The following is a 72089-nucleotide window of genomic DNA, read 5'->3' as shown; positions in this document are numbered from 1 at the left end:
TTCTGGCTGAGGAGCATTTCGTTCTTGGGGCATGTAGTGTCAGAAAATGGAATAGAGGTGGACCCCAAGAAGACAGAAACTGTGGCTAACTGGCCTAGACCCACTTCAGTGACAGAGATTAGAAGTTTCTTGGGTTTGGCAGGTTACTACAGGAGGTTCGTTCAGGACTTCTAGAAAATAGCAGCTCCTCTGACCAGACTAACCAGGAAAAATCAGAAGTTTCTGTGGACCGACAAGTGCGAAGAGAGTTTTGGAGAGCTTAAGAAGAGGTTGACTTCAGCACCAGTTTTAGCTCTGCCATCTAGTGATGAGGACTTTACAGTCTTTTGTGATGCGTCCCGTGTGAGACTGGGTTGTGTACTGATGCAGAATGAGAGGGTGATTGCTTATGCTTCTAGGCAGCTAAAGAAGCATGAGTTGAATTACCCCACACATGACCTTGAGATGGCAGCAATAATCTTTGCACTCAAGATGTGGAGGCACTACCTCTATGGGGTAAAATGTGAGATCTTCACAGATCATAAAAGCCTGCAGTACATCCTGAGTCAAAGAGATTTGAACTTGAGACAGAGGAGATGGGTGGAGCTGTTGAGTGACTATGATTGCAAGATTCAGTATCATCCGGGTAAGGCGAATGTCGTGGCAGACACCCTAAGCCGAAAGTCACTAGGCAGTCTATCCCACATCACGGCAGAGAGGAGACCAGTGGTGAAGGAGTTTTACAAGCTCATTGATGAAGGTCTACAGTTGGAGTTGTCTTGTACCGGTGCTTTAGTGGCCCAGATGAGAGTGACACCTGTGTTTCTGGAGCAAGTGGCTCAGAAACAGCATGAGGACCCAGAGTTAGTGAAGATTGCCAGGACTGTTCAGTCAGGCAAGGACAGTGAGTTCAGATTTGACAGTAAGGGGATCCTCCGCTATGGGAGTCGATTGTGTGTACCAGATGACATAGGGCTAAAAGGAGACATTATGAGGGAGGCTCATAATGCAAGATACAGCGTTCACCCCGGAGCCACCAAGATGTATCAAGATTTGAAGAAAGTTTATTGGTGGCCAGCAATGAAGAAAGAAGTGGCACAGTTTGTGTCAGCCTGCGAAGTGTGCCAGAGGGTGAAGCTGGAACATCAGAAGCCGGCTGGAATGCTTAACCCGCTACCTATTCCAGAGTGGAAATGGGAGAATATAGCTATGGACTTCGTCGTGGGGTTACTGGCGGCGTCCAACAGATTGGACTCCATATGGGTGATTGTGGACAGACTCACCAAATCTGCTCACTTCATCCCTGTCAGGAGTGGCTACTCTGTGGACAAGTTGGCGCAGGTATATGTGGATGAGATCGTCAGGCTGCATGGGGTTCCTGTTTCAATAGTGTCGGATAGAGGGCCCCAGTTCACCTCCAGGTTTTGGCGGAGTCTGCAGAATGCCATGGGTACTAGATTGGATTTCAGTACTGCCTTCCACCCCCAGACGGACGGACAGTCCGAAAGGACCATCCAAACTATCGAGGATATGCTTAGAATGTGTGTCCTGGACTTTGGCGGTTCTTGGAGGCAGCATCTACCTTTGGTGGAGTTTGCCTACAATAACAGCCATCATGCTAGCATCGGGATGGCTCCATATGAAGCTTTATATGGGAGGAAGTGCAGGTCACCTGTTTGCTGGGAGGAAGTTGGAGAGAAGGCCTTGGCAGGGCCTGAGCTAGTAGAGATCACCAGCAGGGTGGTACCCATAATCAGAGAGAGAATCAAGACTGCTGCAAGCAGACAGAAGAGTTATGCAGACATCCGCAGAAGGCAGGTAGAGTTTCAGGAGGGGGATCTGGTATTGCTCAAGGTGTCTCCAATGAAAGGAGTGGTTCGCTTTGGGAAGAAGGGTAAACTAGCCCCACGATACATCGGACCCTTTGAAATCTTGCAGAAGATTGGGAATGTGTCGTACAAGCTAGATTTGCCTGCTTCAATGGCAAGAATCCATCCGGTTTTCCATGTTTCAATGTTGAGGAAATTTGTGTCAGATCCGGGCAAGGTTCTTAGTGAGCCTGATGTGGAGATCCAAGAGGATCTCACCTATGTTGAGCAGCCAGTGCGGATCTTAGACACCCAGATCAGAAAGCTAAGAAACAAGGAAATCCCGATGGTGAAAGTCCTATGGAACCACCACAATATGGAAGAGTGCACCTGGGAGACACGGGAGTCCATGCTCCAGCAATACCCTTATCTTTTCTGAGGTTAGTTCCCTGTGAGTTTTATGTGCTTTGCATGTTGGATATGTGTATGCCATGCTATGTGTTAGTTGAGGAACATTCGGGGACAAATGTTCTTAAAGGGGGGAGAATGTAATACCCGGCTAGACTCCGGTATCGAAATTCCTACCGTCCGGTGGAATCTCGGATGTCGGAGACCTCTAGAAGGGTAAAACCATGTTTTCATAAAATGTTTTAATGTGTTTTATGTTTTAAGCATGAAAGGAAATGAGTTTTTGCATGAAAACAACCTTGGAGGAAAACTCAGGTTCGGCCGCCGAACCTCAAGTTCGACTGCCGAACATGCATACCTTCGGGAGCGCTTTTAGGCCCCCGAAAGCATAAGTGAGGGAAGTCCAGGTTCGGCCGCCGAACCTCAAGTTCGGCCGCCGAACATGGCATGCATGCGGAGGCACATTCGGCCCCCGAACGTGGCCTGGCCAGCCACTATAAAAGGGTCCCTTAGCCGAAAACGGGCGAGCTTTTCTCCCCATTGTCGGCCAAGGTGAGTTCTCCGCCGTTCCTCACCAATCTTGAGTCTTTTCCTTCAGATCTTTCAAGATTTTCACAAGTTTTTACTTTCTTTTGAAGATTTTCAAGTTTTGAGCAAGTTTTGAACTTGGAGACCCAAGGAGCTAAATCTCTCCCAACTCCAAGTTAGATCGCCTCTACTCTTGATCTTCAAGAGGTAAGAGTCGATCTCTAGCTTATATTATGTTTTAAACAAGTTTTATGCAAGTTCATGGGGTAGAAGATGCATGAGTAAGCTTATGTTGAGTTTATGGGTTTTTGATGAGTTTTTGAACAATGTGGCTTGTAATGTGTGTTTGATGTGTTGTAGTTGGGGTTTAAGGTAGTTTGAGACCCCTAGGAGCTTGTATGCATGTTTTGGTTGAGCTAAATGCATGATGGTTTGAGTTTGGAGGCATTTGTGCATGTTTGAACCAAGTTTCTGCCCTTTGGGAGAAACCAGTTTCGGCAGCCGAAGGGACTTTCGGCCGCCGAACCCTCTTGTGGAGGCAGCCTTCGGCTGCCGAGGCTTGCCCCCGAAAGGAGACTTTCGTCTCTGTCTGGGAGTTTCGGCCGCCGAAAGTGCCGCCGAACATGCATGAGTTTCACCTCTGTCTGGGAGTTTCGGCCGCCGAAGGTGCCGCCGAACCTGCCTGACTTTCGGCTCTGGAGGGACTTTCGGCTGCCGAACCTGCCGCCGAAAGTGCCCTGTCCATGCCTCCTTTGCATGTTCTTCTATGGTTGTTTCATGATGTTTTAGGGGTTTTTTGGGGGATGTTTTTAGAGTTATGTTCAGGTTGTTTGGTCCCTCATTTGAGTCCACCTGTGTAGGTTCGGACCCGAGGAACCGAGGACCCCCGCAGTGAGTCAGTTGCTTCAGTCAGTGTTAGAGCTAGCCAGAGGTGAGTGGAATAACTCTTATGCTTTTAAGTAAATAAATCAGTTTTGAGCATGTTCATGCATCACGGATGCCATGTGATATTTTAGGTTGTTTGCATTAGAAATCACGAATATGTTGCATTGCATAATATGTTGTTGATGTGGATGAATGTTGAATGATCCATTAGCCCTCATATGTTATGGCATGATGATATGGTATGGAAGTCCAGGTGTGGCCTGCACTACGCCCCTAACACTATATAAGAGAAAGACCGGACGTGGCCTGCACTACGCCCCCGGCACCATGGATTATGTATGTTATGTTATGTATAAGAGAAAGACCAGGTGTGGCCTGCACTACGCCCCTGGCATGATTGGAATATGTAGAGGGCTAAATGGTGACAAGTTCATCCTTGATATGATTAGTTGTGATGTGATGCATTCCATGATAGCATGTGTTTTAAATGCTTTATGATTCTGCTCACTGGGCTCTAGTAGCTCACCCCTCTCCCAAATTCCCCAGGTTTGCAGGTACAGGGTAGACCAGGAGTTCAGCAAGAGTTTTGAAGTCAGTTGTATGTAATAGATAGAATGTGGACATGATAAAATGTAAAGTTATGAATAGTTATGTAATGTAATGATATTGAGGATTAGAGGTTGTGCTTGACCTATGTGTAATGTATCCCTTTTAATGCATGATCCTAGATCTTTTATGATGTTTATGTAAACCAGCTCAAAACATGTTATAATTGCCCATTGGGGCATTGATGAGATCCCACAGAGGGATCGATGTTTATGATTATGTCTATGTTCAGTGCATGCACAGGTTGAGTTTGGTTGATGTATTTGGAAAGAAAAGTTTTAATTTTTATGTATGATTGTTGATCATGTATGGGATTAAACAGGTTTACAGGTTACATGTCAGGCTTGCTACGGGTCCCTGCGGCCTTAAGCCGATCTGGATCCTAGCGCCGGTAGCGGTCCGATTTTCGGGTCGTTACAATTACTTAGGTAAGTTTGTGGTTGTGTATTTTGGTGATATATTGATTTATAGCCGAAACTTGGATGATCATATTAGGCATGTTGAACTTGTTCTGCAGGAGTTGTGTGAATATGAATTATATGCTAATCTTAAAAAATGTACATTTTGTACTGATAGTATTATATCCCTAGGATTTTTTGTTAGTTCACGTGGAGTTAAGGTAGATACTAAAAATGTTAAAGCTATCCAAGAATGGCCTACACCTAAAAATGCTAATGAGGTGAGATCTTTTCATGGATTAGCAAGCTTCTATAGAAGGTTTGTTAGAGATTTCAACACTATTACTGTACCTCTAAATGAGATCATTAAAAAGGCCGGTTTAAATGGGGTAAAGAATAAGAACTTGTATTTAACACATTAAAAGAAAACTTACTACTTCTCCTATTTTTAGGTTACCTAATTTTTCTAAAACCTTTGAAATCGAATGTAATGCTTCTAGAGTTGGTATTGGTATTATTCTTATGCAGGAAGGCCGACCCATAGCATATTTCAGTAAAAAGTTAGGCGGCGTACATTTAAATTATTCCACCTATGACAAATAGTTCTATGCACTGATTAGGGCTCTTGAAGCTTGGGAATACTACTTGTTGCCTAATGAGTTCATGATTCATACCAACCATTAGTCTCTCGAACACTTGAAGGGACAAGGTAAGTTGTACAAGCGGCATGGTAAGTAGGTTGAGTATCTCAAAATCTTTCCTTATGTGATTAAATACAAGCAAAATAAGGAGAATATGGTTGTTGATGCATTATCTAGATGTTATGCATTGATTTTCATGCTTAGTTTTAAGTTATTAAGATTTGAGCACTTGAAAGATATGTATGAGAATGATATTAATTTTTCTGATGTATTTAAGGCATGTGAACATGAGGCGTTTAATAATTTTTATTTGCATGATGGGTTTCTTTTTAGGGGGAAACAAATATGCATACCCAATTGCTTGGTGCATGAGTTACTTGTTAGAGAATCGGCATTTATGAGGATTAATGGGATATTTTGGTGTGCAAAAAACTCTAGACATATTGAAGGAACACTTTTATGGGCCTAATATGCGAAAATATGTATAGAAAAAATTTGTGCTTAATGCTTTGCATGTACACAGGCTAAATCTAAGTCCTTGCCACATGGGTTGTATACTCCTTTGCCTGTACCTACTGAACCTTGGACTGATATATCTATGGATTTTGTGATAGATTTATCTAGGATAAAAAAAGGTAGAGATTCTAAGTTTGTTGTTGTAGATCATTTTAGTAAGATGGCATAGTTTATTCTATATCATTAAACTGATGATGCAACGAATATAGATGATTTGTTTTTTAAGGAAGTAGTCTGTTTGCATGGTATACCTAGGACTATTATTTCTGATAGAGATTCTAAGTTCTTTAGTCATTTCTAGTGTATTTTGTGGGGAAAATTAGGTACTAAACACTTGTCATCCACAAACAGATGGCCAAACTGAAGTTGTTAATAGGACTTTAGAAACTATGTTTCGTGCTATTATGGGTAGGAACTTGAAAACTTGGGAAGAATGTTTGTCATATGTTGAATTTGCTTATAATCGCGCTTTCCATTCTTCTACTGGTTATTCATATTTTGAGATTGTATATGGTTTTAATCTATTAGCTGTATTAGATTTAATGCATTTACTTTTAAATGAGTTGTCTAATTTAGATGGAAAAGCGAAGAATGAAATGGTTAAATTAATACACATGAAAGCGTGTGAGTATATTGAGAAGCGTAACAGAATGTATGAGAAACAGGCCAATAAGGGTCGCAAGAAAGTTATATTCAGACCGGGTAATTGGGTTTGGATCCAAATGCAAAGAATATGTTCCCTAACTAAAGGAAATCAAAACTTGATGTACGAGGGGATGGACCATATCATGTGCTAGAACGGATCAATGACAATGGATACATAATTGGTCTATCAGGTGAGTTTGGTGTAAGTGCTACCTTTAATATTTCTGATTTGTCTCCTTTTGATTTTGGTATAGATTCGAAAATGAATCCTTTTCAAGAGAAAAGTGATGATGTAAGCACAACTAACAATACCAAAAATGATGAGCTAGCATTGCCTCAAGAACTAATTATAAGGTTGAGATTCTAGAGGTTGAAGGAAGCACTTCAAGGATTCATAAAGGAATACATTGAAACTTTGCAAGTTCATTTTGAAGTTGAAGAACAATATGGCCATTCCAAGTCAATTAGGCCGAATGTGTCTTTATTGACGATTCAAACTTTGTATTTGCATTAACAGATTCCTCATCACTAATTCAATAGTGGGTAATTATTTAGTAGTAGGTAGTTAACCAGTAGTGGATAGTTATCCACTAGTGGGTAGTTAACTAGTAATGGGTAGTTATCCAGTAGTAGATAGTTATCCAGTAGTGGGTAGTCGCATAGATCATGGGTCCATGCATAGTAGTGGGTATTGGCAAAGATCATGGATCTTTATTTAGGTTTTTACTTATTTTCTTTTCCTAATTAGGCTAGGCTGCCCTAGGGTATATAAAACATCTCTTTTTCCACATTGTGGACAGATTATCGATTATTCAATACAATTACTTTAAGCGATTCTTCTTTGAGAAATTAAAAGAGATCTTAGTTCTTGATATTGCATCACGAATAAGGTCTGATACTAACTTGTGTAGTTCTTATGCTTGCTGCTCTTAAAATCAATAAGTTATAAGTGTTCTTAATTGCATATTAATTAAGGGTGCTTTAGATTAGGAAATTATTTTCTAAACTTGTAACGACCCCAAAATGGACCGTCACCGGCGCTAGGATTCAGGTCGGCTTAAGGCCGCCAGAACCCGTAGCAAGCCTGCTATACTCTCTGTGTACCTGTAAAACTCATACATGATCATACATTTTTTGTGAAAATAAAAACTCTTTTCTCTGTACCAAGGCTTAACCTGTGCATGCACTATCTCTGTACTCTGTACTTTGTACTCTGTACTCTGTACTCTGTACCCCTGACTAGAGCTTGCTCTAGATGGGTTAACTCATACCTGTTAAGCCTGGTGTTCACATACAGTAAAACATATATACATATCCAGATCATGTACAAAACATACATCACTAAGTCAAGCACATTTCTAACTTTATACACATCTATTACATCTCTTTAATATTACATGTCCACTCTACACTATTACACTTCTCTTTTCTTTTTCTGCACTTTGCTGAACCTTCCCTGTACACTGTACATTGAACCTGCAAAACTGGGGTTAAGGGAGTGGGATGAGCTCTATAGCCCAGTGAGTAGAACAGTAAAACAATTCATTAAAATATGATCTCATGGAATGCGTCATAACACAGACAAACCACATCAAGAGTAAACCTGTCACCATATAGTCCCAGTAACTCTGTGCCAGGGCGTAGAATCGAGCACCTGGTCTTCCTGTTATATATGTATATGTGTATATAACACCTTTGTACTTACCATTGCCAGGGCGTAGTCAAAGGCTCCTGGTCTTTACTATAACTGCCAGGGCGTAGTCAAAGGCTCCTGGTCTTTACTATACCTGCCAGGGCGTTGTAACGACCCAAAAAGGACCGTCACCGGCGCTAGGATTCAGGTCGGCTTAAGGCCGCCAGAACCCGTAGCAAGCCTGCTATACTCTCTGTGTACCTGTAAACCTCATACATGATCATACATTTTCTGTGAAAATAAAACTCTTTTCTGAACCAAGGCTTAACCTGTGCATGCACTATCTCTGTACTCTGTACTCATGTACTCTGTACTCTGTATCCCTGACTAGAGCTTGCTCTAGATGGGTTAACTCATACCTGTTAAGCCTGGTTTTCACATACAGGAAAACATATATACATATACAGATCATGTACAAAACATACATCACTAGGTCAAGCAACAACTATTACATCTCTTTAATATTACATGTCCACTCTAAGCTATTACAGATCTCTTTACTTTTCCTGTTCTCTGCTGGACTGTCCCTGTACACTGTACACTGAACCTGCAAAACTGGGGTTAAGGGAGTGGGATGAGCTCTATAGCCCCGTGAGTAGAACAGTAAAACATTTCAGTAAAACATGATCTCATGGAATGCACCATATCACAGACAAGCCACATCAAGAGTAAACCTGTCACCACATAGTCCCAGTAACTCTGTGCCAGGGCGTAGAATCGAGCACCTGGTCTTCCTGTCATATATGTATATGTGTATATAACACCTCTGTACTTACCATTGCCAGGGCGTAGTCAAAGGCTCCTGGACTTTGCTATACCTGCCAGGGCGTAGTCAAAGGCTCTTGGACTTCACTATACCTGCCAGGGCGTAGTCAAAGGCTCCTGGACTTCCTGTCTGAGACTATTGGATCATTCAGCATTCACTCACATCACCAAATAACGATGCAATGCAACATATTCATGAATACTAATGCAATCAACCTATGGTATAAACATGATGCATGAGATATGCTAAAAGCAGTTTGTGGTTCAATTAAAAGTCATAAGTTTAGTTCCACTCACCTCTGGCTATCTGGACTGACTGACTCTGCAGGCTCTGAACCTCTGGAGCAGTACTCACTGCTGCTCTCTCGGGTTCCTCTGGTCTGTACCTATACAGATGGACTCAAATAAGGGACCAAACAAGCGTAGAAATAACTCTCTTAAACTTCCCCAAGACTCCCCATGACATGCTGTCCATTCTAGGCTCCACATAATTCTTAAACCATTCTCTGGCTTTCTTGCATTTTAATGTGAAACCTGCCATCTCAATGGCTCTCCTATCATCTGCTCCCAATTCACTGGTTATCATCCTAACTGCTCTGAGGTAATCAAATGGATCATCTCCCGTGTTGTATTTAGGAGCATCCAATTTCAAGTATTCCGTCATTTGGACTTTACCTCCAGATGAGCTAGGTTCATGTCTGTCAACAACAGGGGCTACTGGTTCTGGTGGTAGTACTGGTTCATTTGGCTCTAGGTGTGCTGCACTTGGATGGGTAGGGGAAGAGGGATACATAGGATATGGTGGATAGTAAGGATAAGGCATATAAGGCATATAAGGAGGATATGGCACAAAACTCGAGTACTCCGACATACCTCCCATCGGATACTCTGGATAGCCAAAACCTGAGGTCTGAGCACCCCCCTGCGACTCTCCCATACCTTCCTCAAAACTGCCTATACCCATGCTGTCATCTCTAGACGGATCAATCTCCATAGCTTCCCTCCTTTCCTCTGAGCTTCCTCCCGTAGCTGTTCCTCTTCTGCTCTCGTCGACAGACCTTCTAGGGTCTATTGACGTACCTTCCCTGCTAGATCTCTGAGACCTTGCCCTTGGCAATGCAGGAGGACGAGCAGCTGGTCTCTCATTCTCTGGTGGGACTCCAGTCAATCGAGCTGATCGATGAGTTCCTCGCATCTTTCCTCTGGAAACACAACATATAACATACCACTTTAGCACATAAACATCACATATCAAGCATACACATACAACACTCATGGCATATCATAGCAGATAGGACTCAAGACCCTATCCTAGTGAACATGATTTCCTATTGTGCTTGACCACTTCTAACCTGTCTGAGCCCAACACTGTCTCTCTATAGGTCCAATCATGTGCACCTAGGGCTCTGATACCAATCTGTAACGACCCAAAAAGGACCGTCACCGGCGCTAGGATTCAGGTCGGCTTAAGGCCGCCAGAACCCGTAGCAAGCCTGCTATACTCTCTGTGTACCTGTAAACCTCATACATGATCATACATTTTCTGTGAAAATAAAACTCTTTTCTGAACCAAAGCTTAACCTGTGCATGCACTATCTCTGTACTCTGTACTCATGTACTCTGTACTCTGTATCCCTTACTAGAGCTTGCTCTAGATTGGTTAACTCATACCTGTTAAGCCTGGTTTTCACATACAGGAAAACATATATACATATACAGATCATGTACAAAACATACATCACTAGGTCAAGCAACAACTATTACATCTCTTTAATATTACATGTCCACTCTAAGCTATTACAGATCTCTTTACTTTTCCTGTTCTCTGCTGGACTGTCCCTGTACACTGTACACTGAACCTGCAAAACTGGGGTTAAGGGAGTGGGATGAGCTCTATAGCCCCGTGAGTAGAACAGTAAAACATTTCAGTAAAACATGATCTCATGGAATGCACCATATCACAGACAAGCCACATCAAGAGTAAACCTGTCACCACATAGTCCCAGTAACTCTGTGCCAGGGCGTAGAATCGAGCACCTGGTCTTCCTGTCATATATGTATATGTGTATATAACATCTCTGTACTTACCATTGCCAGGGCGTAGTCAAAGGCTCCTGGACTTTGCTATACCTGCCAGGGCGTAGTCAAAGGCTCCTGGACTTCACTATACCTGCCAGGGCGTAGTCAAAGGCTCCTGGACTTCCTGTCTGAGACTATTGGATCATTCAGCATTCACTCACATCACCAAATAACTGTAACGCCCCGGAAATCCGGACCGCTACCGGCGCTAGGATCCGGGTCGACTTAAGGCCGCCGGGACCCGTAGCAAGCCTGACATATAACCTGTAAACCTGTATAATCCCATACATGATCAACAACATGCATAAAAATTAAAACTTTTCTTCATACATACTATCATCAACTAACTCAACCTGTGCATACTCTGATCATATACATAACATAGTCCCTCTGTGGGATCTCATCAAGCCTTAAAGGCAAAACACCCTGAGTTGAGTTAGTTTACATAAACATCATAACATAAGATCATGTATATAGAAAAGGGATTAACAATATACTATGGTCAAGCACAACTCTATCCTCAATAACTTCATTACATAACATCCTGAATATTTTTACATTTCATCATAATACAATTGTCATGGTCCTCACACTAACTATTACATACATACGACTTTTTCTTCTTGCCTTCTCTATCTATCCCGTACCTGCAAACCTGGGGGTTAGGGGAGAGGGGTGAGCTAGATGCCCAGTGAGTAGAACTATAAAAAGAATATTTAAAACATGTTATCATGAAATGCGTCACTGCACAAACAAATCACATCACGGATGGACTGATTCAAAAATCCCTCAACTCCATGCCTGGCCCTATTATGGGCACCACAGGACTTCGTATTGCCCGGCCCTATTATGGGCACCACAGGACTTCGTACTCGGAGTTATTGCCCGGCCCTATTATGGGCACCACAGGTCTTCGTATTGCCCGGCCCTATTATGGGCACCACAGGACTTCGTATATAGAAGGCTAATGAATCATCCTAATGTCCATCCACTATCATCTATCACAACAATACAATGCGGCATAGTCGTGAATTCTAATGCAAACAACCTATAATATGATCATGATGCATGAAGCATGATAAAAGCATTTCGTTTCTTAATTTAAAAAGGTTAAGCTTAGTTCCACTCACCTCTGGCTGACTCTGACAAACTCTGTAGCAGCTGGCTCACTGCTGGGGTCCTTGGTTCCTCGGGTCCGAACCTACACAGGTGGACTCCAATGAGGGACCAAACATACATAAACATAACTCTAATATATTCCCCAAAAACCCCCTAAAACATCCTGAAAACATCACATGAAAATATGCATGAAATGGCTGAACAGGGCACTTTCGGCGGCACCTTCGGCGGCCGAAAGTCCTGGACAGAGACGAAACTCAGGTAGGTTCGGCGGCACCTTCGGCGGCTGAAAGTCCCAGACAGAGACGAAAGTCTCTTTTCGGGGGCGACTTCGGCAGCCGAAAGGCCTGCCTCCCCAGCCATGTTCGGCGGCCGAAAGTACCTTCGGCTGCCGAACCTGGTTCCTGCCAAAGGGCAGAAACTTGGCTCCCTTAGCACATTTCGCCTCCAAACCTTCCAAACATGCATATTTTCCAACCAAAGCATGCATACAAGTTCCTAGGGGCCTCAAACATGCATATACCCCATCTACAACACTTCAAACACACAAAAAACAACATACATTGCTCAAATCATCAAAATAACCCATAAACTCAACATATAACCTAACATGCATTTCTACCCTTTAAAACTTCATAAAACTTGTTTAAATCATACATTGAGCTTAAGATCGGCTCTTACCTCTTGAAGATCGAGGGTTGAGGAGATCTAAACTTGGAGATGGGAGAAGTTCCAACTTTTGGTCTCCAAGCTCCAAAACTCGTTCTAAGCTCAAAGATCTTCAAAACCAAAGTTATAAACTTGTAAAGATCATGGAAAAAGGAAGGAAAGACTCAAGATTGGGGAAGGATGGCGGAATGCTCACCTTGGCCGAAATGGGGAGAAAAAGCTCGCCCATTTTCGGCTAAGGGACCCTTTTATAGGTGGCTGGCCAGGCCACGTTCGGGGGCCGAATGTGCCTCCGCATTCATGCAAATGTTCAGCAGCCGAACTTGACTTTCGGCGGCCGAAACTGGACTTCCCTAACTCATGCTTTCGGGGGCCTAACGTGCCTCCAAAACGCATGCATGTTCGGCGGCCGAACTTGACTTTCGGCGGCCGAACCTGAGTTTTCCTCCAAGGACTTTTCATGCAAAAACTCATTTAGTTTCATACTTAAAACCATTAAAATTCATGAAAACATTTTATAAAACATGTCTTTACCCTTCTAGAAGTTCCCGACATCCGAAATTCCACCGGACGGTAGGAATTCCGATACCGGAGTCTAGCCGGGTATTACATTCTCCCCCCTTAAGAACATTCGTCCCCGAATGTTCCTCAACTAGTACATGCATAGCAAAATAACATAACATACATATAACACATGGGGACTAACCTTAAAAGAGATGGGGATATTGCTGGAGCATGGACTCCCGTGTCTCCCAAGTGCATTCTTCCAAGTTGTGGTGGTTCCATAGGACTTTCACCATCGGGATTTCCTTGTTTCTTAACTTTCTGATCTGGGTGTCTATGATCCGTACTGGCTGTTCAACATAGGTGAGATCCTCTTGGACCTCCACATCAGGCTCACTAAGAACCTTGCTCAGATCTGACACAAACTTCCTCAACATTGAAACATGGAAAACCGGATGGATTCTCTCCATCGAAGCAGGTAAATCCAGCTTGTACGACACATTCCCAATCTTTTGCAAGATTTCAAAGGGTCCAATGTATCGTGGGGCTAGTTTACCTTTCTTCCCGAAGCGAACCACTCCCTTCATTGGAGACACCTTGAGCAATACCAGATCCCCCTCCTGAAACTCTAACTGTCTCCTGCGGACGTCTGCATAGCTCTTCTGTCTGCTTGCAGCAGTCTTGATTCTTTCTCTGATTATGGGTACCACCCTGCTGGTGATCTCTACTAACTCAGGCCCTGCCAAGGCCTTTTCTCCAACTTCCTCCCAGCAAACAGGTGATCTGCACTTCCTTCCATACAAAGCTTCATATGGAGCCATCCCGATGCTAGCATGATGGCTGTTGTTGTAGGCAAACTCCACCAAAGGTAGATGCTGCCTCCAAGAACCGCCAAAGTCCAGCACACACATTCTCAGCATGTCTTCTATGGTCTGGATGGTCCTCTCTGACTGTCCGTCTGTCTGTGGATGGAAGGCAGTGCTAAAATCCAATCTAGTACCCATGGCATTCTGCAGACTCCGCCAAAACCTGGAGGTGAACTGGGGCCCTCTATCTGACACGATGGAAATAGGAACCCCATGCAACCTGACGATCTCATCCACATATACCTGCGCCAACTTGTCCACAGAGTAGCCACTCCTGACAGGAATGAAGTGAGCAGATTTGGTGAGTCTGTCCACAATCACCCATATGGAGTCCAATCTGTTGGACGCCGCCGGTAACCCCACTACGAAGTCCATAGCTATATTTTCCCATTTCCACTCTGGAATAGGTAGCGGGTTAAGCATTCCAGCCGGCTTCTGATGTTCCAGCTTCACCCTCTGACATATTTCACAGGCGGACACAAACTGTGCCACTTCTTTCTTCATCGCTGGCCACCAATAAACTTTCTTCAAATCTTGATACATCTTGGTGGCTCCGGGGTGAATGCTGTATCTTGCATTATGAGCCTCTCTCATAATGTCTCCTTTTAGCCCAATGTCATCTGGTACACATAGTCTGCTCCCATAGCGGAGGATCCCCTTACTGTCGAATCTGAACTCGCTATCATTGCCTGACTGAACAGTCCTGGCAATCTTTACTAACTCCGGGTCCTCATGCTGTTTCGGAGCCACCTGCTCCAGAAACACGGGTGCTACTCTCATCTGGGCCACCAAGGCACCTGTACCAGACAACTCCAACTGTAGACCTTCCTCAACGAGCTTGTAAAACTCCTTCACCACTGGTCTCCTCTCTGCTGTGATGTGGGATAGACTGCCTAGTGACTTCCGGCTTAGGGCGTCTGCCACGACATTCGCCTTACCCGGATGATACTGGATCTTGCAATCATAGTCACTCAGCAACTCTACCCACCTCCTCTGTCTCAAATTCAGATCCCTCTGACTCAAGATGTACTGCAGGCTCTTATGATCTGTAAAGATCTCACATTTCACCCCATAGAGGTAATGCCTCCACATCTTGAGTGCAAAGATTACTGCTGCCATCTCAAGGTCATGCGTGGGGTAATTCAACTCATGCCTCTTCAGCTGTCTAGAAGCATAAGCAATCACCTTCTCATTCTGCATCAGTACACAACCCAGCCCCACACGGGACGCATCACAAAAGACTGTAAAGTCCTCTCCACTAGATGGCAGAGCTAACACTGGTGCTGAAGTCAATCTCTTCTTAAGCTCTTCGAAACTCTCCTCGCACTGGTCGGTCCACAGAAACTTCTGATTCTTCCTGGTTAGTCTGGTCAGAGGAGCTGCTATCTTTGAGAAGTCCTGAACGAACCTCCTGTAATAACCAGCCAGACCCAAGAAACTTCTAATCTATGTCACTGAAGTGGGTCTAGGCCAGTCAGCCACAGTTTCTGTCTTCTTGGGATCTACCTCAATACCATTCTCTGACACTACATGCCCCAAGAACGAAATGCTCCTCAGCCAGAACTCACATTTAGAGAACTTGGCATACAAGCCATGTTCCTTCAAAGTCTGTAGAACCAACCTCAGATGATGGGCATGCTCCTCTGCATTCCTGGAATACACCAAGATATCGTCTATGAAGACAATAACGAAGTGATCCAGGTACTGGCTAAACACTCTGTTCATGAGATCCATGAATGCTGCAGGGGCGTTAGTTAACCCGAACGGCATCACAAGGAACTCAAAATGCCCATATCTGGTCCTGAAAGCCGTCTTTGGCACATCCTCATCCCTTATCCTTAGCTGATGGTACCCCGATCTTAGATCTATTTTGGAGAAACAACCCGCTCCGGCTAGCTGGTCGAATAGATCATCGATCCTAGGCAATGGGTACCTATTCTTGGTAGTGACTTTGTTCAACTGCCTGTAGTCGATACAAAGTCTAAGGGATCCATCCTTCTTCCTCACAAACAAGACCGGAGCACCCCAAGGTGAGGTACTCTGTCGGATGAAACCCTTTTCTACCAGCTCTTGCAATTGCTCTTTTAACTCCTTTAACTCGGCTGGAGCCATCCTGTAGGGAGGGATAGAGATCGGTCTAGTTCCAGGCATCAACTCTATCTCGAACTCTATCTCCCTAGCAGGTGGTAAACCTGGAAGCTCATCAGGAAAGACATCCTGAAACTCTCTGACAACTGGCACCGAGGCCGGCTCCCTGACCTGACTGTCTAGCTCTCTCACATGAGCTAAGTACCCCTGACATCCCTTCCTAAGCAACCTACGAGCCTGAAGAGCTGATATTAGACCTCTAGGTATGCCCCTCTTGTCTCCTCTGAAGACGACCTCTGACCCGTTCTGATCTCTGAACCTGACTACCTTGTCCCTGCAGTCCAAGGTAGCACCATGGGTAGATAGCCAATCCATCCCTAGAATGACGTCAAAGTCTGTCAAATCTAGAACCACAAGGTCGGCGGAGAGGCATCTTCCCTCAATAAAAACTGGACTGTACTGGCAGACTAACACTACCACTGACGGGTCACACTTGGGTCCACTGACCCATAGGGGACACTCTAACCCAGAGACTATCAGACCTAACCTCTCTACGGCTCTCGGAGCAATAAATGAATGAGATGCACCCGGGTCCATTAATGCATACACATCAGAACACCCAATGACGAGATTACCTGACACCACGGTGTTGGATGTGTTAGCCTCCTGCTGTGTCATGGTGAAGATCCTGGCTGGAGCTGATGGACCTTCACCTCGGGAACCTGAAGAAGAGGCTGCCCCTCTCCCTCTACCTCTGCCACTGCCCTGAGTTGTGGCTGGGACTGCTGGCTGTGCCACACTACCAGAAGCTATCTGCTGGGGCTGGCCCATAAAAGGCGCTCTAGGACAATCCCGAGCTATGTGTCCCTCCTGTCCACATCTGAAACATGCATTAGTCCCAGCTCGACACACTCCCCTGTGCGGTCTTCCACATCTCTGGCATTCTGTACCATCTGAGCCTGAGCTCGAGCCACCGCCAAATCCCAGACCGGATTTCAACTTGTTCCAAAACTTATTCTTCTTCGGCTTCTTGGTGGTGTTATCCCACCTCTTCTTACCTGAGCTCTGAGAAGAGAAACCTGGTCCTCCTCTGCTTGGGGTCTTAACCCCTGAAGACTGGGTCACTGACTGCTTCACTGACCCCTCAACTATAGCACTTGCCTCCATTCTTCGAGCCATATCCACCACAGTGTGGAAACTTTCTCTCTCAGCTGACTGAACCAACGAGGAGTACCTGGAATGCAGTTTCATAACATATTTCTTGGCTTTCTTCGTATCTGAATCTAGAGCTTGCCCTGAAAAAGGCAATAGCTCCAAGAATTTATCCGTGAACTCCTCTACACTCATGTGCTCTGACTGCCTCAGTTGCTCAAACTCAATCATTTTCAGTTCTCTAGAACTGTCTGGAAAAGCCCATCCAGCGAACTCATTCGCAAATTCTTCCCATGTCATACCGTCTAGTCTCGGGTCCACGTAACACTTGAACCATTCCCGTGCCTTCTTGCACTTTAAAGTGAACCCTGCCATCTGAATGGCCCTGCTGTCACTTGCCCCTAGCTCATCAGTTATTGTCTTCACTACTCTCAGATACTCAAAGGGGTCATCCCCTGACTTGTATTTGGGAGCATCTAGCTTGAGGTAATCTGTCATCTTTACCTTGCTCCCATCGACTGAGCTAGGTCTAGGAGGTTGAGTAACTGGGGCTGCTGGTTCTGTAGGTGGTGGAGGTGGAGGTGCAGCATTCCCCGAGGTGGGGTTTGCCGGGTTTGGATAGAAGGGTGAGGGTGGATAAGCTGGGTACTGTGTATAGGGTGGATAGAAAGGTGGATAAGGCATGTAGGTAGGGTAGGGGTGAAAGCTGGAGTAATCCGATGTACCTCCCATCGGATACCCTGAACCCTGTGGAAAGGGTGGATAATGGGGTGGAAAACCATACCCCGAGGCCTGAACGCCTCCCTGAGACTCCCCTGTCCCTTCTTCCTGCATGCTCACATCCAGGTTCCCATCCCTCCTCTGATCCTCTTCCATAACCTCCCTCACATCTGAAGAACTTCCTCCTCTATCAGTCCCCCTTCTGCTAGCATCAAAAGACCTTCTAGGGTCTCTTGACACTCTCTCTCTGCTGGCTCTACAAGACATTGCCCTAGGCAATGTAGGAGGACGGGCGCTCGTGCCCTCATCCTCAGGTGGCACTCCAGTCAATCGCGCAGATCGACGAGTTCCTCTCATCCTATTCTCTGAAAAACAGCTCATAACAAGCAAACATCAGCATCATATGGTTCATGTGGGCACACATGAACCCTCATCACATACATCACATAGCATATCATATCATTGATGCACATGCATAAAGTCATGGCATTTCACATCATCATACAAGACAGGACTCAACATCCTATCCTAGTGGACATGACCTTCCTATTGTGCTTGACCTTCTATAACATCTATGAGCCCGACACTCTAGGTCCGATCCTATGAACCTAGGGCTTTGATACCATTCTGTAACGCCCCGGAAATCCGGACCGCTACCGGCGCTAGGATCCGGGTCGACTTAAGGCCGCCGGGACCCGTAGCAAGCCTGACATATAACCTGTAAACCTGTATAATCCCATACATGATCAACAACATGCATAAAAATTAAAACTTTTCTTCATACATACTATCATCAACTAACTCAACCTGTGCATACTCTGATCATATACATAACATAGTCCCTCTGTGGGATCTCATCAAGCCTTAAAGGCAAAACACCCTGAGTTGAGTTAGTTTACATAAACATCATAACATAAGATCATGTATATAGAAAAGGGATTAACAATATACTATGGTCAAGCACAACTCTATCCTCAATAACTTCATTACATAACATCCTGAATATTTTTACATTTCATCATAATACAATTGTCATGGTCCTCACACTAACTATTACATACATACGACTTTTTCTTCTTGCCTTCTCTATCTATCCCGTACCTGCAAACCTGGGGGTTAGGGGAGAGGGGTGAGCTAGATGCCCAGTGAGTAGAACTATAAAAAGAATATTTAAAACATGTTATCATGAAATGCGTCACTGCACAAACAAATCACATCACGGATGGACTGATTCAAAAATCCCTCAACTCCATGCCCGGCCCTATTATGGGCACCACAGGACTTCGTATTGCCCGGCCCTATTATGGGCACCACAGGACTTCGTACTCGGAGTTATTGCCCGGCCCTATTATGGGCACCACAGGTCTTCGTATTGCCCGGCCCTATTATGGGCACCACAGGACTTCGTATATAGAAGGCTAATGAATCATCCTAATGTCCATCCACTATCATCTATCACAACAATACAATGCGGCATAGTCGTGAATTCTAATGCAAACAACCTATAATATGATCATGATGCATGAAGCATGATAAAAGCATTTCGTTTCTTAATTTAAAAAGGTTAAGCTTAGTTCCACTCACCTCTGGCTGACTCTGACAAACTCTGTAGCAGCTGGCTCACTGCTGGGGTCCTTGGTTCCTCGGGTCCGAACCTACACAGGTGGACTCCAATGAGGGACCAAACATACATAAACATAACTCTAATATATTCCCCAAAAACCCCCTAAAACATCCTGAAAACATCACATGAAAATATGCATGAAATGGCTGAACAGGGCACTTTCGGCGGCACCTTCGGCGGCCGAAAGTCCTGGATAGAGACGAAACTCAGGTAGGTTCGGCGGCACCTTCGGCGGCCGAAAGTCCCAGACAGAGACGAAAGTCTCTTTTCGGGGGCGACTTCGGCAGCCGAAAGGCCTGCCTCCCCAGCCATGTTCGGCGGCCGAAAGTACCTTCGGCTGCCGAACCTGGTTCCTGCCAAAGGGCAGAAACTTGGCTCCCTTAGCACATTTCGCCTCCAAACCTTCCAAACATGCATATTTTCCAACCAAAGCATGCATACAAGTTCCTAGGGGCCTCAAACATGCATATACCCCATCTACAACACTTCAAACACACAAAAAACAACATACATTGCTCAAATCATCAAAATAACCCATAAACTCAACATATAACCTAACATGCATTTCTACCCTTTAAAACTTCATAAAACTTGTTTAAATCATACATTGAGCTTAAGATCGGCTCTTACCTCTTGAAGATCGAGGGTTGAGGAGATCTAAACTTGGAGATGGGAGAAGTTCCAACTTTTGGTCTCCAAGCTCCAAAACTCGTTCTAAGCTCAAAGATCTTCAAAACCAAAGTTATAAACTTGTAAAGATCATGGAAAAAGGAAGGAAAGACTCAAGATTGGGGAAGGATGGCGGAATGCTCACCTTGGCCGAAATGGGGAGAAAAAGCTCGCCCATTTTCGGCTAAGGGACCCTTTTATAGGTGGCTGGCCAGGCCACGTTCGGGGGCCGAATGTGCCTCCGCATTCATGCAAATGTTCGGCGGCCGAACTTGACTTTCGGCGGCCGAAACTGGACTTCCCTAACTCATGCTTTCGGGGGCCTAACGTGCCTCCAAAACGCATGCATGTTCGGCGGCCGAACTTGACTTTCGGCGGCCGAACCTGAGTTTTCCTCCAAGGACTTTTCATGCAAAAACTCATTTAGTTTCATACTTAAAACCATTAAAATTCATGAAAACATTTTATAAAACATGTCTTTACCCTTCTAGAAGTTCCCGACATCCGAAATTCCACCGGACGGTAGGAATTCCGATACCGGAGTCTAGCCGGGTATTACAATAACGATGCAATGCAACATATTCGTGAATACTAATGCAATCAACCTATGGTATAAACATGATGCATGAGATATGCTACGACAGTTTGTGTCGGATCCGAATCAGGTTCTGAGTGAGCCTGAGGTGGAGATTCATACGGATCTCACCTATATAGAGCAGCCAGTGCGGATTCTGGACACGCAGATCAGACAGCTAAGGAACAAGGAGATTCCGATGGTGAAAGTTCTATGGAACCACCATAATCTCGAAGAGTGCACCTGGGAGACGCGGGAGTCTGTGCTCCAGCAGTATCCATATTTGTTTTGAGGTTAGTTTCCTCCTTGTGTTTTGTTTTTGTTGTTGTTTGAGAAACATCCGAGGACGAATGTTCTTAAGGAGGGGAGAGTTCGCCAATGAGTTTGCAGGGTGGGCTTTTCCTGATAGTTCGAGGGAGATGAAAGTAATTGAATTTGAACAGTTGAGACAGACAGATGAGATGAGTGTTGATGAATTCACAGATAAGTTCCTGGATCTGCTTCAGTACGTGGGTCACGCCTATGATACTGATCAGAAGAAAGCAAGGAGATATACTATGAGACTGCATCCCAGGTATGCTTCCTTGATTCTTCCAGCAGAAAAGGAGAGTTTCCATACCATAGTAGACGCAGCCAGGAAAATGGAAGCTAGTGCCAATATTCAGAAACAGTCAAAGGCACAGGCTTCGGGTTCTAAAGCCCCCACACCAAGCAGTAAAAGATGGGATAGAGCAAAAGGAACAAAGAATAAGTTCTGGAGTAAAGTCAAGTCAGGTCTGGGAATAGGTAGTGACTCAAGCTCTGGCACAGCTCCAGTCTGCAGACGATGCGGAAAACCACATGGAGGAGTTTGTCGGTTGGGATCTACAGCTTGTTTTCGATGTGGACAGGAAGGGCATATTGCTCGGGATTGTCCGCAGATGACTTTTGCACCATCCCAGCAGATGAGTTCAGGCAGTGTGGTACAGCCAGTTGTACGGCCAGCAGCTCCAGTCATGCCTCAGACTAGTGGCAGAGGTAGAGGGAGAGGGGCAGCCTCTACTTCAGCAGCAGGTTCCCGAGGTGGAAATTCGGTAGCCCCAGCACGGATTTTCACAGTGACACAGGAGGAGGCGAACACGTCGAACACAGTGGTATCAGGTAATCTCATCATTGGGTGTTCAGATGTGTATGCTTTGATGGACCCCGGTGCTTCTCATTCCTTTATTGCTTCGAGAGCCATAGAGCGATTGGGTTTGATCAGTTCTGAGTTAGAGTATCCTCTCTGGGTCAGTGGACCTAGATGTGACCCATCAGTGGCAGTGTCAGTCTGTCGGTTCAGTCCAGTGTTTATCGAGGGTAGATACCTTCCAGCTGACCTTGTGGTTCTAGACTTGACGGATTTCGATGTCATTCTAGGGATGGATTGGTTATCTACATATAGTGCTACGTTGGACTGTAGAGAGAAGCTAGTGAGTCTCAGAGACCAGGATGGGTCAGAGTGTGTCTTCAGAGGAGACAGGAGAGGTACACCCAGAGGTATGATTTCAGCCCTTCAGGCTCGTCGTTTGCTTAGGAGGGGTTGTCAGGGGTTTCTAGCTCATGTGAGAGAGCTAGACAGTCAGATGAGGGAACCAGCCACAGTACCAGTAGTCCGAGAGTTTCTCGATGTGTTCCCAGACGATTTGCCAGGACTACCACCTGATAGGGAGATAGGGTTTGAAATTGAATTACTGCCAGGTACCAGACCTATCTCTATTCCTCCCTACAGGATGGCGCCAGCTGAGTTAACAGAGTTGAAAGAACAGTTGCAGGACTTGGTAGATAAGGGTTTCATCCGCCCTAGTACCTCACCTTGGGGTGCTCCAGTGCTCTTTGTCAGAAAGAAGGATGGATCCCTCAGACTTTGTATTGACTACAGACAGTTGAACAAGGTCACTATCAAGAATAGGTATCCCTTACCTCGGATTGATGATCTATTTGACCAGCTAGCTGGAGCAGGTTGTTTCTCGAAAATAGATCTGAGATCTGGGTATCATCAGTTGAGAGTCAGAGAGGCAGATGTGCCTAAGACAGCTTTCCGGACCAGATATGGGCATTATGAGTTCTTAGTGATGCCGTTCGGGTTGACTAACGCCCCTGCAGCATTTATGGATCTCATGAACAGGGTATTTAGTGAGTTCCTGGATCACTTTGTCATTGTGTTTATCGATGATATCTTAGTGTATTCCAGAGATGCAGAGGAGCATGCCCAGCATCTGAGGATTGTTTTGCAGACACTGAGAGAGCGTGGTTTGTATGCCAAGTTCTCGAAGTGTGAGTTTTGGTTACGGAGCATTGCCTTCTTGGGACATGTGGTATCAGCAGAGGGTATTGAGGTAGACCCCAAGAAGATAGAGGCTGTAGCTAACTGGCCCAGACCCACGACAGTGACTGAGATTAAAAGCTTTCTGGGACTGGCAGGTTACTACAGGAGGTTCGTTCAGAACTTCTCAAAGATAGCAGCTCCTATGACCAAATTGACTCAGAAGAACCAGAAGTTTATCTGGTCAGACCAGTGTGAAGAGAGCTTTGAGGAGCTCAAGAGGAGATTGACAACAGCACCAGTGTTAGCTCTGTCTGTCAGTAATGAAGAGTTCACAGTGTTCTGTGATGCATCTCGAGTGGGATTGGGTCGTTACAGGCGTAGTCAAAGGCTCCTGGACTTCCTGTCTGAGACTATTGGATCATTCAACATTCACCCACATCAACAATAACTATGCAATGCAACATATTCGTGGATACTAATGCAATCAACCTATTGCATAATCATGATGCATGAGATATGCTAAAACATTCCATTGTGCAATTCAAAGAGTTAAGTTTAGTTCCACTCACCTCTGGCTAACTGGACTGACTCTGCAGGCTCTGACAACTCTGGAGCAGAACTCACTGCTGCTCTCTCTGGTTCCTCTGGTCTGTACCTATACAGATAGACTGAAATGAGGGACCAAACTAGCATATGAATAACTCTATTAACCTCTCCAAGAATCCCCTTAAACTCACTCAACTATCCATGCAAAGCATGCAAGAGAAGGCTGGATAGAACACTTTCGGCGGCAGGTTCGGCGGCCGAAATTCCTCTCCAGAGACGAAACTCAAGCACCTTCGGCGGCCGAACTTCCACTTTCGGCTGCCGAACCCTTTCGGGGGCTAGTTTCGGGGGCCACAAGGCACTCCAGAGACGAAAGTCTCTAACCTTCGGCGGCACCTTCGGCGGCCGAATCCCCCAAACAGAGCCGAACGTCCAAAGGCTCGGGGGCAAGCTTGGGCAGCCGAAGCCACCTCCTCACACCTCTTCAGGGGTTCGGCGGCCGAATGTACCTTCGGCGGCCGAACCTGAGTTCATCAGCAGGGCAGAAACTTGCCCTGCCTCTCGCCAAATGCACCAAACTCCCCTCCAACTTCACACCACACTTCCTCACTTGCATACACTCACGTATATGCTCAAAGGGGTCAAAAACTACCTCAAAACCCCAAACATACAACACAAACAACACATAAACAAGCTTTACACATAAAATCATCAAAAACTCTCAAAGAACCCTATTCATGCAACTCTCTCCATCCAACCCCATAAAACCTTCAGAAAACATAAAAACAAGCTCAGGATCTTCACTTACCTCTTGAAAACAAGTAGATGAACGATCCTAACGTGGAGTTTTGGAGCAACTTGCCTTCCAACTCTCCAAACTTCACAACTTTGAGTTTTTAACTTAAAACCTTCAAAGAATCATGAAAACTAATCAAATTGTTGCATGATTTAATGAAAACATGAAAGAATACTCACAAAGGACAGAGTTTCACCTCAGCAAGTGAAAGAAACGATGCTCTGACCGCTTCAACCGACTGAGGGCCATTTATAGGTGGCTGGCCAGACCACCTTCGGCGGCCACACGTGAAACCGAAAGTCATGCATGTTCGGCGGCCGAACCTGGCTTTTCTGCCTTGGTTCATTTCACTCAAAAACGCAGTTCTTTATGCATAAAACTTAATGAACAGATCAAAACATTTAAGAAAAACATAAATCAAACCCTTCTAGAGACTTCCGACATCCCGGATCCCACCGGAAAGCAGAATTCCGATGCCGAACTCCAGCCGGGTATTACAAAACTAAGTTCCTTTTACTAGGGTATGTGTCGTTTCAGTCTCTAATAGGTTGGGGTTCTGCATCAATGAGCGATGTCTCCTCTCGAGCTTTGCATTGCTCAATAGTAACCTACAACCTTTTGACGTACTGAAGCATTTTCTCAATGCTCAGATTATTGAGATAATGCTCTTAAAATTGATTGACCACTAAAGGCGTGTTTTGCCTACTACTAGGGGTAGAAGGAATGATAGCATCCTCATTGATAACAACTTTAGCAGCAGCTTGAGAATTTTCGGTCACATCGAGAGAGAAAGATGAGATTTCTTTTTACGAGAAAAGGAGATAAGAGACTAGTCTTAATCCAAATGAATAGAGAGAGTTCAATGGATCTCTTGATAGTGGAACTAAATGATGTTACTGAAACCAAATTGATGATGTGGCAAAAATGGATTTGTCCTATGATTGGTCTACTTACAAGACAGAGAACGTGTGATGGTTGATGCTTACGACAATTACTCCGACTTTTAAGTCAGTAAATTGAAGAGAAGGGCGAGTATAATGTTTAGAACTCAAGAGTAGTTATGTGAGAGAATAACGTACTTTTATCTTTGTGATCGTTTATCTTTTATACTGTAAGGAATTAATATGGTATTTTTTGAAAATCTAGCACTGATGTGGTTGGCTGGTTGATAAGAGATGTAGCCAACTAACCAGTCGGTGATTTTACAATTATAAGCGTAACGAGAATCTACTAGATTACTTTTAACGGTAACTTAATGTGAAAATTCAATCTGCTCTGGAATAGATGAGTTTTGATAAAGAGTCAGACACCTCAATCATCCGGGCCTTCCACTCTTTGAGTGGGACTTTACATTCGATTATCAGATTTCTGCCATGTGAGCCTATCTTATGGTGACCGCTAATAACCTACTTTAACGATTCTCGTGTAACATCAAAATCCACTACATTTTGTTGTAGGATTTGTTGTTATTATAATGATTTTTCAATTATTGGTCTTCTTATGCATGTACATATGCAATAGGAAATCGCCGGCATATGACTATTAAATATATAAATAATTTTATTTTAATTTTTAATTTTTATTATTAAAATTATAATATTTAAAATAAAATAATATTTAAAAAAATTGCTTTATTTATTATATAGTATTTTATTATTTTCCGTAGACTAAACATTTTTCTCATAATTTTAATAAAATTTTCATATATTAAAACTATAGTTATAAGTTAAAAATAAAATTATATTGTAAATATATTCATACTTAATATATTATATTTTATTATTTTCTGTAGACTAAACACTTTTCTCATAATTTTAATAGAATTTTCATAATATTATTGAAAATAATAAAATGTAATATTAAAAATAAAAATAAAAAACTTTTTAATATTTCATTTCAAAGGCACTTCAATTACTATCTTCAATATAGCTTTTCTTTTTTTCTTCTTATTTTTGTATTCACAAGGCATAACTTTTTCCCTTTTATTTTTTTTAAATCACTACAAAAATGGAGGAGATCACTAACGGACTTCACCAACGGATTAAAGTCCGTTAGTGACACTAACGGATTCACCTACGGACTATTTGAAATATATTCTTCACTAACGGATGAATTCATCCGTCAATGATCCGTTAGAAAAATACTAACGGATCTTTTACCGTTAGAAATCCGTTGGTGAAATAGTAAATTTATTATTTATTTCGTTTTTTCACTAACGGAATAAGCTTTCCGTTAGTGAATTGTGGAGCCAAATATACAACCCACGAGTGAATTCCTAAATCGTGTGTTTGCTTATTGATGAACCATTCAGCCATTCCTAGTCTCTCACTGATTTCCACACCGCCGTCGCCTCCGTACTCCATCAGGCTGCTGCTCACCTCCCGCCAGAGGCACCACCTCCTGTCGCCGGTCACCGTCCACGACAGACGGAGCTCAAGGAACGTTAATCAAGAAACATAGGTTTGACACACGCCGTTGGTTCATTCTGCGGCCCGCTTCATGTTCTGCTGATCTGCTGCAGATCCCGAGCTGCACATGTTTCTGCAGCTCGCCTCTCTTTGATTCGCTGGTCCTGATCAGGTCACGTCCTTAAATGAAATCCCTAATTCCTTAAAATCAAAATCACTGAAATCTGAAGTTGCCTCCAACCTTTCCGTCGTTCACTGCCAAGTGCATCCATCGTCCGCCGCCATCAACGGTTCGCCGCCATCGACCGTCGACAACGGAGCTTATTCTCAGCATCAATATCCACGGGCTCACTGAAATCGGAACTTGGGTCCAACCTCTCGGCCGTTCACTGCCCTGTTCATCCAATGTCCACCGCCATCAAAAGGTTCGCCGCCATCCACCGTCGAATTTCCCACTCCACGATTTCAAATTTCTTAGATTTTTTGTAATTTTTTGCTTGTTTAATTTTTTTCTTGTTTAATTTTTTGCTTGTTAATTTTTTGCTTGTTAATTTTATGATACATTTATGCTTGTTTAATTTCTTTGCTCAAGCCGTTCCCATCATAGATTTTTTTTTCAAGCCCTTTTTTTTTTCCTTGCATTTTGACATTGCACCTGCTGGTGCACTTGGCAAGTGCACCAGCAGGTGCACAATTGGAAATGCCCCTGCTGTGCACTTCGCAAGTGCACCTGCAGGTGCACAATTGGAAATGCACCTGCTGGTGCACTACGCAAGTGCACCAGCAGGTGCATTTTGAAATTGCACCTGCTGGTGCACTTCGCAAGTGCACCAGCAGGTGCACAATTGGAAATGCACCTGCATGTGCACTTCAAATCTTGTTCTTTGATTTCGTAAAGCAAAGTAAAAGTTAACTTCTGGAGTTATTAATTCTTCCATCTGTTCACTGTTTATCTCAACTTACTTTGTTCAGATTGGTGGAGGTGAGGCTCCTGATGAAACAACACTCTTGTGTTCCCGAGGTTCAGACAGGTATGCAGGACGACAATTGCATTGCTTTGCCCTTATCTTGTATCTCATTGGATTTCAGTTTAACTAGGACAATCCGTACATTGCATGTAAGTGACCATGAACTGGAGTTTAGGGATGATGCATTTATTCCAGTATACCAATAGTGAAGGATGATACTTCCTGCATTCTTGACCTTATGCTATGAGCAATATCTTTCATGCTTATTGTGCCTGTTATAACATCATAAAACATGTTGAAATTAGTTATTATCATAGTTAGTAGCTATCACAAAAGTACCCATTCAATATCATCCTATTACCTTAAATATCAATATTAAGGCTCTGACATGCATGCAATTCTTGAGTAATTGAGATGTGGTTGTCTGCTGCTTGGTTTATCAGACTGATAAAGATTTACAGATTTCCATGCCTAGCTCTTCACTGCAAAATTTCGTTCTCCAACATCTTAGAGTAGACTCTTACAGGTCACTATCCTTTAATTTCCATCACAAGACATAATTGGTACTGTTGTTATTGTTTTTGCAGTGCATTGGAGTTCCTGTCCACTTGCAAATTGGCGAACCTAACAGTGAAGGCAGAGCTTGGTTGTTGCTTGCTTCATAGAAGTGGAAGGCTAACTATAGATGGCTGCATCCTTCAATGTGAGTCAAACCCTTTGGACTATCTCTCATGCCCAATCGTGACTACAGCTGGGGGGAGTGAGATTTTCTCCTACTCTGTGAAGACTAGTTGTGATGGTGTTTCTGTTTCTCAAACTCGGATAGAAGGGGGTTCCAAGGCTGTTGTTACAAGTGGGAAGCTGGCTTTGCAGCGAGTTCGAGTCATCTGTTCTCGAACTTGTGTTTATTTCTGGTTTGATGTAGAAGATAACTGATGACATCTCAAGCTAGCCTGTAACATAATGAACCTAGCTTTTTATTTATTCTCATTGTTGAATTGATTCTGAATATAAATGCTTTCATTCAAGATAATTTCAGGGTTTTAAGAATAACCAGGAGTTACTTTGATGTCTACAAATCAGAGTTTATCTTCATAGTTATTGATTACCAGGTTTAGGAGGCCAAGTAACGTTACCGGGAACACATAATAATGTATAAAAATAAACGGGTTTTCAATTTTATGGATCACCAACGGATTACCAACGGAATTTCCGTTGGTGACACCAACGGAAATTTCCGTAGGTGATCCGTTAGTGTCACCATCGGAAATTTCCGTTGGTGTCACCAACGGAAATTTCCGTTGGTGTTCCGTCACTGTCACCAACGGAAAATTCCGTTGGTGATCCGTCACTGTCACCAACGGATAGAAATTTCCGTTGGTGAATAATTTACCAACGAGGATTTTGCAGACGGAGTGAATCCGTTGGTGATCCGTTAGTGATATTGATCACCAACGGATTTTCAATGTTTACCAACGGAAATATCCGTTGGTAAACATCAAAATTCTTGTAGTGAATAATAAATCTTATTCTCAAACAATTGATTTTTTATTTTTGTTTTTATTAAAAACACAATATTATAATTATTTTGAATATAAATAATATGTTTTAAATTAATAATGTCAATATCACCAATTTGGCAAATTACTAAAAAGTATTGTATAATTTCAACAGCTAAGCGTATATATCAAATTGCTTCTTTTGTAACATACTCATATTCAAACGCTTCTTTATCATATCTGATAAAAGGAAAATTTGATTCATTTTGCTCAAATTTCATTCAATTTATAAGGAAAATAGTTAATTAAATTTATGGTATACTTATAAAAATAGAAAACTTTTGAGATTTTTTTTAACTATGTTTCTAAAATTGTACTATTCTATTGATTTTCAATCCTTTTCTAAGAAAATTAATTATGTTACTATTTTTATATCTTTTATTTTTATTTAAAAATTAAACAAAATAAAAAAAATATTTTTCCATCTCATATTTTAATTTCTAAATAAAATGAAAATTTACTTTTAACATTAAAATAATTATAATTTCATTAATAATGGATATCTTAAATTCAATAATATAACAATTATTTTTTATAGTGAAAGTTTTTGAAAACATTAATAATATTGAAATTTATAATTTTAAAGTAAAATTAATATTTATAATTACCAAACTGGATGTTAACATATAAATTAGACACAATTTCATATATGAATTTTAGGAAATTTAGGCAGTTATAGAATGTTATATCTTGATTTAAATTTTGGATATGTTTCTTTTTATGAGTTTAAATCATAATTTGGCTTAAAAAGGCATAAATATTTTTGTAAATCTACAAATTAAATCTGATTTATTAAGTATTTATATTAAAATTAAATTTAAATTCTCAATTTTAAATTTTTTACTCTAAAAATATTTTTCTTAAATAAGGTAGTTATGGATATGTAAATGCTAGCCTTAAAGCTAAAAAGGGAATAGAATGGAAAACACAAAAAGTTAATTACAAAAATATTTTACTTATTAAAGTAAAGACTAAATTAAATTAAAAAATAAAGCTCAATTTTTTACACAAATTTTAGAAAAGTTCCTTATTTTTTAAATTTTATAATTTAAAATTAATATTTTCTCTTTTAAAAAATAACAATTTTTTTTTTCTTAAAAAAAATAGGACTTATATTAATATCATTTAAATGTGACCAAATTAATAATATTATTAAAAGTTGATAAAAAAACAAATAAGCATATTTTATATTTTTAATTTATAAGCGAATAACTTTAGAATGTGATATTAGTTGTTACAATTATATCTATTAAAAAAATATTTTTTTTTTACAAACATATGAATAATTAGTTATATAATAGAATTGAATTTAATTACATATATTAAAAAATATATTTTTGATAAGATTAAAAATTAAAATATCATGTTCTATTGAAATTCGTAGCTATATATATATTTTTAATTTCATTAATTTTTATACTATAATTTTTTATTCATATAAAATTATTTTTTTTACAGAAAAATAGATTTAATTTTACTTTTGCATTTATTTTAAAAATTTAATTAACATACTTAAAAGTAAAAAATATTGTTTAATTTTTTCATAATATATTATGAGCTACATTAATATTTTCGAATTGAACAACTCAAATTACTAAATATTTTTAAAACTAATATGAATTTTATTTTTTTAATACATATTAAACATAGTATATTAATAAATAAATTATATTTTCAAAAATGAAAATGACTTATAATAAATAAAAAATAAAATAAATTTATGTTTATAAGAGTATCAAAATTTGCCCCATTTTAATTGAAATCCTAGTTTTATCACATGTGAAAACTGTTGATAATATGTGTTGATAATATGTCTTATAGAGTTCTACACTGGTATTAATTTGACATAATTATACATCCCTAAACATAAAATAGTAGATAATTTTATTAATTAAGTGTTGTTTAAATAATTAAATATAATCTATTTTTTTTAAAATTTTAGTAGTCATTCCATTCTCGAGAATTCCATTCTCGAGAATTTAAGAATATAATGACAGAATATATTTGTATAAAATGTTAGTTTACAGTCATAGAATACCATGTTAGGAACGATTCATTTAGAATAGATTATCACCTCTATTTGCCTCAACCGATCAATATAGTGTAAATTCAATCGTGATGAGTTAAAAAATGAAATCTATCCATCTAGAATATAGATTTTAAATAAAAATAAATAAATTCATATGATGAATCTTATTTATATAGGATATGGATATTAAAAGAGAAGATTAATTCATTTTACGAATTAAAGTCGATGTAAGGTTAGAGTGGAGCATTTGGTCGGTCCAGTTTAAAATTGAAACGTACCGAAAAAAATCGAAAATAGAAATTTTAGAATATGAAAATCGAACTAATTTTGGATAGAAACTAATTTGAATTGAACCGGTCTGATTCAATTTAGTTTAATCGGTTGAATTTTTTTAATGACCTTTTTATTTTTAATACCTTATTTTTAATATTTTAAAATTTAATTAAAGTATTTCGACTGAAATTATGGTCTAATATCTCTATATTATCACTAATCGATTCGGTTTTACTAATTTTTTCTAACTAAAATTGAATTGAATCGAAATAACCGAAATTTTTTAAATTAAAAACTAAACCAAACTTTTGAATTAATTTAGTTTAGTCGATTTTTTTAATTTGAACTGAATACTACTCATTTCTGTGTAATACATGGATTTAAAAAAAGATAAAAATATTTTGTTGGACCATATTGATATCAGCTTGATTTAATGTGAAATGGACCTTAAATATATTTTGATGAAATTAAGAGATGGGATGAAATTAAGAGATGGGATCACCAAATGTTGGCCTAGCCCATATTCAATTAAAATGATTAATTGATAAGAGAGTAATTAATTTTGATTAAAAAAAAAGAGAGTAATTAATTAAATTAATTATATTGATAGATAAGAGAGTAATTAATTTATTAAATTAATTATATTAATAGATAAGAGAGTAATTTATTAAATTAATATAATTAATTTAATTAATTCAGGTTTAATAATATACACATATATAATATACATAGAAATTATTCATTAGACCATAAAATTAATATATACATTAAATTTCATTTAGATTTGAATTGTTTAATAGTAAAATATCATAGTTGGCGAAGTTTAAATTTTGGTCAAAACCAATAATTTATTAATACTGATTAAGGAGATTGATTAATTAAATTAATAAAAATTAATCTAATTAATTATAATTAAGTGATGAATTGATTAATTAAATTTATAAAAATTAATTAATTAATTAAATTAAAAAATTAATATATGTATGTGATACATGAAAATTTTGGTTTAGGGGTTATTTGGAAGAGTTAAAATAATATTACACAGGGTTCAGGGGTTATTTGGGAGAGTTTTGGGATTAGAGAATTAAACTTCTGACCACTATCCATCCACCCAACTCTATATAAAGAGAGAAAGGGATGAAGTTGGTAGATAAGAGAAGCATAACATAAAAAATCTGTTCATCAGACTTTCCAAATACTTTGAAAATTCTGTGCATTAGGTCAGATGTTTTGCATACTTTAAAAAATCTTGTATTAGGTCGCCAGGTGTACGCTTCATCCAAGTCATCAATCCAATCATCTAATCTAGTCGGTCTGATCTTTTTTTGTCAAAAAATTCCAAACACTTTTATAAAATTCAATATTAATCTTTCATTACTTCTGATTAAGCTACACACTAAGTTTTAGATTAGTGCTGAACATTTTGATTACTTTTACAAGTTAAGCAAAATATATGAGCAGGTTCCACCACAATTTCAAAAATAGTGTTAGTGTTTTGAATTTATCAAAACATTATTTAAATGTGTGGCAATATATAGTAAAAAATTGCATTGTATAAAGAAAATCACTACCAGAACAACTGTAATTACTAAAACACTTAATTGTTATTAAAATAATTAGTATTATCGAGTCTTAGGAAATATTAATTACTAATACTTATGGTTTAGTTTTTTAATACAAACTAATAAAAGAAATTAATAACTTTAATTTTAAAAATATTTAAAATAATTTATCTAAACTTTAATATTTATGGTTTAGTTTTTTAATCCAAACTAATAAAAGTAATTAATAACTTCTGCTTTGCCTTGAATTCTGTTGGGCAAATTGAATTTTGCTTTGCTAGGAAATTCTGTCTGTCTGTCGATTTGGCCAGTGATCGAGGCAAATTGATGCTCTGGATCATCACTCGGCAGTTTCTCCTCAGCAACCTGTTCTTGCACTTGGACAAATCGATGCTCAAATCTGTCACCTTAAAACTCTTTCCCACTTCTCAATATGATGGCAATAGCATTTTTCTTTGGGTTAATCTCTGTTTGGGAAGGTAACTTCCCTTGTGCTTCTAGTTTGCTCACGGATGTGGCCATTTGACTCATTTGTTATTCAAGATTTTGCACCATGTTTGCCAAAGACTTCACGGTCTCATCAAGGGGCACATTCGATTTCTGAGGTGCTGCTTGGACTAGATTTCTTTGCTGATAACTTGGATATTGATTTGCCCTAGTATAACTGATGTTTGGGTGCTCCCTCCAACCTAGGTTGTAGGTGTTAGAGTAGGGATCATACCTCTTTGGCTATTAAATCCTCCAACTGCATTAACTTGCTAGTCCTCTTCTTGAAGGAAAGGATATAGGTCAGTTGGATGTCCTATGTTTGCACATATTCCACATGGCCTTATTTGCTGAAGTTGTTGAGCTTGTTGGGCTTGTCCTATAACAAGGCTACAGACAGCAGAGGTTAGATTAGAAATTTGGAAAGCTAATTAAGATGTACTTATCTCATTTACTCTCCTTGGCAGCTGTCTTTGGTCTCCATATTCTTTCAGGCTGCTGTCATGATAGAAATTAGGTCTCTTATGGCTTGAGGTGCTTTGTCTTTGATTGATCCTCCACATGTTGCATCAATGAACTTTCTTTTCGAAGGTAATAAACCTCCATAAAAGTATTCTATGAGTGATTTGTCCAAAATATCATGTTGAGGGTAGCTTGTGCACAGCCTTTTAAATCTTTCCCAATATTCATATAGCTCTTCATAATCCTTTTGCTTGATGCAATTGATCTCTCTTCTGATTCCAATAGCTTTTGAGGTTGGGAAGTATTCACTAAAGAAGGTTCTTACCATCCCAGCCCATGAAGTGATGTATCAGGGTGGTAGATAGAACAACCAATCTTTGGCAAAATCGTCAAGAGAAAAGAGAAAAACTCTTAATTTAACATGCTCTTCGGAAATACCTTGAGGCCTCATTGTTGAGCACACAATATGAAATTCTTTAAAGGTGCTTATGTAGATCATCATTTTCCAAACCTTTGAATTTTGGAAGTAGGTGAATTAATCCGATTTTAAGCTCAAAAAGGGCTGTCAAAGGTGGGTAAGTGATGCACCATGGTGCTTGATTACCCACCCATGGATGTTGCTAGTTCGTGAAGAGTTCTTTCTTGTGCCATTGGACCTCTTACCTCAACGTTTTCAGCTTCAAATTCAACAAGGACAACAGCTGGTTCAAGAGCAGCAGCTGCTGCATTTTCTGCCTCTTCAGGTCCTGGTGTGACTGCATTTATTGTGGCTGATTCAGCCGCTATTTTAGGGGCTAGTTGTGAAATTTTTTGGCTAAAATTTTTGGTTTTTGGGCTGGTTATGGTTTTTGGGGCTGGTTTTTTGCTAAAAGTTTTTGGCCAAAGTCTAAGAATGCATAGGAATGCATAATTTCCAAAAGAAAACCAAGATGTACTTTGTATCTTATGGCCTACTAAATATGCTTCGTATTCTACTAGGACGTGCTTTGTGTTCCAAGAAATGTATTTTGTATTCCAAAGCCTAACTTAGAATATACTTTGTATCCTAAAAACTTTTATTAAGTGCAGGACATACTTTCTATCCTAAGGACTTCTATGAGATGCAGGACATACTTCATATCTTAAAGACTTTAATGAGAAGAAGGACGTATTTAGTGTCTTAAAAACTTTTGTGACTTATATACAAGACGTACTTTGTATCCTAAAGATTTCCTTGAAATGTAAGATATACTTGGTATCCTAAAGGCTTTTGTGACATACATGATGTACTTTGTGTCCTAAAGACTTTCTTGAGATGTAGGACATACTTCGTGTTATAAAGATTTCTATGAGATATAGGATGTACTTTATGTCCTTCGTGTTATAACACTCCTTTCAAATTAAAGCTTCTCTATGTATAACTAATCCTATTTTCTTCTGCTTTATGTTTAGAGCTTCTGTATGTATAATTAATTCTATTTTCTTCTCCTTTATGTTTAGTGCTTGTCTTGCTTGTTGAGGAAAATAAAACCAGTAAAATACATAATCAATTGTTGGTGGTCTCATTATGCTCTTAGAGATATATGACTTCCCACCATGTCACAAATTTGTTGATTTGCATGCTCTTTTACCTGCAAGTACCATCCCCTTGATGGGTATCAAAACCATAAAAAATAACCTATCCAAATTCAACAAATATAAATTGCATATAAGGTGAATATGATCAAATCCACAAGAAATTGACAATAAAAAAAATCTCTAATAAAAAAATAAGAAAACAAACAACGAAAAAAAGAGAGGGGTTTTGATGAAGAGAGACCAAAATAAAAATCAAGATAATTAAATAAAGCAATAATTAAGAGAAAATCAAACCAATACAAATAAATTCTAATTGAAGGTTAGGATTCATTTTAGTTGTGAGAATTGAGCATAGAAACAAAAAATACCTTTATTCATTCCAATAAATTGGTTTTAGTTATGGAAGACGATCCACATAACCAATCTCTCTTTAGGTGTAAATTAATTAGGAAACGTTCGCTAATTAACCCTAGTCAACAAATAACCCAAAAAACGTCTATTGGATTTAATTTATCAACTGTCTTAAGAATTAGAGAGACCTAATTCTAACAACAAATCAAACCGCATGGTGAGTTAAAGCTAGATCATGCAATTCCTTCATTGTTACTTGTTATTGAATACCTCAAGTAATTACGGACTTCAACTATCCAAACTAACAATATATCACTTTGAAAGTATGAACAATAGATCCTATTGATCAAATAACAAAGCAATAATAGTATTAAGAACTGAAATTGCATAAATATTGAAAGAATAAAAGATGAACAATAATGTTTAGATATCACAATTCATGAAGAAACTAAAATTTCAACCTATCATTAGAAATAATAAAATTATCCAACCATGGCTGAAAGAAAACACAAAAAGGAAGAAGATAATTCGGCTGGAGAAGAAGAGATGATGATACCCGGCTGTCCACTTAAACAAGGTTATATAAATGTTGAACCCGAGCATAATCTTTTCCTAATCCTTCCAAAAATAAGAGATCTTGATTGCTTTGATCGGGGATCCTCCTTTAATTTGTTTCCATTAGGAGAAGATTCCTTAATTCCTGTAGGATATTATGCCGTGCAGAAGGAGGAAAAATCGCGTGAGGTCCTATGGTTTTGAATGAGGAGATTTGATCTTTTATTTCAAATTTGAATTAGTTTTCCGCTCACCGTCAAGTCTCGGCATAGACTGTTGATTTGCTCTGTGGTTTGGACAAATTTCTACTTCAATCTTTCAACTGGAATATAATCAACTCAGTTAGAGAATTTGGGCAAGTCTGGGTTCTATGAAGCAAGACTAGCTGGCAGATTTACCCAAATCATTGGTCAAGTCATATCCAACACTTTTTCACCATTTTTCATCAAATTCGCATTTCTTTTGCTTTTCCGTGAAAGATCACCAAAAAACACAAAATTAATTAGAAAATAATCTGATGACCGCTGGATTCCTTCACCCCGGACCAGGGGCTTGACCACAGCCCAAGGCCCATGACGTAGAGGCCCACACACCTGATATACATAACAAGCCTGGCTCATCCAACCTTCAAGGCCGGGCTCGACCTCTCCTCCTCACTCAAGCCGGCCCGGCCCGCACGAAGCAGGCCCTCTTCACTCAGGCTTAGCATCCGACCCAACTCTCAACCCAGCCCAGGATCCGGAATAATATTCACCAGACAGCCTGGCAGATCCGCTTGAACGTACGCACGAGGAGAATCAGAGGCCGTTACGCATGGAGCAGGTGGCTGATACCCTAGTACCTCCGAATCCGCATGGCAGAGACGCGTGGCCCAATCCTGGAGAGACCTTTACACGTCACCAGCAAGCAAGACAATGTATAAAAGAGGAGTCCCCTCCTCAGGAAACTTAGGCCTTATTCAGTAATACAAAACCCTTGTAAAACCCTATTCTATTGGATCTCAGATCATCAATTGGCGCCGTCTGTGGGAAACGAAGGAGATCTTTTCATCACCGGAGTTTTCACTTTCAAAACCCACTGAGATCCACGATGGCAAACCACCAAGAAAGTAACCTTAATATTCCAAATGACCTGAGCTCTGCCCAAGATGGGCAGCAGTTCTCCTTTTCTAGCCCTACAACGTTGAATAACCAAACACCTATTTCTCTTAATCCCTCGCCAAGCTTGGCAGGGAATACTCCCACCATGACCCTGTCTAACCAAGACATTCAAACCATGGCTCTCCAGCTACAAACCACTGCTCACTGGTTGGGGCAGATAATGCAACAAAGGGGACTCAGCACCCCGGTAAACGCACTCCCAGTAGTGGAGGAACCCAGAACCGATGAACCCCAACCTACCTCTGCCCGCCTCCAAACTAACAACCACGATGCCGGAGAGGAGGAAGAACCGGAGGCCCGAATCCATGGGAGAAGGGCAAGAGAGTTGATAGAAAATGAAGAGGTGAACGGCTATTCTGCCGAAACAACCAGGGAAACGGGAACTGAAACAGAGGAGGAAGAATGTAGTTTGGGCAAAAGATCCAGCCCGAAAGACGAGAAAATGAACCAAAAGCTGAAAAGGTTGAAGGAGCAGCTCCTAGCCGAGTTAGGTAAGAAAGATCAGAGTCAAACCTCCTTGCCTACTTCTTCTCCCTTCTCAAAGTTAATGCAGCAGGAGACCGTTCCCAAAAAGTTTATGATGCCGCCTATGGCGGCCTATAATGGGGCTTGTAACCCGAGAGAGCATGTCATGAACTATAAGACCTTCATGGAGTTGCAAACTCTGTCAGATGCTCTGATGTGCAAGGTGTTCCCAACAACGCTCTCGGGACCAGCGAGGGCATGGTTCAACAGCCTGGAGGCCGGAAGCATTAAAAGTTTCGGAGATCTTGCCACCCGCTTCATTAGCCGGTTCGTAGCCGGGGTGCCAGCAGATAGGAAGACGAGCTATCTGGAAACAGTAAGACAAAAAGCTGGTGAATCCCTCAGAGAGTATGTCGCCCGTTTCAATACGGAGGCCCTGCAGATTCCCGAGCTTGACGAAGGAAGGGCGGTAGAGGCCATGCAAAAGGGAACAACCTCTGCCGAGTTCTTTGGTTCTCTGAGCAGGAAACCTCCGACCTCACTGGCCGAGTTAATGAAGAGGGCGGAAAAGTATATAAGGCAGGATGACGCCTTAGTAACGAGTAGATTTGCCAAAGGGGTGGCAGGAAAAGAGAAAGCCCCGGAGGAGGGGAGACCGGAGAAACACGAGAAGAAGCATGGAAAGAGGCCTGAGCCCTACAAGCAGGCCTGGGAAAGAAGGGATCAAAGACCTCCCCCTCCTCCCAGGGCTCATGAACCACGAGTGCTCCCTCCTTGGGTCCCGGAGAAACCGACCCCATTAAATGCGTCCAGAGCCGAGGTGCTCATGGCTGTCCAGGATAAGGAGTTTCTCCAGTGGCCCAAACCTTTGAAGTCAGAAGCAGATCAGAGGAATCCTGACAAGTATTGTCAGTACCACCGGACGCATGGCCACGATACAAATAACTGTTTTCAGTTAATCGCGGGGATTGAAAGATTGATAAAAAGGGGGCATCTCAAAAATTTTCTGAAGAAACCGGAGGGACAGAGGCCTCAACCCGGTCTGGCAGCCCAGATGCCCAGGAGAACTGGAGCTGGACCAGTGAATGATGGGTCCAGTGGGACCATTAATATGATTGTTGGAGGAACTGGAGGACGGATGAACCGTCGAGGAAAGAAGAGAAACCGGGAAGGGGAGACCAGCAATGGCGAGGTGATGCAGATCGTTGAACACTCTCCCATGACCATCGCTTTCTCTTCGGAGGATGCACAGGGCATTCAGATGCCCCATAATGACGCGCTTGTCATTGAAGCAGTCATTCATAATTTTCGGGTGAAGAAGGTTCTGGTGGATGATGGGAGTAAGGTCAACTTATTGCCATATCGGGTTTTCCAGCAGATGGGAATCCCAGAGGAACAGCTGGTTCGGGACCAGTCACCCATCAAAGGGATCGGAGGAGCACTGGTACTTGTAGAAGGGAAGGTAAAGCTGGCCCTTACCTTGGGAGAAACACCCAGAGCTCGCACCCATCATGAGGTGTTTTTGGTGGTCAAACTCCCACTGAGCTACAATGCGATTTTGGGGAGGCCGGCGTTGTTCAACTTTGAAGCTGTCACTAGCATCAGGTATCTGGCACTCAAGTTCCCAACGGAAGAAGGGGTGGGAATGGTCCGGGGCAGCCAAGAAGAAGCAAGGGCAGTATACTTGGCCACAGTGACGGAACCGAACTCAACCGGAGAAGCGCTTGATTCGGAAGTTTTGGAGGTCAGGGATGAGACAAAGGAAGCCCGGACAGAGCCCGTTGGAAAGCTGGAGAACTTCTCCCTATCAGAAGAAGAAGTGAGTAAGGTCTTCAGTCTCAATGCCGGCCTCACCAAAGAACAAAAAGGTGAAGCCATGACCCTGATCCGAAGTCACTCGCCGACCTTCGCATGGAAGCCCTCAGACATGCCGGGAATTGACCCCAAAGTGATGACACACCGATTGAATGTCCTCCCAGAGGCCAGACCAGTAAAGCAAAAGAAGAGAGTAGTGGGAAGAGAGAAGCAGCAGGCTACCCAGGAAGAAGTGCAGAAGCTAGAAGAGGCAGGCTTTATTAGGGAGGTTATGTACCCACAGTGGTTGGCAAATCCTGTGTTAGTCAAAAAAGCCAATGGCAAATACAGGATGTGTATAGATTTTACCGACCTGAATAAGGCCTGCCCTAAAGATTGTTACCCCCTCCCCGATATTAATAAGATGGTCGACTCAACGGCCGGTTTTGATTATATGTCTTCTTTGGATGCTATGTCTGGTTACCACCAAATCCCAATGGAAAAGATGGATAAGGAGAAGACCTCATTTATAACTGAAGACGGGACTTACTGCTACAGAGCTATGCCCTTCGGATTAAGAAACGTCGGGGCAACTTACCAACGATTAATGAATAGAATCTTTAAGAACCAGATCGGCAGGAATGTAGAAGTGTATGTGGATGACATGGTGGTTAAAAGTTCAACTTTTCAACAACACATAACGGATTTAAGGGAGATATTTGGGGTGTTAGATCAATACAGGATGAAGTTGAATCCAGCAAAGTGTGCTTTCTTCATTAGGGGAGGAAAGTTCTTGGGATACATGGTGAGTGGAAAAGGCATTGAGCCCAATCCGGAGAAGGTGGAGGCCATATTGAATATGCCAGAGCCGACCTGTGTAAGGGACGTCCAGAGATTAACCGGGAGAGTAGTGGCGCTTCACCGATTTATGTCAAGGTCGGCAGAAAAGTGTTTGCCATTCTTCAAAAAATTGAGGAAGGTCCCGAATTTTGAATGGACAGAAGACTGCCAAAAAGCCTTCACAGAGCTTAAGGAATACCTCAGCTCGCCTCACGTGCTCAGCAGCCCCATAAAAGGGGAAGAACTCCTGATATACTTGGCAGCCTCAGAGCAAGCAGTCAGCGCAGTGCTAGTAAGGATGGAAGAAGGAGAGCAGAAGCCTGTCTTCTACGTCAGCAAGGTGCTCAGAGATACCGAAGTCAGGTATTCAAACATAGAAAAATTGGCGTATGCCTTGTTGTTAGCAGTCCGGAAATTCAAAGTTTATCTGGAAGGCCACCAAGGAGTTGTGATGACGGACCAACCTTTAAAGAAGATCCTACGTAGGCCGAAAACTTCAGGACGGATGTTAGCATGGTCCGTGGAAATCAGCCCTTACTGTCTGGAATACCGACCTCGGACAGCTATAAAATCTCAAGCGCTGGCTGACTTCATAGCAGAATGCTCATTCAACGAGGAGAAGGAAGGATCATCCTCGGAGATACCAAGAAAAGAAGGAGAGGGAGAGCCTTCCCAAGAGTCCAGCTGGAAGCTATATGTAGACGGAGCGTCAGGCTCTGAGGGCAGCGGCGCTGGGATAATACTTAAGGGGCCGGAGGGCTTTAAAGTATGTTATGCCTTACGGCTAGAATTCAAAGCTTCTAATAATGTGGCCGAATATGAAGCCTTGGTGAACGGAATGTTGGTAGCTTTGGAAATAGGGGTAACTGACCTCGAAGTAAATAGTGACTCTCAGCTGGTGATCAACCAGGTGACGGGAGTATATCAGGCCAGAGATCCCATCATGCAGAGTTATCTTGATAAAGTAAAAACTGTGGAAGCCGACCTCACCAGCCGAGGAGTTATTACCAGATTTCAGAGGATACCTCGAGATGAAAATGAGGAGGCAGACCTGCTTAGTCGACTGACCAAAGAAGAGTTAGAGCAACTCCCTGATGAAGTATACATACAGCATGTCAGCACACCTGCTTTCAATAAGACAAACACAGTATTGCAGGTGGAGCAGAGCCCAACCTGGATGACTCCATACCTGAGATACTTGGAAAAGGGCGAACTCCCCGAAGATAAAGTTGAAGCCAAAAAGATAGCAGCTCGAGCTGCCAATTACCAAGTAATAAGGGGAACTTTATACAGAAAAGGGAAGTCCAGCCCATGGCTCCGGTGCGTGAGCCCGGAAGAAGCTGCAAAGGTAATGGAGGAAATACATAGAGGCCTATGTGGGGCTCACGAGGGAGCAGGGACATTAGCTAACAAAATATTCAGGCAAGGATACTACTGGCCCACTGTTAAAAAAGAAGCAGAAGAGTTTGTCCGGAGGTGTGACGTATGTCAAAGATTTGCCAATGCCATCAGGACCCCTGCCACTCCTCAAGCAAGCATATCCAGTCCATGGCCTTTCGCACAATGGGGAATTGACATCCTGGGACCTTTCCCCAAGACTACGGGGCAAAGGAAATTCGTAGTGGTGGCTGTGGAATATTTCTCGAAATGGCCAGAGGCAGAAGCAATAGCCACAATCATAGCTCGCAAGATGATAGATTTCGTATGGGGACATATCATCTGCAGATTTGGCATTCCAAGAGTACTTATCTCAGACAACGGCAGACAGTTTGACTGCAGCACTTTCAGAGCCTTTACGACGAACATGGGCATATGGCATAAGTTCTCCTCCGTGGCTCACCCTCAGACTAACGGCCAAACGGAAGTCACTAATAGAGCTATCCTTCAAGGATTAAAGAAACGGCTGGATGGCGCAAAGGAGAATTGGGCAGAAGAACTCAATAGCACTCTATGGGCACTCCGAACCACTCCCAGAGCGCCCACTCAAGAAATCCCGTTTGCACTTGCTTATGGCACAGAGGCTGTAGTCCCAGTTGAATTGCGGATCCCCACTCATCGAGTTCAATTCGTTAGTGAGAACGCTAATGGGGACAAATTAAGGAGCAACCTAGATGCTCTTGAAGAAGTTAGGGAAGAAGCCCAAGTCCGAACTGCCGCTTATCAACAATGAGCGGCAAGATATTACAATCAAAAGGTCAGAGAAAGAAGCTTGAAGGTGGGAGACCTGACTTTAAGAAACCTGGAAGCTACAGGAAAAAGAGCAGCCGCCGGAAAGCTAGCACCGACCTGGGAAGGTCCATTCAAGGTGACAAAAGTGGTTAAGCCCGGGGTATACCGAATCGAAGATATGCAAGGAAACCCCGAGCCCCACGCTTGGAACATCCAGCACCTAAAAAGGTATTTTCCTTGAAATATTCGTAAAGAAAAACGTTGTATTTTGACAGACATGAGTAAATAAAAATTATTTATACAATGTGATTATCTTTATGAATAACGTTCTACATGAAACAAGGCCTCAGTTAGGTACGAAATCAGCTGAGATGACGAAGCAAGGCCAATGAGCCTGAATCTTGTACAAAACCCCAAAACGGGTACCAAAAACAACCGGCGAGGCCCCGAGGTCGTCCCGGAAATTCAAAGAAAAACAGGATCCCGTAAGATCTCCTGGAATTAAAAACAACCGGCGAGGCCCCGAGGTCGTCCCGGAAATTCAAAGAAAAACAAGATCCCGTAAGATCTCCTGGAATCAAAAACAACCGGCGAGGCCCCGAGGTCGTCCCGGAAATTCAAAGAAAAACAGGATCCCGTAAGATCTCCTGGAATCAAAAACCACCGGCGAGGCCCCGAGGTCGTCCCGGAAATTCAAAGAAAAACAGGATCCCGTAAGATCTTCTGGACTCAAAAAACAACCGGTGAGGCCCCGAGGTCGTCCCGGAAATTCAAAGAAAAACAGGATCCCGTAAGATCTCCTGGACTCAAAAAACAACCGGCGAGGCCCTGAGGTCGTCCCGGAAATTCAAAGAAAAACAGGATCCCGTAAGATCTCCTGGAATCAAAAACCACCGGCGAGGCCCCGAGGTCGTCCCGGAAATTCAAAGAAAAACAGGATCCCGTAAGATCTCCTGGAATCAAAAACAACCGGCGAGGCCCCGAGGTCGTCCGGCAAATTCAAAGAAAACCAGGATCCCGTAAGATCTCCTAGAATCAAAAATAGGTCGGTGCAGGACTTAAGAGCCTCCCGAAATAAAAAAATTTTTTCCACACCACAGGGGCAACTTATAAAATCCAATTCTGACCTCGGAAAGAGAAGAGCCCAGAGCTTGAAAAAAAAAAAAAAAAAAAAGAGCTCGGATAGACTTATCTTCGCAAAAGTTCAAGGTACGAACAAAAAAGGTCGAGTTCCCAGCTCGGATAGTCAGGTTCCGACCTATGCAAAAAGGAACAAAGGCCTAATAAGCTAAAGAAGCCCCAACCTCGAAAAAGACGCTAACGCCAAAACCTTGGCTTTCGAAGAGGTCGAGCTCCCAGCTCGGACCAATATTCACAAAGGCCCAAGACCGAGCTCTCAGCTCGGATAGACTTATATCCTTAAAGATCAAGATACGAAGGCCAAAGAGAAAGGCCGAGCTCCCTCCATAGAAGGACTCATAAATGAAGATATCCTTAGGAGGATAAAAAGGCTATAATCAAAGCCTCAACCAGTTTATCTGAAACAAATATACGAAGTCACAACGAAGAAAGAAGGACTAAAAACCAAAAACTGACATGATAGTTGTCATTAAAAAGGTACGAAATTTGATCTCTCAGACTATCAGCTGAGAGCTGAGCTCGCAACTTAAGATTAATTCAGAGCTTCTGAATGAAAATATGTAGTTTATATCACAAATACGAAGAGTAGATATAAATATCAAGAAATATGAAAAAACAAGAAGGAAACTAATATTTCATTAATAACTATTACAATCTATTTCTCCGGCGAGGAAGGAGGATAAATAGTCCTTAAGGGACTTACATCAGTAAGAACACCCTCGCCTGCATTATCTCTATTTACAGCCACCTCCGAAGGAAGCTCGGTATCCCTTGGGCCAGAGCTCTCAACATTAATAGTAGGGGCAACTTCTGACCCAAGGTGGAGACCGTCTTTCTCAGAATCAGGATCATCCTCCTCCGAATCTATCTCGAATTCCCCTGAAGAAGACTCAGCTGACCGGTCTATGTTCCTCCGGGAATCTCCTCGGGGCAAAGGACAATCATCCTCCCCGTATAGCACTGACTCGCCATCTGAGTCCACTTCGCGCCTACGAAGCTTGGCCAAAGGAATATCAGGCGCCTGCCTAGCTTCTCTTAAACCGCGATTGTAGCCAGTTACATACATGCGGTAGGCCTTATCAAGGATAGCCTTTTTCATTTCACCAGAAGCTTTATACTCATCAAGATGTTCTTCACAAGCCTCAGCTACAAATTCCTTAAACTCAGAAGAGTCTTTGTAGTCCTGAAGATGAACTTCACAGGCCTGATCAATTTTAACCTTCAGCTCATCAGACTCCTGATACTCCGCTATATACTGTTCACGCTTCAGCTGAGCCTTCCCTTCGGCATACTTTACCACCTCAAGCAGGGCTAAACATTTATGTTCCAAAGACCTGACTTCATTTTTCAGCTGTTGTTGGCGAAGGTTGAACTCTTCAGCCGACAAAGACAGATCCTTGATACGTTCAGAACTTGTGCCCAATTCCTGCTCAAGGACCTCCACCCGGGCTAGGGCACTTTCCCTCTGAGCCTTCACCTCATTCAGGTGAGCCTGAAGCCCCTCAAAATCAGCCTTTAAGGCCTCATGTTGGCGCTGGACCTCGGCTTTTTGGCCAACAGCCTCATCCCTCTCCTGAAGGGCCGTTGTCATAGAGGACAGCTGTTTTACAACCTCTACACAACGAGCTTCCACTTCAGCTGCCCTCTCATCAGACTCCTGGAGAACCCTGCGAGTACGAGACAGCTCTGATTCCAGGGATTTGCTATGCTCTGCCGCCTCAACCGCTCTGTCCTCAGCTCTTTTCGAGGCCTCCAGCGCAGAATGTAACTCCACCTGGAGAGACTGGATCTGCTCCCGGGCAGCTGCCAAGTGGCCCCTCGCGTCGCTGGTGGCAGTCAGGTTTTCATCGCGATGCGCTTCTTCGATCCGGCGGTCCACGGACTCCCGGAGAGAGAGGTCACGGGCATTCACCTCCATAACCAGGCCTAACATCTAATACGGAAGAACAATTGTCAAGAAAAGAAACAAAGCAAACTCAAAGAGAGGTGAAAAGAAAGAATAACTTACCATCAGAAGCATTTCTCCAATCGTAGATCCGAGCTCCTCACGAGAGCGAGATTGGACGGACACCTGCTCCTTAGTAGAACTGGCCAGGTGACCAGTCAGGGCCAGAAGACGAGGATCCGAAGCCTCTGTTATCCCGCCGAACATCCGCTCCCGGAGAAGTGCGGCAACAGTAGAGGCCGGAGACTCAGAGGAAATGCTTGACAGGTCCAGAATGTTGTCAGTAGGGGACAACGAAGGAACAAAAGAAACACCCTTCCCCTTCCCAATGGTAGAAAGAGGTGGGGAAGGATCTGCAGCAGTCTTGGATTTCTTCCGAGCAGGAGATGGGACAGGTGTTCCAGAAGGGGTCGGACGCTTGCCCCCGGTCTTTGAGGGGACACCCTCAGACCTCTCAGGCTCAGTCCTCACAAGGGCAGGAGCACCTTCACCAGAAACCTCTGGGCTTTGATCCTCTAGGAGGATGATCTCCATCCCTGTCCCAGAGGTCTCCTTGTCTTCAACAGGGGACTTAAACTTCCCCCCTAACACCCCTTCGGTAGAATGGACGGCACCCTGCCCCACTTGTTCAGTAGCTTGGGTCTGCTCCACAATAGCTAGGGAAGTTCCCCCATGACCTTTGAGGAGGCTGGAACGGATCTAGATCCTTCAGCAGGCGTCGAGGTTGAGCTCGACCCACCATGGCTAGATGGCCGAGCTGATTTGATGCTGCGAGAGCTCGGCTTGGAAGTCCGAGAAGAAGCTTTGATGGGAGGTCGGCTGACCTTCTTGGAGGAAGCGGCCTGAGCCAGCTCTGCAGCAATCTCAGTTACAGAGCGCCCATCCCCAAAGGCGTCAAAAATTGCATGCATGTTCTCCCGAGACAGGTCAAAATTCTTGGGGAATTTGATGCCATCCATTCTAACCTCAGAAGCTGCAAGAAACACGAAGTTATAAAGAGTCAGCATACTTCCTGATGTTATGAGCAAAGAAGAAACAGAATAGCCGGACAAAGCACTATACCCGTGTCCCGGATATCCCTAAGGTTGGACGCAAACATACACTTCTCGACATCATACTTCCTCTCAACGGAAGTCAGTCGAAGCAGCCCAACCTGCTCAATAACACTCAATTCGGGCAGATCGTTGCAGCCCGGATAGATCTCCCCCCACCTTAGGTCCACATCCCACGATCGGCAGGACCCTAGTTTTAACTCGGCCACAAGGAAATTCTCTACCCATCCCTTTATAGAATCCTTGTAGCCCGTAAGAAGAGAGCCCATTGCGGGGGGAAAAGTAATAGAAGTTTTGCTTCGCCCTAACCAGGCGGAAAAAAGTGACAAACAGACAGGCCGTAGGTGCGAAACCCCAACCTAGACAGATAGACTCGAAACAGGACATGAATAAAATGGAATTTGGGGATAACATTCGAGGAGTTACCCCAAAGTATTCAAAGACCTCAACAAAGAAAGGGGTAAAAGGCAACGGTAGACCAAATTCTCTCTGCTTCAGGAAAAACACTATGCTACGAACCTCTTGGGGATCCACCAAACCAGGAGGGCGAGGGTAAGGAAGCACTATCCTCTCATTTGGAAGAGGTGCTCGAATAAGATACAACGGAGTATCTAAAAGCCTCCGGGAAATGTGATTAGTTATGTTGGAAGGTGTAATATGCGACTCAAGGTCAAAAACATCAGGAAGCTTTAAACTTGCCATGGAAGAACAAGGAAGCGTACCTGAAAATGAAATAAGGTGAGAAAAGCAGAAGGAATTGCAGGGAGGCAGAGAGCAGAAGAGAGCTAATTTCTTCGGAAGACAGAAAGAATTCGAAATGAAAGGCAATGATGAGACGGAACGTTGATTTGAACAGTTTTGTCTTGGAGCGGCGCGATCATTAATTACTCTCGACGTTTACCTTCTCAACGGTTAAGTAATAACTGGAGAGACGGTAAAGGGGCAAAAGGATGATCGCTGGGCTTGTCTACATCTATCAAGGGCCAGGTCCACAATGATAGCCCATCACTTAAAAGCCCAGGCAAGCCCAACTTGTTCGGACCTGATTTCCAGCCAAGACAACTTAACCCACAAGATTCATCACTTCACCACATCCGTGGTAAGTATCAAGGAAATAGAAGGAAAAACTCAAAGATGCAAGCAGATGAAAGCATGATAAAAGTTAGACCTACTCATCACGTAGAATACATATAAGATTTGACTTGTTGTTAAAACAAGGGTTACGAGATCGAAAAGAGACGACAAGGATACCTCAGATCCATACTAAGCTGAGAGCTTAGAGTTTAACTCATCAGAAGCCGAGCTCAGAGGTCGAATTAGTCCAGCTCGGACAGCATGACTTGGGAGCTCGGCCAGCTAAAGAAAACTCAGAGCTCATTTCACTAAGCAAAGACAGAACACTTGACCTGAGAGCCCGGTCGGATGAAGGAGACTCAAAGCTCAATTCATCGAAGTAAAAACCGAGCTCACAGGTCGGTCAGACAGTCCAGCTCGGAAACTTGAAAGCACAGTCGGCTAAGTGGATCCGGAGTTCAACTCATCAGAGCTCGCAGATAAGTTAGATCAGCTCGGGAAAAAGCAGGACAGAGCTCAGTTGGTTAAAATTGTAAGGCGAGCAATCTAAAGTATTTCACACATGATAAAAGAAGAACAGCTTAAGCATGAGAGCAGAACAAGAACTTCATTAAAAGAAAAGTACATTACAGCACGTTACAAAGGCCTACACTACGGGATGAAAGACTATCCTTAAAGGATTTACATGACCACACACATCATCATCTACGATTACATCGTTATCACCTATCCTACTACTCTGGTCTTCAGCCCGGAGGAATTCTCACAGCTCGGAATGTGAGTTTGGCAGAAAAGGCCAAGATCTGTCCCGCTATTATAGGGGAACTGAATAAGTTGATTCCCATAAGCATTTCTCACTGTCCCCCCGGGCAAACGTTCGGTTACCCGAGTGTGATGCACGGTACATTCGAACTAGCTCAGATATTGTATGCCGGCCGTGCACCACACATGAAAAACATAAGTCTTCGAGGCTATGGCCCCGAAGAGATCGCGAAGTACACATTCGAAGAAATCGCTGGAGACCTGACTGAGTGCAGCAGATCCCAGCCTCACGTAATAATGGTACTTCACACCAAAGGGAATAATAATACTGGTACTTCACATCAAAAAGAACAACAAACTGAGCGCCGGCGCCACTCCCATTTATATCAAAAGAGGACAACAAGAGCATCGAGGAAATTCCCTGTTTCTCTGCGGAAAAAGGCGAAATTAGAGCGAACCCCTCAGCAGCCCAGAACTTCTCTGGAGCCCGGACAACAAGCAGAGGAGGAGGCCGGCCAGACGACCTGGGTAAAGCAGTTTCAGCAGTTTGCCGAATGGTCCCACCCTTCGACTGCCATACCCGAAGGATCTTCAATGCACCATCCAGACGCCTTAGAGGTAACATCGAATTTTCAAGAATTTTGAACTGACCCATCTTTATCTCAGGAACTGCAAAAAGTTTCAAAACAGGGACAAGTCAGAAACAGTCCTCCCTTAAGATGATAAGAGCACAATCAAGGCAAACCTCTGGGGCACAAGGCAATCTGTTTAAAGAAGGCATCGGATAGACCTGCCACAGATAAAACAAGAATTTCTCGCTTCAACAGAAGGCTCAAGAATGAAGAAAAGCTGGCGCTGATATATACTCGGAGCCTGAGGACTTAGCACAGGGCAGAGCTACACTAGACCCTAAGCTAATGGTGTCAGATTTCTAAAAGATATTCACAGAAAAGGAAAGAAAGGAGATGTCCAGAGAATGATGACAAGAAAGTAAAGGCGGCAGAGGACAAGAAGAATAGAGAAAAGACAGAAAGAGGAAAGAGCAGATAGAATTCAGAAACTGCGCAATGACTAAAAGATGAAAGGATGTTATTAAGGCACCTGAACCCGAACAGACGCGATCATAATAAGTTCTTGGTATTCACCCCCTCGGCAGTTGGAGCAATAACTGCCGAGAAGGTGAATGGGCAATTGATGACCGCTGGATTCCTTCACCCCGGACCAGGGGCTTGACCACAGCCCAAGGCCCATGACGTAGAGGCCCACACACCTGATATACATAACAAGCCTGGCTCATCCAACCTTCAAGGCCGGGCTCGACCTCTCCTCCTCACTCAAGCCGGCCCGGCCCGCACGAAGCAGGCCCTCTTCACTCAGGCTTAGCATCCGGCCCAACTCTCAACCCAGCCCAGGATCCGGAATAATATTCACCAGACAGCCTGGCAGATCCGCTCGAACGTACGCACGAGGAGAATCAGAGGCCGTTACGCATGGAGCAGGCGGCTGATACCCTAGTACCTCCGAATCCGCATGGCAGAGACGCGTGGCCCAATCCTGGAGAGACCTTTACACGTCACCAGCAAGCAAGACAATGTATAAAAGAGGAGTCCCCTCCTCAGGAAACTTAGGCCTTATTCAGTAATACAAAACCCTTGTAAAACCCTATTCTATTGGATCTCAGATCATCATAATCAATTCAATAATAAAAATAGTATGATATATGTGATAAAATTGTGTTCTATCACCCTCTCATAGTAAAGGTCATTCCATGCTAAGCTCTAAACCCAAGGATCCACATTCCTTTTGTGTCGCAAATGATACCACTCATAAGTATAATCCTTCTCGTAAGAGTAACGCGCATCACCATTCAGTTTAACACAGTGAATTAGAGGCTTTCTCCACGATATTTGGGTAAGGATGCCATGATTACTCATCAACCGCTAGGGAACTTTAGACAGTGCAGCATTACATTCCCTGGCTCTATCAATAACAACCTGCACAAAATAGTCTAAACTAAAGTCGTCATAAGAGAAAATACTCATTTCTATGGTTCCAGCATCATTTGAAGAGAGAAGGTATGGACTTGGGTCTTCGTTATATCGTTTCAATAGACAGAGAGAGAAGGTGTCTGTGTAATGCAAATGGGTTAATTCAATCCTCCTATCCTTTATTTATTTGCTGATTTTTGCATTTTAGTTAATTTGGTCAAGTTGAAGGAGTAAACATTTCTCTTTTTTAGTTTTTCATAACGGCAAATGATATTAAATTTAATTTCTCACAAAGGTAGTATTAACAATTTATCAATAATCAACGGTAGTTTTTGAATCTATTTTAACAGAATCAGCAATTTGTTAGTAAAAGTAAAAGTTAAGGATTAAACTGTTACTAATCTGTTGATTTTGTTGAATTTCAGGAAAATGGCTGTAAATTACCCTTTAAAATAATATACACTTATCAAGTCACAAAAAAACGAGACTAATATTTTTAAGAACTAAATCAATTATTTTCTTGAAAATATTATGCTCAAATAAAATTAAAATTTTAGAAATATGTTTATTAAATAAATAAAGAGAGAATTATTATAAATTTTTTAAATTTTTATAAAATTCATTAGTTTATCTCTATTTCAAAATCACTCAATTAAACGTTTCTATATTTTATAAAATCAAACACTTTAATTTTTTTTAAAAATAAAACTTTATTCAATTTATTTTAATCTTGATTGCAGAAACTAAATAGCATTAATATTTAAAATTATAAAAATTAAATAATATATAAAATTAAAATTATAAGGATCCAACAATATATATAATATTCAGCATACTTGATGTGTGAAAAAATCCCATATTTCACGTCGGTAAATTATCAAATGAATTGATAATATATAAATTCTGTCTTAATACTATTAAATAATTTAAATTAATTATTTTAAACAAATTAAAAAATACATTTAAAAATTATTTGACCAATTTAAGTCAGACTTCAATGATTTTTTTAACCAAATAATTAGCGAGTTAAATTTTATAAAATATAGAAATATTTTAATTAAATAATTTTAAAATAAAAATTAATTAATTAATTTCATAAAAATTTAAAAAAATAATAATTCACTTATAAATAAAATAATAAACAAGTCACGATAGGATATTTGTAGGTATGAAAGTTCCTAATTATAGATTGCTACATGACTCTCGGATCTACAAGTTTTATTTAACCATTTTAATAAAATTAATTTCATTAAATAAGGTTATTTAATTATTTATGACATCAATAGCCAATTAAAATTTCTCGTCAGTCATTAAAATTAGAACATGTCAATCAATACAGTGATACTTGTCAAATGGTAATTAGAATTCTTCCTCCAAAATCTTTTTATAAATAGAGAGATCTTATTTTTAAATCATCATCGTGAGATCAAATCTCAAGTCATATAAACTCTTTCAAGACTACGAACTGTGAGTTTTATAGAACTTTTCCTCAAGCATCAATGCTACTAAATTTACAAGTCCCTCCAAATTAAATAAATTTTTTTTATCGATTCATGAATAAACCCTTCAATCACACGCATCAAAGAAAAAAAAACTTAAAGAATTGAATTTCTTTATTTTTATTCTCGCTAAAGAATAAACCCTGCTTTTTTATAAATTAATATTTATTCACTATTTTTTTTATCTTTAAATTCCATATACAAAATTTATGTGTTTATATACAATAAAATATATGTTTTTACAATTAAATTCAATGACGAAAATATGAAAAAAAAATGGATAAAAAAATATGATGTCTTAAAACTTTTTGAATCGACTTAAAATATAGAAATAAAATATGAGTAACAATACAGAGAAAAAGTAAAATTTTAAATTATTTTCTTTTATTATATGTTATAAAATAAATATTTAAATTTTTTTTTATATATGAAATGTAGAATAACTGCGAAAGGCATGAAAATGACATTATAATATTACATTTTTTTTATGAAAAAAATAGGAAAATAGTTTTTAAAAAATATGATGTTAAATGTTTTTCTCAACTCTTTGATGGATTAGTAGCCCTTACCGCCTTTGATATTTCTGATGAGGGCAGATTGTATTTTCGGATTCGTATAATGCATAAGCTTTCTAAGCCTTTAATCTCTGGCTATTATTTTAAGAGTAGTTCACAACAGAATTGGGTGTAAAGCTATCTTTTTTTTTTTCTACTTTATTTGTGGTGTGCTTGGTCATATTTTTCGTGCATGTTCAGTTTATAGTGTTGAGGCTTCACAGACGAGACAACTTCAGTTCAAGTATGTGATGTGGTTGTTGGCTCGTACGGTTCCTCATCTAGAATCGTGTTTAGGCTAAGGAATATGTTGAACCTTATGCACTTGCCTCTAGTTCCAATATTACAGTGCCATCTCTTTTGCTTTTACTAGCTAGAAGACGAAGTTCATTGGTACCTGATGAGCACGTGATGAGTTTGGGCATGACTTCTTCTATGCATGTTGTTGTTCCCTTACCTATACATTTCCCAGCATTGGCACGTATTCCATGCTCTTGTCGGCTTGGCATAATCTGCTTGCATATTCACATGGCGATGGCATTACTAGTATTGGTTCTTTTGGCATTTTGCAACCCCGTAGTAATGATGAGCGAGATTCAGATTTAGTGTCTTCTAGTGCTCCTTTGTGGCTTATTTTACTACCAAGTGGCAAGCTAGGTGGTAGTAACTTGATGTCTACATTTTTTATGGAACTTTGGCCTTCCTTTTCTTTACCTACCACTACTTTGGCAGGATGTAAATAACAATTTGATTTGGTTCGACCAATTAGGACATCTTGGCAGCCTTTACATTAATCCTTAGTGTAGTCTTGTAAGCTCTCTTTTACTTCTAGGTTACGTCCTCTTATTTTGGAATGAGCCGGTATTGGTTTATCATACTTGGATGTTCTCCCTTTTGATATTTTAGTCCATTTGACTAGTAGCTTGTTACATCCTGATGATATTTTAGGTAGGTCCACTCCTACTCAAATTGAAGATATTTTACATATAATTGTCACTTCTCCTTTATATGCTCGAATTCATTCTAACACATCTTTATGTATTATGATTCACCCTCCTGATTCGACCCAATTTTTGTGTCACATCCTCTGTTGGTTCCTTGGATATTAGGCAACATACTTAGAAGTGTCATACTCATAGCTCTATTGAGATATGTAATGAACAGAGGGATCTTATCTTCTCTGATGCAATTTTAGTTACAACTACTTTTGCAGTCCTTTTTTCTTCCTCTAATGTCGAGGTGGTTAATCGAGAGCCACCAGTTCTCCCATATATAACAACCTTGGTTTGAAACTATCAGGGAGTTAGCCAGCCCTGGCAATTAAGGCTCTTAAGTAGCTTTTATGTAAATATAGATCATTTTTAGTTTTCCTTAGTGAAACAAATAATTAGTGTACATATATATCTAAGTTATAATGTTAGTGTATTTATTCTTTTTCACACCATGTAAATCCTTTGAGTCCGGCCGGTAAATTTGTCTTACCTTGCCCTCTATTTTATTGCATTTTTTCGACTGCATTGTACATAAAGTTGATATGATAATAACATGGTATATGCCTCTTGAGTATGGTTTTTCTACTCGGGGAAGTTGTGATGTTTTATGGCATGATTTACATAGTCTTTGTTCTTCTTGATGTGGAATTTAGGATCAATATGTGATCAAGAACCCCGTCATACAACTTGACAAAGAATGAGACTAAGATATTTTTCAAAGGTTACTCTACTATACCCTAACCAACCAATATGATTAGTAACATAAATAATCAAACGATTCTAGTTAGAGAACGCTACAAAAAAATTTTGATAAGTTAACTAAGCATGGAGAAAGTTTATATTAGAACGTCAGAAGGTTGAATCTTGATAAGTTACTAAATAATGAAGAAGAACTAAAATATTATTCATAATATTATTTCTTTTCATTTATTTGTGACTGCCACCTTAAGGATATTTTTATAGGCTCCAAACCTTAATTCTAGTGTAGGAAGGTGTAATTACAATATAAGAAGGGTATCTAGTCAAATACTCAAATCTAGATTACATTAAATATCCTTTTACATTATAAGAAGGGCATCTAGTCAAATACTCAAATCTAGATTACATTAAATATCCTTTTCCTAAATTGTCTTGGAGAAATTTCCTTCTTAAATGGATTACACGAATTTGGTTTCTATTATAGGCTAAATTAATTTAAAATAAATCCCACTAAATACCAAAATAATAAAATTGATTTAAGTGCAATTCGGCCATACATGCATTACACGATATGAAATTGTATTGAGCGTCCACATATATTGAAGAGAGTGTGGCTTGTTTTTCTCATTATCTATACTTCCAAAATATAGTTTTCATCTCGTTAGCCATAAATTAAGCAATGGTAATTTAATTTGTTATGATTTGGAGTTTTCCATATTGAATTTTTGAAGAGTGTGAAAACTTCAATGCTCAATTTATTGTTGAAGAATCATATCATTCCCATGCTCGCATCACTTCTCAAGACATTCAATGGTGTTATGTAGGGAATTTAATGTTATTCACGCTTTTGCTAATAAGGTAGGCAATTGTATGTTGTGTTCTTCTCAAACTTTAGTATTCAATGATTTTGTACAATCCTGCGCCCTTTTGGAATTAGAATGGGAAGGCCTTACCTTTACTTGGTTTAATAAACGATTCAAGAATCAGACTAGCAATGCCTTAATTGTGCTTTGGTTACTACTAATAGGCTTGAATGTTCTCCTAAGACTGAGCTTATTCATAAAGATTTATTGGACGATCTTTATTCATAAAGATTTGTTGGAATGAGATCATCGTCCTCTTCATTTACTACTTGATTCTAGTTCGATTACCAAGCGTAAGTTTTTATTTCATTTTGAATCTAAATGGCTTGAGCACCCTCAATGCTTAGATGTCATTCAATAGGGAAATTTCTATTGTTATGGTTCAACTACGTTCTCCTTAGCCTGTAAATTACAAATGTGTAGGTCATAACTTAGTTCGTGGCATGTTTCATCGAGATTCTTATAATTTTCTTTTACTAAAGCAACGTTTGGAGGATATTTACTCTCAACCTTTTGATCCTTCAAATATTTTTCTTGAGTCCCAATAGACTAATCAACTTCATGAATTTTTGCATTAGGAAGAGTTATATTTGATGATTTGAGATCCAGAAAATAGGGTTTTACAAGGGTTCTGTAAGTTTGAGAAAAAAACTTAGACCTAGAGGGGAGTATCTCCCCTTTTATCTGTTTCCTCCGTCTGCTAATGACGTATAACAGACTGGCTATCACTGGGCCACCTGTCCCTGCCACGTTGATACGGACGTACGAGGAAATCAGATCTCTGCCCTATGCGTAACGGCCCCTGATTCTCCCCAGGCACGCATGCGGAGGGACAAATGGGCTGAATTCCTTCCTGGTTCCGAGTTGGGCCGGAAGATAAGGTTAAGACTAGGCTCAGAGGGGATCTGTTCATTGGGCCGAAAGAGCTAGACCGGCCTGATTGAAGAATCTGACTGAAGCCCGGTCTTTAAGCTGAGCGGGCTGGACCTGGCTCTTGGAGGAGACTTAGAAGCCTTCAGATTATGGGCTATCCTAATGGGCCTGGCCTTAGACCGGGGTGAAGAAATCCAGTGGTCATTAATTGCCCCTTTACCTTCTCGTCAGTTATTGCCCAACTGATGAGGGGGTAAATACCAAGAATCATTATGACCGCGCCTGTTTATGTACAGCTTGCCTCATAACACCCTTTCACCTTATTGTCATTTTGATTTTCGAATCCTCTCTATCTTTTTCCACTTCTGGCTTTCCTCTGTTCTTCGTACACACTGCCATCTTCACTTCCCTGCTTTTATCTTCAAGGTACGCTTTTCTTCCTTTCCCATGAATAGCTTTTAAGGATCCTGGTACCGCTAGCCTAGAGTTTACCATCACCCCGTCCAACATAAAAACCTCATTCTCAGGGTATATCTTGATATCACCCCCCTTTTCACCTTCAGGACCCTCACTGGAATGAGAGGATCTTTCTTCCTGATCCACATACCTCTGGTACAATCAATCCTCAGAAAGACATGAGCTTAGTTTTCTCTGTTAAACAGAAAGAGTATGGTTTATCCTTTCCCTTATCTCCTTTCTTCCATGGGGTTTTCTAGTATTTCGAGATTGCTTCTCGAATGCTGACCCCTAATTTCATTCTCTTCATGTTTTCTTTCGAATCTGTCTGTCTGAACGGAGGTTTTACATCCACAGGGCGTCCGTTCGATACTTGCTTCGGGCTGGTCAAGGCGAGCCAAAAATTTTATTACTTTGTCTCTCATGGAGGTCTGTTTTAATCTTGCTTTTGTGATTTTTACTGAGAATCATTCTGACTTGCCCCAATTTTGGATTTTTTGCAGCTTCTGAGATGAAGATGGATCAGATTAAGCCCCCTAAGATTCTTACGCTGCCCAGGGGGAGCCTGAACGTTGCCTCGGACGCCCTCCTAGTAGGGCGATCGGCCGGGGGGGGGTTACCCAACAAGTGGCCGAAGTCATATCGTCCAGGTCATCCGGCCGGCCTCCTCCCCCTGCTCCAGCCCGAGCTCCGAAGCCGAGCTCTCGAGGTGCCGAATCTTCAAGGCCGCCAAGCAGCGGCAGGTCGGTCTCAGCCGCTCTAGCTGTTCAAGCTCTCAGGTCCCCTCAGACTTCAAGGCCGAGCGAGGACTCCGAGTTGACGGGGGCAAAGCCTGCCCCATCTTCTGGCGATGCTTCTGGAGAGAGGCTCGAGGCTTCATAGCTGAGATGTGGGTCCTTGCAAGCAGGACTGAGATCGCCTCTGTGGGGAATGTTCATGGGGCCCTTTCTGAGGTCAGCCCAGCTACCGAGGAGAGGGAACTCAGTTTTGTAGATGATAGGTGTAGCGGAGAAGGTCGGGGACAAGCGTCCCGTCCCCACCGAAGTGCCTGTCCTGATTCTCATTCCAAAGAAGTCTTGGGCTTCTAGAAGACCGGCTCCTGCCTTTCTTCCTCTCGGGAAGAAGGAGAAGGTTCCCGTGGTGCCCCTGATGTCTGCTCCTGACTCAAACTCATGGAATAACATGATTTCTGAGATTTATTGTGGAATACAAAATGCAGTTCACACATGTAACATAAAGCAGCTCATGGTGGATTCGTGTCAGGATTTTGATATAGAGCGCTTGTGCTATGAGAAACAGAGATTTGCTGCACTCAATCGAGCTTCTGTTGATGCTTTCAAACATGTGTTTCGTGATATTCAAAGTTTAGCTTACAAATATGCAAGTAAGGACAATGCATTAATGACTATGTTTAAATCAGGAAGCAAGGGTAATCTGCTAAAATTAGTCCAACATAGTATGTGTGTAGGTTTGCAACATTCACTTGTTCCATTGCCCTTCAGAATGCCTCACCAATTTTCTTGTGCTGCTTTGAATAAGCAAAAGGGTGACAATGCAACTGAATTTGCCAAGTGTTATATCCCCTCTGCTGTCGTTGAAGGTTCTTTTTTAACTAGTTTGAATCCCGTGGAATGTTTTGTTCATTCAGTAACCAGTCGAGATAGTTTTTTCAGTGACAATGCTGATCTTCCTGGGACTTTAACTTGAAGACTTATGTTTTTCATGCATGATATACACACAGCATATGATGGAATAGTGAGAGATGCTTATGGGTATCAACTTGTTCAGTTCTCCTATAATAACGAGACAGAGTTCAGCTGGAGTATAAGGAGCGTCTAAGGGAGTATAGGGAGTCCGCCGAGCTAAAAAGGGGGGAATCCAACAGACTCGTGAAGCTCATTTTCCGAACTGTAAGGATTCTCCTGAATTGAAAGCTAAGATAATAGTGTAGGTGATAGTGATGTAAATGTAGATGATAATTCACCTAGGCATGTAAGTCCTTTGAGGGCAGTTTTTCCTTCAGTAGAGTGGGTGATTAGACTGTAAATCTTCTTTTTCTTTGAATGAAATTTCATTTTCATTTACTTTGCTTGTTTTTTCCTTTTTGCCTTCAAGCCCATCAGAACTAAAATTCTATCAATTGACTGAACTTTTGACTTATAAGTTTATCTATTTCACTAAGTCATTCTTATCTGTAAGCTCTTTCCGAGCTGGACTAGCCGTACCTGTGAGCTCTATTTTTAAAAGTGGGCTGAACTCTCGACCTACAAGTTTTTATGATTCTTGGTCCCACTGGACCCATCATTCACTGGTCCAGCTCCCGCTCTCCTTGGCACTTGGGCTGCCGGATTGGGCTGAGGCCTTTGTCCCTCCGGCTTCTTCACGAAGTTCTTGAGGTGCCCTCTTTTTATCAGCCTCTCGATCTCTGTGATCAATTGGAAGCAGTTATTGGTGTCGTGGCCATGCGTACGATGGTACTGACAATATTTGTCAGGATCTCGCTGGTTTGCTTCCGTTTTCATAGGCTTGGGCCATTGGAGGAACTCCTTGTCTTGGACGGCCATGAGCACTTCAGCTCTAGAGGCATTGAGTGGGGTCGGCTTCTCTGGAACCCACGGAGGGAGTGGCTTCTGTTCCGAGACCCGAGGAGGGAGAGGTCTTTGGTCCCTTCGCTCCCAGAGTTGTCTGTAAGGCTCCGGCCTCTTGCCATGCTTTTTCTCATGCCTCTCCGGCCTCCCTTCCTCTGGGGCTTTCCCCTTATCTGTCGCTCCCCTAGCGAACCTGCTTGTCACCAAGGCATCATCCTGCCTTATGTATTTTTCAGCCCGCTTCATCAACTCGGCCAGTGAGGTCGGAGGCTTCCTACTCAATGAGCCAAAGAACTCGACAGAGGTCGTCCCCTTCTGCATGGCCTCCATCGCCCTTCCCTCATCGAGCTCGGGAATCTGCAGGGCCTCCGTATTGAAGCGAGCGACGTACTCCCTGAGCGATTCATCTCTCCTCTGCCTGATCGTCTCCAGGTAGCTCGTCTTTCTATCTGCGGGCACCCGGCGATAAACCGGCTGATGAAGCGAGTGGCCAGATCTCCAAAGCTGCTGATACTCCCGGCCTCAAGGTTATTAAACCACGCCCGTGCTGTCCCCGAGAGCGTTGTTGGAAATACCTTGCACATCAAGGCATCTGACAAAGTTTGTAGCTCCATGAAGGTCTTGTAGTTCAAGACGTGCTCCCGGGGGTTCCCAGCTCCATCATATGCGGCCATGGGTGGCATCATAAATTTCTTTGGGACGGTCTCCTGCTGCACCCACTTTGAGAAGGGTGAAGAGGTAGGTAGAAGAGTTTGGCTGGGGTCCTTCGCCCTTAACTCGGCCAAAAGCTGCTCTCTCATCTTTTGCAGCTTTTGGTCTACACTCTCCGCTTCCTGCCTGGGTTTCTTCTACTGGCGGCACTCCTCCTCCCATGTCTCGCTCCCCATCCTTTCAGTTGTTCCGGCGGAATAACTATCGACTTCATCATTCTCGATCAACTCCCTCGCCCTCCTTCCGTGAACCCTTGCTTCTGGCTCTACTTCTCCACCAGCTCTCCTGCTTCTCTCTCCTGTTTCTCGACTGGTTGTTTGAGGGGGATTGAGGGTAGGTTGGCGAGGTTTATTGGTTCTAGGTTCTTCTATCATTGGCGACACATTCACCGGGGTGTTAAGGCCCCTTTGTTGCATCATCTGCCCTAACCAGTGAGCGGTATTTTATAGTTGGAGGGCCATGGTTTGAAGGTCCTGGTTGGATAGAGCGGCTCCCGGCACGTTCCCTGCCAAACTTAGCGAGGGGTTGAAAGGGATTAGTGTTTGGTTGTTTGGTGTTGTGGGACTGGAAAAGGAGAACTGATGCTCCTCTTGGGCAGAGCTCAGGTCATTTGGAGTGACGTTGTTTTCGTTGTGGTTAGCCATTGTGGATCTCAGTGGGTTTTGTAAGAGTGGAACTTCCGGTGATGAGAAGATCTCCTTCGTTCCCACAGACGGCGCCAATTGATGATCTGAAATCCAGAAAATAGGGTTTTACAAGGGTTCTGTAAGCTTGAGAAAAAAACTTAGACCTAGAGGGGAGTATCTCCCCTTTTATCTGTTTCCTCCGTCTGCTAATGACGTATAACAGACTGGCTATCACTGGGCCACCTGTCCCTGCCACGTTGATACGGACGTACGAGGAAATCAGATCTCTGCCCTATGCGTAACGGCCCCTGATTCTCCCCGGGCACGCATGCGGAGGGACAAATGGGTTGAATTCCTTCCTGGTTCCGAGTTGGGCCGGAAGATAAGGTTAAGACTAGGCTCAGAGGGGATCTGTTCATTGGGCTGAAAGAGCTAGGCCAGCCTGATTGAAGAATCTGACTGAAACTCGGTCTTTAAGCTGAGCGGGCTGGACGTGGCTCTTGGAAGAGACTTAAAAGCTTTCAGATTATGGGCTGTCCTAATGGGCCTGGCCTTAGACCGGAGTAAAGAAATCCAGCGGTCATCAATATTGATAGCAATGTTCTCGTATTCAATAACTTAAGAAAGGAGATTAGAACACACAGTTTTTCTATTTATCTAAAATTCAAAGTAGACATTTTAATAGGGATTACCCGCCTTCAGTCTTCATCGGGTACTTGGATTGAATAGGATGATGAGCTTCAGTGTTTCATTCAATCTTTTTTCCAACATTTATATATTGTTGGCTCTCTTCAGGATGGGAATAAGGTTTCATCTTATACCTTCTTTGGTCTAAATCTCTAAATCCTGATAGCCTTTTTTTTTTATATATCTATTTTATCAATGCAATTAGTATGTTTTGGGATCATCTCTTCTTGCTGTTGTTTGTCGCTTCTATTAAATTAGTTTTTTTATTAAAAGAATTTAATAGAACTAATATTACTTTTATTCTCAAATGTCATATTCCTACTGGTACTCATCAATTTCTTCTACTAATTTGTGTAATTTTATATATAAGGTTATTTTGAAGAGAATGAACAGATTAAAGCTGTGGATACATTCTATCATCTCTATTTAATTTTCGATTCAAATTACCTTTTAACTTTAATAAAATAATTGAAATACCTTTTATTATATTTTTAATATGAAATAAATAAATTTTTAACTAAAGTTTAATTTATTAATAAAATAATCACTTAATTTAAATTTTATATGGTATACAATAAATATAGTAATATTATTATTAAATATATTATCTGATTTTTTTGCCAAAAAAATATATATATTATCTGATGCTCTTTCACAAACTAACAGTAATATATATTTTATAATCTCTCAGTGTAATGCTACTATTTTAGTATTTCATGAATTGAATATGTGACAAATCAGGCATATATTTATAAATAAAATGAATTTCTCAATTTAAATTTCTTTATGTATTGATGACATGAAATTTTTCATAATATATAGAATAAAGTTGGATTGAAAAATTATAACAAGATTGGAGCTCTGAAGGAAAAAAATATATTTTTTTCATAAATTTATATATAATTAAAAAATTAATTTTGTCATTATTTTATTATTTTAACGTTTTTATTGATTGACATGTTAAATATAATTTTGAATTAATTTTTAATATTAGTAAATGTTTAATACTGTACTTATTATTATATAATAATAAATACAGTAGTGATCCAAAACATTGAATCAAGAGGGGAATTTTATTTTTTAGCAATAACTTTTAATTTCAGTCATTTCAAAAAAATTTATGCATATATATATTAAAAATAATTTTATGTATATATATATTAAAAATAATTTTATGTATATATATATTAAAAATAAAATTTTGAAATTGAGAGTCAAATTAATAGAAGAAAATTCGTATGAATAAAATGTTACGAGTTAAATCAATTTGCTTATATAAGAAATTTTTTTAAAAAATTTAAATAATTTAACCTATTATCTATATAACTACTCTTTAGTTTTATCTATATTTAATTTTTTTTAAAAAAAATTAATTCATAATCTATTAAACTCTGTTTTTAAATTTTATTCTTTTAAAACAATATAAATGGTTTATGAAACCCATTAAATAATTTAACTATTACTTATAAAATTCTTTTTTAAAAAATTTAAAAATTATTTTCATAAATTTAAATAATATAATATATAATTTCAATCGCATAAATATAAATAAATAAAAATAATTATCACTTTATAATAATAAAAGGTGAGTATAAAAATAAATTAAAAAATAAATTAAATAATAAGTGAAAATAAGTAGTTTGAAAAAAAAAATTAGTGTACTTAGAAAGTTGAAATTTAGAAGTAAATTTTATGGATTAGAAAGAATAGAAAATTAGGGTTGTTGAGGTAAAAATAGGATTTGATGGTGTGATTTTATTTATGAGAGAATTATTGTCAAGTTATTTTTAGGATGTCTCCATATTTTATAAAATTAAATTATTTAATAGTTTATTAAAATAATTATTAATCACTTTTTTATCTGGGTTAGAAAGATTAAATAGTATATATATTTAAATTTATATGTACTAAATAATATTTATAGTTAAAATTATATGGATTAAATGATACAAAACTTTAAGGTAAGTTAATTGATTTTTTTTTTTTATAAAAGGATCAAAGAATTTGATTTTATAAAATATAAAAATATTTTAATGTATAATTTTTAAATAAAGATAAACTAATAAATTTCTTAAATATTCATGAATTTAATAATAATTTTTTTATTTATTTAAAATTAAATAAAAATTACCTAAATATATTTACATAATTTATAAAAGTTCAGGTGCTCATGGCCCTAGCCATAATATAAATCCGCTATTGAATAAATATAAAGAATATTTACTGGGTACTTTGTTCATTTGTATTAAAAATAATGGCAATTTGAAGGAAAAAGAGGATAATACACTAATTCGTACATATAATAAAAAAAATTAAGGGTTTAAATTGTTTGATGTTGAATACGATAACAATTAATGATTATATTTTTTTAGAAAAATATTAGAAAGAGACAAGGTAAGAAAAAAGAATAGAGAGAAAGTAGAAGGCTCTAGGAAGATTGTCGATAGATGAGAACTGTTGTTCTGTTCGATCCTTGATGGTATTCTCGTCTATGTTTTGCTAACCTCTTTTGCGAAAGGGAACTTTCATTCTTTTTTGTTTTATTTTGATTACCGCTGTCTGCTTAATTTTTTCTTGTCGACCAAAAAGTTATAGTGTCTTTTGATGTTAGTAGTTTGTTATTTATTTTGCAGGTTTTTGGTATTTCATTGAGAGAGTGTTGTTAGTTCTCTGATTAGCTTCCAGGAAGGATCTTCCTACATGCGTGACATTGGTAACTCGGGACTGCACCGCTATATCCGATGACTAACGCTCCAGTCAAAAGTTTTACCGTGTCGTCCTTACGTGACATCGGTAACTCGGGACTGCACCGCTATATCCGGTGGCTAACGCTCTAGTCAAAAGTTTTACCGTGTCGTCCTCTTAAATAGTATTTCGTTGCTGCATGAGTTTATTTTGTTGTGAATGTCCTTCGTTTTTCCTCTCTTTCCTGCTCTTGTTTGAGTTATTCTTAGTTTTGTCTCTTTGATATTTTTTGCATGTTTATATCTTTTTACAAGGTTGTTTTAGTTTCTATTTGCAATCAATGATTTATCTTCATGCTTCTAACAATGGTTTTGTATTCGTGTCGGTGCCGGTGAGATTGGTGTGATTACTCTGCTTCTGTTAATTCTGCTTTTGTATTTGTGTCGGTGCCGATAAGATTGGTGTGAATGCTCTGCTTTTGTCAATTCTCCTTTTGTTGATTCCAATCGATGGAATTTTAAATTTGATTTTGTTCTGATTTGATTTTTTTAGGTTGGGTCTAATTTGATTTGACTTCTTTAGTTTTATGGGATCTATTATACTCTCTAATTTTACTAGCCTTGTAAATACAATATATTGCATATTAAAAATAACAACATAAATACTAAATTACAAGTTTTGCTAAAATTCAAATACAATGTTATAAATTATATTAAATTTTTTAAATTTATTTTTATTTATTTGATTACAATAAATTAAAAACCTTTAACTTTTTTGTGAAAGACGTAAAGATATAGCAATATGAGTGAATTTGTGAAAATATTTGAATTTTTCTTTCAATAAGCCTAAATAAAATAATGGGATAGTTAAAAAAAAGTGTATTATAGAGTAGTTTACTTGTTTCTTTCCTTTTTATTTATTTTTTTAATTTTTATTTAGTTGAGAATTATTTTTATAATTAAAATATTTTTAATTATTTATTTAATTAAGAAGAGGTAAATAGTTGTTTTTTTTAAAAAATTAATTTTTATCCATTATTTCTTTTTTGATTGCTATTATATTAATTTTACTTCAATCATCTCTTGTAACTAAACTTATAAAGAAAATTGTTGACCAACTTGATTTTATCTCAATATCATGATAATTGTATAAATATTTTAAAAAAATTAGAAAATAAACATGAATTTGTCAAAGGATAATTTATTTTATTTAACATGTAAAAAAAGTAAGGATATAAATGTAAAAATTTATAAAAATTTTAGATTATTTTATTTAATAAATTAAAAATATAACTAATTAAAAAATAATAAAAAAATTATGTGGAATAATATGTGGTAATCTTAAAATTAGATAAAATTGATTTTGACTCTTATAAATTTTAAAAATTGAATTTAATTATTTAAATTAAAATTTTAAGATATAAATATAAATTGATGAAGATGTTTGAATTGTATTAAAAATGGTGGTTGGGCTTTATTGGCAAGTGAGCCCTCTTTTATTTGTTATCTTCTAATAATTTCCTTCATTTCTTACTCCAAACAGATTTAAAAATATATATATAATAATAAAATTTTAAAAATTTAGTTGTAAAAATGATAAATTTAAAAATTTTAAGTTGAATTATCTCAAATTTTAAAGTTTTAAATTAAATTATAAAATAAATAAAAATTTTAAAATTTTTATATTAATAATATCTATTTATGTGGCATATAAATGTAATAATATAATTTATGTCTATCAGAATACACAATATTTTCTATTCAACGTTTAATTTTAAATAATTTTATTAATTTTTAAAATTTTAAATTAAATTATAAAATAGTAAAAAAATTTTAGATTTATCATGTAAATAGCCGAAATACTATAATGTCTTTCAACCAAATAATATTTATCTGTAATATAGAAATAATTTTATAATAATTATTTTTACATAATTTCTACTTCAATTTTTAAGGTTTATAACAGCAAAACATCAAAATTTAATTTATAATATAAAACTTCCAACTTTAATTTAAGCAAAATAAAAGCCCATGTAATCTTTATAGCAGGTTTTCAAATTATTACACTTATTATGTGAAAAAGTTTTTTTTTCTTCCCTTTTCGTTGAAATTTTTTCTCTTTTTTCTCTTTATCAATTCTACATGTCATTAATTTTTTAAAAATAAATTGAAATTACTTTTTTTCTATCCACTAATGAAATTATTTTCATCTCTCATTTTCTTCATTATCTATCTTGATGCCCTCTCTCTCTTCTTTGAGGAGCTCTGACGATGGTAGGGCCGTCAAAATGAAGAGGCTAAAAAAAAAAAATATATATATATATATATAGCTAGAAAATAGATGAAGAACAAAGAGAGTAAATCAAAATTTTAGTATTTATGAAAATCGAATCGAACAGATTTTGGTCAGCAATCAAATCGAATTGAACCGATTTGATTCGGTTTGATTCGATTTGATTTGATCGGTTTTGATTTTTAATAATTTTTTTATTTTTTACATTTTATTTTTAATATTTTAAAATTTAATTAAAATATTTAATTTTAATATAATTTAATTTCTCTATATTATTGAAAATAACATATTATTATTACTAATCGGTTCGATTTGTTTTTTTGATTTTTTCTAATCAAAATCAAATCGAACTGAAATAATCGAAATTTCTGAAATTAAAAACCGAACCGAACCGAATCGAATAAAAAATCGAATCAAATTTTGAAATTAATTCGATTTGATCGATTTTTTCGATTTGAACCGAATGCTCACACCTGAGTAAATTATTTATTAAAAGGATTTATTATTTACAGTGAAAAATTAAATTTTTTTAGTATAATTTTAAATTGATGTTAAATTATTTCTTTTATAGTATTAAAGTAACACTTTCATAATTGTTATTAAAATATTGTTATATAAATTCTAAAATATAATATTGTATACGAGGGAGAGCAACCCCACGAATATCATGCATAAACTCTCAAAGTCCAGCGGTCGAAGATAAAGAACGTAAAGATCCAAAGGAAAGGTTGTAAGAAAGGAAGCCAACCAATCTATAACATAATTCGCCTTCCTAGAAATATTACACTCCCACTCCTTGCTAAGTAATCATTGAACCGCCTCAACCATGTTGTAAAGCATCAGCGGGATAACATATTTGCGAGTGAACATTTTCATTACAACCATGTTATCACATTCTACAAGCACACGCCTGCTACCAATATTCAAAGCAAGGTTTAAATCTTCAAACTCCCCTTCCCTTGCGAAGTTCTGCATACAAAATTAGGCATTTGTCTGCATTAATAGTAAACACCTTGCTCTAAGCTCCATTGTTGCTACGAATTAACCCTCTTATTGGAGCTTTCCCAATAACATCATTTCTCACTCCATCTTGTTGATTTTTAGATAATGAACATATTAGAAATTGGAATAGGTCATCTATACGAGTGAACACAATTACATCAAAGACATATCCTGATAAAGGACTATTTAGACTCCGTCAGGAGTTTCAACCAATATTGTTTGGCTAAGACGAAATAAGAGAAAAGATAGGATGAAAGACCAGTGAGCAGAAACCATAAAGAAAACAGTTCATTTTAACGTATGCTATTATGGAATGCATCACATCACAAACATATCACATCAAGGATGAATTTGTCACCAATAGCCCTCTACGTATCGTAATATGTCCAACTATACCAGGGGCGATGAGGCCACACCTAGTATTCGCTTACTTAACTCATATCATAACATGTCCAACTACACCAGAGGCGATTAGGCCTCACCTAGTGTTCGCTCACATAACATAGTGCCAGGGGCGACCTGGTCTTTCTATCTCATATCATACCATGGCATATCATATCATATCATGTCGTACTGAGGGCTAGAGGATCATTCAAGATTCATCCACATCAACAACATATTATGCAATGCATCATATTCGTGAATACTAGTGCAATACAACCTACTACATAACATGGTAATCATGATGCATGAACATGCTTAACATTTGATTTATTTTAAAACATAAGGTTCAGTTCCACTCACCTCTGGCAGACGCCGGACTGACTCTGCAACTGCTAACCCTGATGGCCTCCTCGGTCCCTCGGGTCCGATCCTACACAGGTGGACTCGAATGAGGTGCCAAATACACTCTAAACAACTCATAAACAACTTCCTTAAAACATCATAGAAACATGCATATAGAACACTCATGAAAGGGCTGGACAGGGCACTTTCGGCGGCCGAAGGTCCCTTCCAGAGACGAAAGTCATGCAGGTTCGGGGGCACTTTCGGGGGCCGAACCCTTTCTCCAAAGACGAAAGTCAGGCACTTTCAGCGGCCGAACATCACCTTCGGCGGCCGAAAGTCTGCTCCAGCTCCGAAACACAACTTTCGGGGGCAAAGTTTGGCGGCCACTCCATGCATCCATAGGCAGGTTCGGCGGCCGAAACCACCTTCGGCGACCGAACCTGAGTTCTTTCAGAACTCAGCCCTTGTGCATACAAGCCTCCCAACCCCCCAAAACAAGCATCAAACTCTTAAAACATGAATAAACTTTTCAAAACCAAGCATAAACCCTTAGTTATGCATAAAGGAGCTTAACAACTAGATTAAACTCCAAAAACAACATCCAAAGCATACATAGATAGCCTATGACCTACATAGGCCAAAACCATCAAAACATCCCACAATCTCACTTGCTCTTTCCCAATCATGCATACACTCTCCCATATGCATAAACTAGCTTAAACCTTCAACATGACATCACATAAACATACATTGGGCATAAAACCCACATAAACCCTAGCATGCATACCTACCCATACTCAACCATCAAAACATCAATAAACTTACTTAAAACTTCATTAAAACACTAGGAAAGCAAGGATCTACACTTACCTCTTGAAGATCGAGAGGTGGTGTGATCCCTAACTCGGAGGTGTGGAGGATCCAAGCTCCTAAAGCCTCCAAACTCCCAAAACTCCTTTTTAAGCTTCAAAACTTCAAAAACAGGGTAGATCTCATGAAAACTTGAAGGATGGGTAGAGAAAAACATGAAAACGACCAAAGGAGGACCAAAACTCACCTGAGCTCGAGAATGGGGAGAAAACTCGCCCATTTCCGATCTGAGGGCTCTTTATAGGTGGCCTGCTGAACCACCTTCGGCAGCCTAACGTGCCCCCTAAACTCATGCATGTTCGGCGGCCGAACCTTGGTTCGTTCAAACAAGGCTTTCGGAGGCCAAAGGCACTCCCGAAACCTTCCCATGTTCGGCGGCCGAACTTCACTTTCGGCGGCCGAACCTGGAAAATGCCTCCTTGGTCTTTTCTTTTCAAAACTCAATTCTTTTTCATTTAAAACCATGAAATCAGTAAAAACATTTTAGAAACCATATTTTACCCCTCTAGAAGACTCTGGCATCATAAAAATTCCAAATTCCAACGGAGATTCTGCCGGAAGGCAGGGATTTTCGATGCCGGAATCTAGCCGGGTATTACATTCTTTCCCCCTTTAAGAACATTCGTCCCCGAATGTTCAAACAAACAGGCGCATGCATATTCACAACATAAGCACAATCATAACAACACATAAACTCTAGTCTATACAGGAACACGGTATCACTGGAGTATGACCTCTCGGTCTCCCAGGAGCACCTTTTCATCTTAAGGTGATTCTAAGGGACTTTCTCCATCGGGTTTTCCTTGTTTCCACACTTTCCGACTTGTGTGTCTGCGGTCCGTACTTAGCTGCTCATCATAGGTGAGATCTTCTACGATCTCCACCTCTGGTTCCTTCACGAACCTCACTCGGACCCGACACAAACTCATATACCGTGGAAACATGGAAAAACGGATGGATCTCTTCCATTGAAGTAGGTAAATCTAACTCGTGGGATACATTCCCAATCCTTTGCAGGATTTCAAGGGTCCAATGTATTTGAGAGCTAATTTACCTTTTTGCCCATAATGAATCACCCTCTCTTTAGGAGACACCTCCAGCAAACCTCAACTTTCTCGAGAACCTCAACATGCTTCCGCTGCGCACTATGACAAAACTCTTCTCGCTTCTGAAACTCTACATGCCTCTTGCGGACAACTTCATAACTCTCCTGCTGACTCACAGCAGTTCTGATTCTTCTCATTTTCTAATTACTGGCCTTCTTCTTACTGCACTAAGGGATGGGTAAGCTGCCAAGTGGTTTCCGGTTGAGGGCATCTATCAAAATATTTGCCTCACCCGGATATTGAACCTTGAAGTCATAACCACTACGCAGTTTTTACCCAACACCTCTACTTCAGGTTCTTCTCCCTTGACTCAAGATGTATTGCAAGCTCTTTCGATCTGTAAGGATCTGTCATCATACCTTATACAGGTATCGCCTCCACATCTTGAGTGCAAAGATTACCATCGCCATCTCTAGATCATGTGTAAGTTGATTCAACTCATGCTTCTTCAGATACCTAGAAGCATAAGCAATCATCCTGCCACTTTACATGAACACACAATCTAGTTCCACCTGGAACGCATCACATGACACTGTGACATCTTCATTACTGGCGGACAGAGCCACCACTGGTGCGGACATGAACATTTCCTTCGGTTCTTCAAAGCTCTCTTCACACTGAGTAGACCACACACCCTTCTGGTTCTTCTTGGTCCATCTGGCCATAGGAGCGGCAACTCTAAAGAAGTTCTAGATGAACCTCCAGTAGGTAACCTGCCCAACCCGAAAAAGCTCTTGATCTTTGTCACTACAATGGGCCTGGGCTAGTCAGCTACAACTTCAGCTTCCTCGGGTCTACCTCACTTTTCTTCTTCCGACATACCATGACCCAAGAAAGATATGCTCCTTGACCAGAACTCACATTTGGAGAACTGGGCATCCAAGCCATGTTCTCTCAGGATCTGCAATCCTGATTTCAGATAATGGGCATACTCTTCTGTATTTCTGGAACTCACCGAGGTACCGTCAATGAAGACAATAACGGAGTGCTCCAGAAACCGACTAAAACTCTGCTTATGAGATCCATGAATACTGTAGGGGCGTTCATTAACCCGAACGACATTCCTAGGAACTCATAGTGTCCATATCTGGTTCTAAACACTGTTCTCTGTACATCTTCTTCTTTGACCTTAACTGATGGTACCTGGACTTCAGATCTATTTTGGAAAGGCAACCAGCTCCTGCTAGCTGGTTTAAAAATGGATCATCGATCTAAGGTAACAAATACTTGTTCTGGGTAGTGACTTTATTCAACGACTTGTAGTCGATACAAAGTCCTAGGGATCCATCCTTCACTTTCATAACCAACACTCGAGCATCGCAGGGCGAGGTACTCAATCGGATGAAACCCTTGTCTACCAACCTTTACAACTGCTCGTACAACTCCTTTAACTCTGTTGATACCATCCTGTGGGGAGGGATAGAGGTTGGTCCAATTCCATGCATTACTTCCATTTTGAACTCTATCTCCCTGACAGGTGGTAGTCCTGGGAACTCGTCTGGGGAAAACATCTAAAAACTCTCTGACAACGGCCACTGAGGCAGGCTCCCTGACCCGACTGCTAAACTCTCTTACATGAACTAGAAACCCCTGACAACCTCTCCTGAGCAACTTACGAGCCTATAGGACTGATAACAAACCTCTAGGTATCCCTACTTTGTCCCCTCTAAGGACTACCTCTGATCCATCCTGC

At 40.4% G+C, this 72089-nt stretch overlaps 1 protein-coding gene and 1 non-coding gene across 2 annotated transcripts; both read left to right on the top strand.

The window, feature by feature from the left end:
• Positions 1–27194: 27194 nt before the first annotated feature.
• On the top strand, positions 27195–28974 carry LOC122721974 (F-box protein SKIP5-like; the record flags this gene model as incomplete). The annotated part of the gene is made up of 3 exons (XM_043951396.1): positions 27195–27398; positions 27946–28004; positions 28529–28974. Coding segments are annotated over 3 exons (612 nt in total), but the record flags the coding sequence as incomplete, so codon positions are not given.
• Positions 28975–34485: 5511 nt separating this feature from the next.
• On the top strand, positions 34486–34592 carry LOC122722011. The gene has a single exon (XR_006348861.1). It is a non-coding gene; the product is annotated as a small nucleolar RNA R71 (small nucleolar RNA).
• Positions 34593–72089: the final 37497 nt, after the last annotated feature.

The sequence above is a fragment of the Manihot esculenta genome, chromosome 15 (genome assembly GCF_001659605.2).
Source record: "Manihot esculenta cultivar AM560-2 chromosome 15, M.esculenta_v8, whole genome shotgun sequence".
NCBI classification, from domain to species: domain Eukaryota; kingdom Viridiplantae; phylum Streptophyta; class Magnoliopsida; order Malpighiales; family Euphorbiaceae; genus Manihot; species Manihot esculenta.
Note: the sequence above shows the minus strand (reverse complement) of the source record. Positions and strands in the feature narration are given on the sequence as shown.